The following is a 58984-nucleotide window of genomic DNA, read 5'->3' on the forward strand; positions in this document are numbered from 1 at the left end:
TCATAAGTACAGAGCCGTCGCTCTAGCTCCCTGCTCCCCCAAATGAATCCAGATGTGTTTGAGTGAGTGTGCTTGTGAGCATGTGCAGACTGCTCTGAGGCTGGAAATACAAGTCTTCGCCAATCATTCTCTGCCTTTTCGATTTTTGAGGTAAGGGTCTCACTGTGTGGCTCTGGCTAGCCTGGAACTTGGGATTTAGACTAGGCTGGCCTCAAACTCAAAGAGGCTTGCCTGCCAGTGTCTCGAGATGTGTACCAATGTACTCAGCGCCACCTTATTTTTCAAGACAAGGTCCTCACTAAACTTGGATTTCGCCGATTTGGCTAGACTGGCCGTCCAGTCAGCGGCAGGGATGCTCCTGTTGCTGCCTCACGTGTGTCAGGATTCCAGGTGTGAACTGTCACACACGGCTTTTTAGGGAGGGATGGGAGTGGGGGTGAGACAAGATTTCTCTGTGTGGCCTTGGATGTCCTGGAACTTGTTTTGTAGATCAGACTGCCTTCAAACTCACAGAGATCCCCCTGCCTCTGCCTCCTGAGTGCTGGGATTAAAAGCATGGGTCACAACCGCCCAGCTACACTTGGGTTTTTAAAAACAAACAAAATGGATTCTAGGGACTCAAAATCAGTTCTTCCTACTTGTCCCTGAAGGACTTACTAAGTCATCTCTTCAGCTTATGAGAGGTTACATTAGTGTTGTTTCTCAACACACAGGTACACACGCACAAACACTTTAAATCCAGTATCAATATACGTGTGTGTGTGTGTGTGTGTGTGTGTGTGTGTGTGCATGTGCATTTGTGTTTTAATGAGTTTGGTGAATGAGGCAGTGGAATTTGGAAAAGACACATCATCCCACTGGCAATGCTGCTGAAAACAAAGCATTTAAATATGGGGGTGAGAGACTGGGAGGAGAGAGGGGAGACTGCAGCCAGGATGTAAATTAAAATTAAACACTGGGCTGAGACACTCCAGGTTGTTCCCTCCAGTTTCTGATTAGAATTCTGATAAAGCACACAGCCGTATTTGGGTGTTCACTTTTCATGTGGGTCTTCTCTGATTGACTGCTAATCCGCACCACCCCCATCCTAACCCTGTTTTTAAGACAGGGTCTTGTTAGATAGCTTTCACTGGCCTGCAACTCCCTTTGTAGACCAGGCTAGCCCGGATTCACACCTTGGCCTGGGATTTAAGTCGTGAACCACCTTGATTGCCTTCTACTCTATTTTAACGTTTTGTTTCGCAATGAGGACAGAGCCCAGGACCTGCACATCGATAGACAAGCTTTCTACTACTCAGCTACATCTCCAGCCTCTTCACTCATTTTAGCCTAATTCCTTCTCAGAGCCTGTCTTCAAACCCAGTCATATTCTCAGGAAGTCAGGAGATAACCAGGCTTCAACACTTCAACACAAGGAGAAGGGCACACTTAGCCTTTAGCCATCATAGTTAAGAAATCTGTTTTTGTTATGAGAGGATTATCTATGAGGCCCCTGTACATGTTCATTCAGTGCTCATTCTATCACTGAGTTACATACGTAAGAATGGGTTGGTGGGGGTGTGGGGGGATGTCTTGTTATAGTTCCCATGTAGACCTTGAACTCCTGGGGCCTACTGATCATTCTGCCTCAGTCTCTCAAGTAGCATGGACTATATAGTTGTGTAGCATTGGAACCGACTAGGATTCTCTCATTAACATTTTTTTCTAGGTAGAGTTTCATGTAATCCAGTCAGGCTGATAGCCAGTTGCAATACAGGAGGAGAAGAAGATAACCCTGATCTTCAGGCCCTCCTGCCTTCCCCTCCCCAGTACATAATACAAGGACATACCTCAAAACCTGGTTTTTGATGGTGCTGGAGTCTGAACCCGGGGCCTCAGCACAACATCAACTTAACCAAATCCCCATCCCCCATTTTTTCTTTTAGTTTCTTTTCTCTTTCTTTCTTTCTTTCTTTCTTTCTTTTCTTTCCTTTCTTTCTCTTTCTTTTTCTTTCTTTCTTCCCTTTCTCCCTCCCTTTTTCCTTTCTTTTTTCTTCCATCCATTTTCTCTTTCTCTCTCTCTTTCTTTTTTCTTTTTGACAAGATCTCAGTCTGTAGCACTAGCTGCCCCCCCCCAGGCATTCATCCTGATTTAATCTCCTAAGTGCTAGATCACAGAAGTGCCCTGCCACATTCAGTTTTCCTCCTCCTCCCTTTATTGACTTTTAGTACTAAGAATTGAACTGGGGCTGATACAGTCTTGGGGGGTCTTTACTGGGCTCATTCTCTCTGCCAATGAAAGAACACAATGGCAGGAAATATCCTGAGCGCTACAGGCAGCATAAGAGAAGCTCAAACAGGAGTAGGGCCAGCGGCAGAAGAAAGGTGCTACTGGAGGTCCGGAGGAGACACTTACATGCAGGACACACAAAGAAAAAAGGCCTCTGCTTTGCAGGGGGCAAGGCACTCTGGCCAGCTCTAGCATGGCAAACATGGGCTCTTGCAGGCCTTGCTCTGCTACCCCATTCCCTCTGCCTTGCTAAAAACTGTTGCATTACATTTCTAAAGCTGGCCACCAAGGTCTATTTCCTTATTTGGTCACTTCCTCCTCCAGAGGCTGACTATCAAGGTCCAGCTGAAAGTATTAAAGCTGAGCAGTCAAAACCGCCTTCTGCTCCCCTAATTAACATGCTCAGTTAAATTTAAACACCTCATTTCAACACTCCCACCCATTTTCAACACTCCCACACATTTTTCCATGTCTGTCTCCTATCTATCAAGAGACAATCCTTTGACCCTCAGGGAACAAATACCCCATCTTCTCGCCATCGTTTCATTCCTCTTCTCCCTAGTCCTCTGTTTCCTGTCTTTGTTTTCCTTCCCTAATTTAGAGTTGATCAATTTAAAGAAAGACGGGATGGCCCACAAGTGTGTAAACACGCCCTGTCTCAGCCATAGACTTGTTGAACAAGTCCATCTGCACGGGCTGGCTCATGGGAGGCAGAGGCCTACGAAGACATTGTTTTAAGAGTTTTTGTCTCAGCCCAAGGAGGTGAGGGAGAAGCCAGGTCACCTTGGAAGTTGGTCATCTTTCTTACCTGCTCATGGTTGGTCTCCCTATCTCTCTGCCTACCCGGGAGTCTCAGAACCTTACCCATGACTGCAAAGCGCTTTATCAGACCGCCTTTCCAGACTCAGCCCTGGGTCTTCAATTCATCAGTCTTGCTGGTCTGGCCAAGTTTTTAGTGTTTGCATTTTGTAAGTTTCCCTAAGATGAAACTGGCGGTTCATTTTAGGTTGAGTGCAAAAGCAAAAGAAGCACAGCCAAGAAGGAATGGGGGGAAAAAGATGTCTTACCTGCTGCAGCAGGATGCTTGAGCTGGGAGCAGTGAGAGTGTGTGTGTGTGTGTGTGTGTGTACTGGCTGGTTTTGTGTCAACTTGACACAAGCTGGAATTAATCACAGAAAAAGGAGCCTCAGTTGGGGAAATGCCTCCATGAGATCCAGCCATAAAGCATTTTCTTAACTAGTGATCAAGGGTGGAGGACCCATTGTGGGTGGTGCCATCCCTGGGCTGGGAGACCTGGGTTCTATAAGAAAGCAAGCTGAGCAAAGCCATGGGAAGCAAGCCAGTAAGTAACATCCCTCCATGGCCTCTGCATCAGCTCCTGCTTCCTGACCTGCTTGAGTTCCAGTCCTGACTTCCTCTGGTGATGAACAGCGATATGGAAGTGTAAGTTGAATAAACCCTTTCCACCTCAACTTGCTTCTTGGTCATGATATTTTGTGCAAGAATAGAAACCCTGACTAAGACAAATTGGTACCAGGAGTGGGGTATTCCTGTGACATCCTGACCATGTTTTGGGGAGGACTGTGGAAGGACTTTAGAACTTTGAGCTAGAAGAGCCATTGACATATTAAGAGCTCTGTGTGATGTTCAGTGGGAGCTTGGAAGATAATGTTGAGAACAGTGCAGAAGATAGAAGACTGGCTTGTGAAAATTCAGAGGGAAGATTAAAGACTCTTTGATCACGGATGCTGCTATTTCGGTTGTGAAGATTCTGTGGTTTTTGGTTAACCATGGCTGAAGAATCAGCTGTGATTAACAAGGTACCAGAACTACTAAAGTAAAACCTTTGCATTACTAGGACTATTGATTCTGGTCAGCTGGAGCTAAGAAATTAGTGGTGATTAAGAAGAGACCAGTATCATTGAGGTGAAATCTTCTGGGAACTGTTTTCTGAGAGCACAAAGAGGATATGTTCCAGAGATAGCCAAGGTTGTACCTCGTGTTGTGGCTGTATTGGTGATGTGTAAGAGTCACCCAGGTGGTACCGGTTTTGAAGGAATGAAGGGGTCATGGAGAGCAGCTGAGGCTCAGCACTGTGAGAGGCCATGAAAGGCCATTGGTGAAGGTGCATCCTCAGTGGCAGTTAGTGCCCCAGGACTGACTGTAGTGTTTTGGAGATGCCAGTACCATGAGATGGCCACCAAGAACAGCAGCAGCAGTGGAGAACAGGCAGCTGGAGCCTAGAAGACAAAGTGTGTGCTACAAAGGGCAGAGCTGGAGAAGTGACCCAAGCCCTTGGAAGAGCCCAGAAGTTTGTCAGTGGATTCCCAGACACTGGATGGTTAGAGATTGATTTTGCTTTGACTGTGACTGTGCCCTGATGTCTTTCCCTCTTGAAGGAAGAAGAGGAGCCCACAGTTTAGAGAGTTTGAATTGTAAAAAGACTTTGGTTTTTTTTAAAGAGACTGAATATATTTTAAAGGTATTGCAATTTTAAAATGTAAGAATTGGTAAAGACTGTGGGACTCTTAAGGTTATCTAGATCTTGGGGATGAACAAGAAAGTAAGAGTTGAAGCTTAATATTGATTTGTTTGTGTGTCAAGTTGACAAGGGGTCAATTGTACTGGCTGGTTTTGTGTCAACTTGACACTGAAAGACCCCCAATTTGGGGAAGCCCTTCACTCTAGTACTGGGAGAACTCGAACCCAAGAACTCACAGAGATCCAATCTTGCTGCAATCAGGCAAGAGGTTTATTTAAGGGGAGGAGGGTTAGGTCAGAGCTCTGGGGACTACACATATCTCACACAGGAGATAGAGGAGTCGATCCCAAACTCAATTAGGGGGACATATTTATAGGGAAAATTACATAGGCAGTTAGCAACAGGCACATAACAATTTCATTGGTTCATTCAAATTGGCACACTCTGTCTGCTTTTGGATATGATTCAACTCCAGACCAGTGTGTTTTGGGGCACACTGACCTTCATACTAGTTTTTCTCAGGACTGCAGAGTCACACCTTATTGAGACCAGGTAGTCTGTGGTTTTTGTTCTCAGCCTTGAGACATACTTGTCCTCAAGGCAGGGTTTGTGGGGGCTAACTTGAAATTTTAACTTTTTCATTTCCCACTTCTCTTAGTGGTTAGTTCTAATCTTAGAACTCAGTATCTTTAGTTTACTTGGAGTCCCTTAATGCATGATATTGTTGGTGAAGCATTAAAATCTGCACTGCACTAACTCTTTCCCTAACAAAAGCTACTAACTTATTAAGGATGCATGGTCTAAATGTAAGAAGCAAAAGCAAAATTAAAAGAAGCCCCAATAATAAGGAGATTAACAGATTCCCATGGCTGACCACTTTAAACTGTTTTTTAAACCATCTGTTTTTTTTTTTTTTTTTTTGTCTCTTTTTCTTTTGTCTAGTCTTCCTCTTAGCTTACTTATAGAATCTTTAATCAACCCTGAATGATTTATGTAAAAGCAACATTCTTCTCTTAAGGCAGCACATAGCCCTCTATCTTTAAGGAACAGTGCGTCTAGTCCCCTTCTGTTTTGTAAGACCACTTCTGAGAGGGGAGTCAGTGACTCTTCAAGCTTAGATATGGATTGTTCTAGGGCTTGTAAATCCTCATCTATTGTGGATCTCAATGTATGGAAATATTGAGGAGTCTGTATTAGTGCTGCTGTGTCCGTTCCCACTCCCGCAGCCACTCCAAGGCCCAATATAACTGCTAGGAGTTGTCAAAAGCACTAGATATGGCCCCTTCCAGTGAGGTTTTAGTTTCCTACTGGATGGCGTCGGACCAGGACAGTGTCTCCGACCTGGAACTGGTGGGGTACGTTTTCAGTCTCACAGGCCTCTTAGTTGTTTTTAGGCCTGACATCTTATCACCTCAAGGGCCTTGTAGCAGGCAAAGGTTTAGAAAAACAGCAGTTGGGCCCTACTGCTTGCAGAACTCATTCCCTCTCCACACAGCCTCCACCTGCGTGCGAGCCTCTTCCCACAAACTCCTCCAGGATTCCATCCCGGTCCTTCCTGGAAGACAATAGCTTTAACACCAGAAATTATAGTCAGGTTGAAAGTGCCCTCTGGAGGCCAGCTGATGCTGAAAAGTCTGCCACTCAGAGGCACAGAAAGTCTGCCACCTTCCCTTCTTAACTTTAACTGACATAGTGTGTGTTCTGTCCCTAACTTCAGCCCAACAAAGTCAAATTCAGAGAAATTGTCACAGTCACAAGTAACACAAAACAGAAAACTAAGACACAGACAAAGACTAACAGATGCCTGTCTCCACCTAGACAGACAAAACCACTCCAGAAATACAGATGGCCAGGAGAGCTACCACATCCTCACTGGCACCCAGACAGGAATCTCCCAGGCGTCCCTTCCTCCAGACTTCCCAGGACATCTCCTAGGGCTGCAGCCAGTGTTTCTCCAGACACGTCTGTCAAACACAGCTCTTCCCGGCCTTAGGGCTAAGAAGAGCAGCTGCAAAAACCAAAATCGCTTCTCAGATACAGATCAGAACAGAGACACAGACAGTGGCCGTACACTCAGACACACTCAGACCAAATTGGGGAATTGGGGAATCCCCTTTACCTCCAAGAGGGTCTCGGATGGTTGTGAAATCCTGGTCCCAACTGAAAGACCCCCAAATTGGGGAAGCCCCTCACTCTAGTACTGGGAGAACTCGAACCCAAGAACTCGCAGAGATCCAATCTTGCTGCAATCAGGCAAGAGGTTTATTTAAGGGGGGGGGGGAGGTTAGGCTAGAGCTCTGGGGAGTACACATATCTCACACAGGAGATAGAGGAGTTGACCCCAAACTCAATTAGGGGGACATATTTATAGGGAAAATTACATAGGCAGTTAGCAACAGGCACATAACAATTTCATTGGTTCATTCAAATTGGCACACTCTGTCTGCTTTTGGATATGATTCAACTCCAGACCAGTGTGTTTTGGGGCACACTGACCTTCATACTAGTTTTTCTCAGGACTGCAGAGTCACACCTTATTGAGACCAGGTAGTCTGTGGTTTTTGTTCTCAGCCTTGAGACATACTTGTCCTCAAGGCAGGGTTTGTGGGGGCTAACTTGAAATTTTAACTCTTTCAACACAAGCTGGAGTTATCACAGAAAAAGAAACCTCAGTTGGGGAAATGCTTCCATGAGATCCAGCTGTAAGGCATTTTCTAAACTAGTGATCAAGGGGGGAGGGCCCCGCCCATTGTGGGTGGTGCCATCCCTGGGCTGGTAGTCCAGGTTCTATAAGCAGGCTGAGCAAGCCAGGGGAAGCAAGCCAGTGACATCCCTCCAAGGCCTCTGCGTCAACTCCTGCTTCCTGACCTGCTTGAGTTCCAGTCCTGACTTCCTCTGGTGATGAACAGCGATATGAAAGTGTAAGCTGAATAAACACTTTCCTCCCCAACTTGCTTCTTGGTCATGATATTTTGCGCAGGAATAGAAACCCTGACTTAAGACTGTGTGTGTGTGTGTGTGTGTGTGTGTGTGTGTGTGTGTGTGTGTGTGTACATACTTCTACTATGATTCCCTCTTTTTATAAAGGAATTGTGGGCATTTTCTTCAGGGGCCTGTGTATAGTTATGTCTATTTAAGAACAAACAAAAGGTGAACCCTGCCCCTCTCTCTTGTTCTTCTAGTTTTCCAGTGGCTTCCTTTAAGGTGATCATTTAAACCATCGAAATAGGCTTTTGAAGTCCTGTAATGAGACAAAGCTAGGTTTCGAAAGAAGAAAATTATTTTCTTAATTTCTGACACAAGGTCTCCGAAGGAGCCCATTTTGTAGCTGAGACTGGTGCTGAAATCCTCTTTCTACCTGCAGTGTTGAGATTACAGGTTGGTTCCACCATGCCTAGCTCTTACAACCAATTTGTTGATGGATCTATACATGCCACCAGCTATATGCTTTTAGCTACATCAAACAATTTTGACTATAGGAGAGAGTAGTAGAAACACATCTGTAATAAACATGTGGGAAGTTATGGTTACAGACAATGAAACAAAACTAAAGTCATACAATCAGCTTCACTGTTAGGTATTCTTAGGATTTAAAAACCAGTCAGCCCATGCAGATGGACTGGCTCAACCCTGGACCGGCAGCTGAGGTGCTTATTTAACATATCAAAGTGGACCTGAGCTCCAGGTTCTCCCGCCAGCCCTCAGTCCAGCTTAGCATACTCCCCTCCTGAACTTCACAGCTTAGGGGCTAGGCTGCCATCTCCCCATTTCGGTTACCTCCCTCTCTGCCTCTATTCCTCTCTCTTTGTACTCTGGCCTTCTGGTTGCTGTACTTGGCCCCTCTCTGTTTCTCCAAACCTTCTTCATACAGGTTCAGGATCATGAACATTCTGGAACTGCCCATACGTGTCTGCCCCTCCACCACATATGTAGGAGCAGTCATGTCTTTTCCTTTTCATCTTTTTTTTTCCATTCATGTATGTGTGTGTTTCTTGTGCTCCCCCAACCCCGTATTTGCTTTTTAATTTTTTTTTTTAAATAATGGTGGCAGGTCTTTAATTCTAAAACTCAGGAGTCAGACAGATCTCTGAATTTGAGGTCGGCTTGTTCTACAAAGCAAATTCCAGAATAGTCAGGGTTATACAAATAGACCCTCACTCAACAAAAACCAAACCAAAGCCAAAAATAACTGCTGCTTTTGTGTCTTGCATGCATGTATGTCTGTGTACTATTACATGTGCTTTCCCTCCCAGGAAATCTAAAGCCCCTGGTTTTGGTTTTTCAAGACAAGGTTTCACTGTGTATCCCTGGCTGTTCAGGAACTCTCTGTAGACCAGGAACTCAGGAAACCCTCTGGAGTACTGGCATTAAAGATGTGTGCCACCACTGCCTAGCTAGAAAATTAGTTTTCTTTTGCAGTTTCTCTTTTGTGTATGTTGTGCCTGCATGGATGCCTGTACATCCCATATGTTCAGTGCTCAGGAGGTCAGAAGAGGAAGTAAGATCCTCTAACTCAGACGGCTGTGAGCTGCCATAGCTAAGATCTGAGTCTGGATCCTCTGGAAGAGTACCTAGTACTCATAACCACCGGGCCATCTCCCAAGCTCCCTAACTAGTGTCTTAAATGTCACCTGTTTATAATTAGATTGTGTTTAAGACTTTTTAGCAAATTAGAACTTTCCCCCAAAGTTGAAGACACCGTATACTCTAGATTTTCTATACTTTCTCTTTCCCACAAACATTCCTATTTCATGTGGCTTTATCTAGGAATTAAGGGTCCATTCAAGAACACACACTTATTGTTTCTTCAATGAGTGCAAAAATATCAAATTAATGGCTTAGATGGAAGTCACAGGCACATGCTTCTACCACATTTTTCTTCAAATCTAGCATTCTCGCCGTCTTTAAATAAAAACGTAAGAAGACTGCATCTGTCACTTTGTTTAAAATGAAAATTCAAATTCCATAGCAGCTCAGGATGACCACTGAACATGAGATCCTCCTGCCTCTGTACATAAATTGCAGAGTCTAATGAGATTGTGGGGTAGGCAAGCGGATCTCTCAGTTCGAGGCCAGCCTGGTCTAATTCCAGAGCTAGTTTCAGGACAGCCAAAGCTACAGAAAAACTGCCTCAAAATACCCAAAAACCAATCAACTAAAACCACTTCAAAACCAAACCAAACCAAAAAAACTGCACGGAAGAAAAATCTGCGAAAACAGGGACAAGACATGGAATCTATAAAGCGGGGCAGCTTTGGAGGCTACCGGAGACCACTGCCCATTGCTTTCGTCACAATCCGCCGTCCCGGGTTGCCATAGTGGCCAGAGCCGGCCACCACCGCCCCCGCCCTGCCGTGGGCGGTGACCCGCAGGCGGGCTGCGAGCCGCGCAATGCCGCGGGACTCCAGCTCCGGGGGTGGGGGCTTCACGGTGCTCCACGAGCCTCCCTGGGGCCTAGTCCCATGAGGCCTGCGTACCCCGGGACTGAAACCAGGAGACAGCGCAGGACCACCGCTCTGCGGGCCGGAGACGGAGCGTGAGGCCCGGCGGGGCCCAGGGCATCTGAGGTGAGGCCGGCGGGCTGAGGGAAGAGACAGAGGGGCGGGCCAGGGAAGGCGTGGGAAGGCCTGAGAGAGCCGCAGAGGACAGGCTCGCAGGCGACCGCTGGACCCGAAAGCGGTGGAGCCTGGCCACTGGGGGCGGGGCCACCGGCTCCATGGCGTCCGGGAGGGGAGGGGCTTCGGCGCGTGCCGTTGATAGAAGCTGCGGCGCAGCCAATGACTGCGTCTTCTAGCTCCCCTCCCGCTAAGCTCCGCCTTCAATTTGTGTCCTCCCCCCGCCCCCGCGGGGAATGGGCGGGACCCGCTCGTGCTGCTGCCTTGTCTCAGTGTTCCGCCCCGCCCCCGAGTCCCGCCCCCTTCCTGACGCAGACCGCTTCCTGAGCGAGCGGCTTCCTGACACGATTCCCTCCCCCCTCAGGGCTCTCTCCGGGCGTCGGGCTCTGGGCCGCCGCCGCCGCCACCACCATCACCACCACCAGCAGCACCTCGGCTCCTGCCGGCGCCGTCGCCTCTCCCGCCCACCCCTCGCCATGTCCGAGGAGCTCTCGGCGGCCACGTCCTACACGGAAGATGACTTCTACTGCCCTGTCTGTCAGGAGGTGCTCAAGACGCCGGTGCGGACCGCGGCCTGTCAGCACGTGTGAGTAGACGCCCCTTCCCTCGTGCGGCGCACCGGGCCGCGGCCCACCGGAGCCCGAGCCCCTCACGGCACGGCCTCGTCCCGGTCGCCTGCTTTCTGCGCCCGGGGGCGGTGTTCGGGCCCTCCCGGTGGCGTCCCTTGTCCTCACCAGGCCCGAGAGGAACCACAGAGAACGTGGAGCCTTTTTTTGTTTCCTAGCAACCCTTGTGGAGGCCGGGGCGTTGAGTGCTCGGCCTGGGCCCCGCAGAGGTGTGTGGGCCCGCTTGGCTACCTGCCGCGTTTTCCCGGCCTTTCTTCGATTTTTAGACCCTAGCCTTGCCTATGCGAGAACCACCCTCCCCGCCCCCCATCTAGCCCTTGAACGCCCCCTCACACCATCCTTGAGCTTATTTAAAAATTCAGCGATAAAACGGTCTAAAATGAGGTGGCTTTCTTCTCCCACTCCGAACGGGCAGGATTTCCGGGGCTTGAGATAGCTTCCTTTGTGCTATCATGTTTATTAGTGCTGGGTTTTAACAAGGCCAGGTACCGTTCGGTCGGAGGAGGTGTTTACTCCAGGGATGAGGCAGAACACAAAGGCGCTGGGCCGGGCAAGGTGACTCGAGGTAGGTTTTATTTGGCATAGGAAGAATTTCAGTCATTTTCCAGACAACCAGTGTCGGTGGGAGTTGGAAACCTTGAGAATGTCCACTAAGCATCTGACAAACCTGGGTAATGATCAGCCCATGAGGAACAAGGACTCATATAGCTGACTGGTTTCAACTCACCTGCCTCTGGGATTGAAAGGCATGGGCCCTCAAGTTGGCTCCCCTGAGGGACTTTTTATAGTAAAGATGAAGTTTCTAGGCTCCATTCTAAACTTAGAAATGGATTTTTGGCAGGTGAGGCCTGAAAAAATTGTGTATTTTCAAGCAGCTGAAAATAATTCAAATTTCTAGATAAGATCCTCCATCCACATTTTTGTTGTTGTTTTTGTTTTTTCAAGGCAGTTTCTTTGTGTAGTTTTGGGTATCCTAGAACTAGCTCTGTGGACCAGGCTGGCCTGGGAGTAAAGGCATGCACTGCTGCCCCTCCCACCAGCCCCAGACACACATTTGTGTGATGGGGCTCTTAATTTTTCAAGGTATAGGTAGAAGCCAGGTGAGGTCGTGCTTGGGAGCCTCAGACAGAAGGATTTTGACTTTGAGTCTAGCCTGGGTATCTAGTGACTTCCAGTCTGTCTACTCTCGACCACACACCAAGCAACCAACAGGACCAATATTCTGACAATCTTCCTTCCAGAAGGGGGGGGGGGGAGTGGTGGATAGCATTTTGGTGTGTTAACCAAAAGTGTAATCTTTTTGACATTAATAATCTTAATTAGAAACTTGTTTAATATATTCTAATGATGGTTCCCCTCCCACCTGCCTTTTTTTTAAAATTTCATTGTTTCTCTGGAATTTCACATCATGCATCCCAAATCATACTTACCAGACCTTCCATGCCCACCCCCAATCCTTTTGATTTCCCCCCCTAGAAAAATTTGAAAGAAAAAACAAAAGATATACAAAAAAAAAATCAAGTCCAATTTGTTATTTATATACTCACTGGAGCATAGTTAAAACTCTTAAATGGCCTGCCTGCCTCTTACATAGAAACTGAGTCTTTCCTCTTTCACACTGCCACCAGATGTCTTCGGTTGTGGAGAGCTAGTTTTCAGTGTCTGTATCACACTTTTTAACAGTTTTCTTTGCCTAGCTTTCTGTCTAGACTGCCGCCTGCCACTTTATCTCGGTATTTAGCAAACAAACAAATTCCAAGAAAACCAGAATAAAAAATAAACACAAGAAACAAAACCATGAAAATCAGAAAATATGTGAGGAAATGGATAAAAAAGTGCCCAAAGCAATATCATTCAAAAAAATATGTAGATGTACCATTGAACTCTTGTGATGGCCATCTACTTCTGGGTTTGGGTTAATTCTTTACTGTTCTTCAATCTTCACTAATTCTGTTTTGTGGTTCTCATGTGAGTTAGCTTTTACTGATGAAATAGGTAAATTGTTTTTGCTCATCAAGAAAGATTAAAGAAGACTGAAGAAATGGCTCTGTGGTTTGGAACAATTACTGTTCTTCCCTAGGACCTGAGTTCAGTTTTTACCACCCTTATAAGGCAGACAACTATTAACTATTTTCAAGGCTTCCAACGTCTTTGCCCTCTGCAGGTACTTGGATTCACATTCACATCCATACACAAACACATTTAAAATTGTAAAAAAAATTCTTTACAAAAAAGAATAACGACAACTTGGCATTCCTTTATTTGATGCTGATGAGGTGAGCAGAAGCTACAGAAGCTGTTATTTGTGTACTTGGTTAATCTTTTATGTACAGACTCAGTTCAGATACTCTGAGGTCACTGATCTCATAAACCCCATTGTCATTTTGAACCCCCTCAAAATTCTATGCACGAAATTGCATTATTTTAAATGTAATTTAAAAATACGTTATTAAAATTTTTTTTAAATGAGGACTATAATTTGGCTCGACTTCAAGGGATGATTTTTTTAACTTAGTGTGGACTTTCTTCAGATTAACTTAATGGACTTGACATGAGCAGAATAGTTTTCCACCTTCACTTTTCCTACAGATGCTTTGCAGTTCTTGCTGAACAGTAAATTTGAAAAAAAGTGAGGAAAAAAGTTTTATATAGATGGAAAGGTAGGTAATGTTGGAACAGGGTCTAGATTAAATGGGGTATAGAAATTGGTTTGTTTTTATATCTAGAATTTAAAGTGTACTTAGTTTGCTATATCTTTTTTTTTCTCTCAGAATTGTAAACAAGTTTATTTTTTCTGTAAAATCAGGTTGTGTGTTTGAGGTGAGGCTTACAATGGAGCTTAGTGCTTTAATGTATGGACATATTCCAGTCTACCAAATTCTCCCCCCCCATTATTAAAAACTGACCTCCCCTCAGGTAATATATCCTAATTACTGTTTTCTTTCTCTACTACTCAGTTCCTTCCACTTCCCAACCTATCTAGATCCATTTCCTTTCTTTCTCAAAAGAAAGCAAACAGGTGCTAGGCATGGTGGAACACTCAGGAATCAGAGGCAGGTGGATATCTGAGTTCAAGGGCAACCTGATCTACAGAGTGAGTTCCGAGGATAGCCAGGACTAAACAGGGAAACCCTGCCTTGAAAAACAAAACAAAGCAGACTTCTAAAGGATAATAATAAAGTAATATATAATAGAACAAAACTAACATCAGAATTGGACAAAGCAAACATACAGAAGGAAAAGAGTACCACTTTATGCTAGGGAGTGGTGGCCCATACCTCTAATCCCAGCACTTAGGAAGGAGGCAGAGGCAGGTGGATCACGGAGTCTGAGGCCAACCTGGTTTACAGTGTAAGTTCCAGAACAGCCAAGGCTACACAGAGAAACCCTGTCTTAAAAAACTAAAAAAGAAAAGAGTACCAAATTACTTTCTGATTCATAGAGAGGGATGAGGTTAAGGATTTGGGTCATTGGGGATCTTATAGACACTAAAAATAAGTTCTCATGGCCATTTCAATAATGGGAAGGAGCAAAATCATCATTATAATTACTTTACCAAAATATAAATGTCCCTCTAATTTCCATTTATTTCTTCAAATAGGAATTGTCTAAGACTTTCTATTTGGCACAAGGAGTACTCAGTGCACTTTCTTGGGTAACTGTTGATATCTAGTGGAGAAAACCTATAAATGAATGTTAACTGATATTTACAAGATTTTGGTTAGAAAGTTTTATGTTGGTGCTCACAAGCAAGTGTCTAAAATTAGTTGAGGAATATATAAACATAAAAGATGATTTCCTGATGAAGTTACTGGTCTGAATTTGTATTTTGGGTATGGTGATATATACCTTCATATACTATGGTAAGGAAGAAAATAGAAGCCAAAGTGGAACTAGAATTTACATATATTGGCAGGAATTCACTGGGCAAAACTATTGCATGTTTTCCTAGAAATTAGAGACCTGTTTATTTTGGCAGGGGAGCAGCATGGGGGGAGGTTTCTTTCACTTACAGAAAATTTATATTGGTGTCAAGTTTCAGGTTGTCAGTTGAGAATAGTGATGTTGACACGTCAGGGAAGAAATTGACTAAAACCTTAAATTGATAGAGATAATGCAGAGAAGATACCCCTGACATTTTAAGGATTTTGTATAAGATTTGATGACTGCATGTTCAGTAGTTACTTGTATATACTGCATAGAGATCTGGAATAAATGGAGGTCAGGTTGTTTTGTGTGTGTATTCATCAGGAAAGTATGTAACTGAGAGCAGGAAGAGGTCTTAGACCCAAGTGCTGGCAAATAAATACACAACTAGGAGTAGAGAGAGCTGTACCCTGAGGAGTAGTAGACAGGATAGGAAGAAAACCAGGCAAGACAAAAACAAGCAAAGCAGCAACAAAAAATTCAAACCACAGCAGTGTGTCCTTAGAGTAGCTAGATAAAAATGTCTAAAAATAAGTAAAGCAAAGTGAGGAGTTGAGGGTATTAGTGCTAATGTGCTTGCCTAATAAATGCTCAGGGGGCTGGGTTCAATCCCCAGCACTGAGAAACAAAGTAGGCCTTGGGTGTTTTGGGCCTATAACAGCATCTGGAAAGACAGAGAGGACAATTGGAATTTTATGGCTAGGCTATTGCAACTGAGATTCTGCCTCAAAACACCAAAAATGAACTGGGGGATATAACCCAGTATTAACATAGTTATCTAGCCTATATGAGTTCTGTTAACCAGTCTCCCCCAAGATTATTGCTGCTGAGCAAGGCATAGGGGCACATCTACAAAAACAGCACTTGGAAGGTTAGGTAGGAGGACTGCCATGAATTTGAAGCCAGCATGGGCTACAAAGCAATACTGTTTCTGAAAAGGTCATTAAGTGTGTGTGTGTGTGTGTGTGTGTGTGTGTGTGTGTGTGTGGTGTATGAAGCAAGTATCCAAAGGTTATTTCTCTTATTTTACTTTGTAATCTTCAAATCTTAGTTTCTTTTTTATCTTTGCTGTTTTGATAAAATTTTGACATAAAGCAACAGGTGAAAGAGGGGTTTATTTGATTTACAATCAAAGTCTTTTATTTTGGAAACATCAAGGCAGGAACTCAGTATTGTATCCACAGTCAAGAGCAGAGACTTAATAAATGCACAGAACTTTGCTTGCTCCTCAGCTAGCTGATTATATAAATTTGCTTGCCTGGTGTTTAGTTCAGGGTTGAAATTCTGGAAATGTTGCTTTCTGAAATGGTCTGGGTCTTCCTATATCAATAACTATCAAGACAGTCCTAAAATAATATCCACAGATCCAACCAACCTAAGCTAGACAATACCTCCATTGACTTTTTCTACCCAGGTGATTTTGTGTTGTTTCAGGTGATTTGTAAATTGCTAGAAGTAAGTTCTAATTCAAATGAAAATTTATGTTTAGTAACAATTCTGGGAAACATTAGTTTCCTTCTTGTGAGACCCAGCTTTATATAGCTAAGGCTGGTCTTGAACTCCTTATATAATTAAGGCTGACTGAATTTCAAGTTCTGAAATGATAAGTATATGTACCAAATACCATTTCTGTCTTTGAGATGAAGTTTGAACAATGTATAGCTTATTGGGAACACATTATTTAAATTTTTTAAAAGATTATTTGTTGACAGTCCAGTACATACAATATTTTTGTTCATTTTCAATTACCCCCTCTCATTTCCCTCTCAGTCCCTCCAAATCTCTTGCCAACAAATTCTCCTATATGTACTGTTCTGAAGTTATGGGTTCTTTTGATATGTAGAAATAGTAATTTTTTAATGTGCACCTTTTCCTTTTCTTCCTATTAGGATTTCTTTTGAAATAGGTTCTGCTTAGCAGATTTATCTTGTCTAGTACCAAGGTAGATAATAAGTATATCTGAAGAGGCATGCTTGTGGTTTAGAAGGATCAGTAAGATTGGAAATAAAATATTTTTTTTTCTTTTTATTGGATGTTTTTTTTTGTTTGAATCAGGGTCTTTTTTCTTTTTTATGTAGTCTGGCATCTTTGAGCTCACAGAGATCCTTCTGCTTCACCCTCCTGAATTCTGGGGATAAAGGCTTGTGTAACCACGCCCGTCTTTGTTTTATACTTTTCAAACACAAATGTTGCTCAGTGTGGTGACACATACCAGCACTCAGGAAGTTAAAGTAGTATTGCTATGTTTGAGTCTAAACTTGAACCTCAGAATGAGACCCTTTCTTTTTTTTTTTTTTAAAAAAAGGAATGATTGTAAAATGGACCTGTGTAGTTTCGTTTTGTTACTGTCTAATCCAGTTATTAGTCTTTATTGCCAGAGAAAACATACATAACTTTTAAAACTGAGCTGTACATTTTGAATAGCTTGCCTATGTATCCATAATTACTTGTTTGTTTCATGATTTTTTTGTCTATAATTAATGTATCACAAATGTTTGGCATAGTTTTTGTAGAAAATGTTTCCTGACTGCAATGAGAGAAAGTGGAATACATTGTCCCCTATGTCGAGGAAGTGTGACTAGAAGAGAAAGAGCATGTCCGGAACGGGCCGTAGATCTTGAAGAAATTATGAGGAAGGTTTCTGGTAGCTGCAGATGCTGTTCAAAAAAGGTAGGGTTATATTATGTAATTGTTTTAATTTTCCTGGTGAACATGACTTGGAAAAGAAAGACATTTTCAGAGCATTGTGTTATACACCTATAATCTTAGCTCAGGAGAGTTGCAAGTTCATAGCTAGTTAGAGCTACAAATTGAGATAGTCTCAAAAACAAAATAAACAAGATGTTATTTCAGTTGAAAATTATGTAGAAAAGACCAGAAGAATTAAAAGACCAGTTTAATATATCAAGTCTTGTTGAATTTAAAGTTGTTTTATGTTTGTGATTAGATTTATTTATTTTATTTATATGAGTATACCATTGCTGTTCAGACTGGCTGTGAGTCGACATGGTTTCTGGGAATTGAACTCAGGACCTCTGGAAGAGCAGTCAGTGCTCTTAACTGTTGAGCCATCTCTCCAGTCCCAAATTTTATTTTTTCAATAAGCTCAGTTTTTTTTGTTTGTTTTTTAAAAATTTATATATTATATATATAGCAGTCTGCCTGAAGATATGTCTGCAGATCAAAAGAGGGCACCAGATTTCATTATAGATGGTTGCTGGGAATTGAACTCAGGACCTCTGGAGGAGCAGTCAGTGCTTTTATCCTCTAAGCCATCTCTCCAGCCCAAGTCCACAGTCTTTTAAGATCTATATACAAAGCTTTTAAAAAAGTTTTTTTAGTCAAATAGATTTATGTACTCAAAGAAGTCTCTAGCTGTCCACTTAATTTATTTAAGAAATAATGAATTGCTTCACAGAAGAGTGGTTTAAGTTTTAAGCACATGGGATAATCAGGTGTTGATAAACATTTATAACATTGTTTAATTTGGATTTTATTCTACTTGAAGAAGGCTAAATGCACTGGTGAGGAGTGGTTAAACCTTGAATATTTCTTTTTGTCTATAGAGCATTTACTGAGCATTTACCCAAGTCAGATCTTCTTTCCATCTCTTTGAAGAAGGTGCTGAACTGAAAAGGAAGTGAAATGAAGCTGAAAACACAGTGGGATTCCGGTTTCACAACTTAGAGAGAAACCAAAAAATGTTCCCAACATTAACATGGGAGCATCATTGTTTTTCTACTTGTAATAGTTAAAGACATACCCAGCACCATGAGGCAGCCTCTTAATACTCTCTTGCATTTAATTTTCTGAGATAGGGTGTCAGCTGAGGGTGACCTTGAACTTTTGTTGTTTTCACTTCCCAAATGCTGAGATGATAAACATGCACCAGTGCTGCCTGTCTTTTTCTGTTTAGTAATTTTTCAAAAGGAAAATTACTTGTTAGTCTCCTCCCCCTGCCCCAGTGTTAATTGGAGCTGTATTCTGTGGATATACTATATAATGAACAATAGTTCATTACTATAATTACTTTTTGTTTGTTTTTCTGGAGACAAGGTCTCCTTATGTAGCCCTGGCTGATCTGATGGTGTAGACCAGGTTGGTCTTGACCTCTCAGAGAACTGCTTTCCAAGTGTTGGGGTTAAAGATGTGTGCCACCCTGCCTAATACTCATTTTTGGACTTAAATATTTAGTTATCTAATTTTATATTTTTTTCTATTATTGACAGTATCTCACATTTTTTTGCTTTCTGTTTTAATTATATTTTAACCAATAATTTACAGATTAAATTCTATCGCATGAGACATCATTACAAATCTTGTAAGAAGTATCAGGATGAATATGGTGTTTCTTCTGTCATTCCAAACTTTAAGATTTCTCAAGATTCAGTAAGGAGCAGGTAAGCAGCATTTATTCTAAAAGCAAAATTTTAATAATTGAGATGGGGGATTATATAGTGTGTATATGTTTAACAAATTACACTTAGTATCTTAACTAGAATTTGTCTTCAAAATTTATTAGATACATATACTGTTGTATCTTGGAGACCAACTTCATGATATACCTAAGCTTATTTTCCTGAGAGTCTTTCTTGGAACAAAAATTATAACTGGGAGTTGAAGACTCAACTGATTTTTCTGATGAAATAATTTGGAAATTAGGCAAAAATCACTTTAAATAATGTATTTAAATATTGGAATTTTTTCATTGCTCTCTAAGGAATAGATTTAATATTTGAAGGTAATGCTTCTGATAACATTTCAGTTCTTTTTTACCTACAATTTTTGTTTTTTTTTCAGGTTTTAAAACTTTATTTGCATATTAAAAATTGTCCATTCCAATAATTAAAATTGTTTAAACAAAAAAAAATGGCACTCTGATTAAACTGCATTTTACATCCTGCAGGACATCTTGGGCCATCTTGAATTTTATTCTATTTCACCATCTCCCACCCAGCTGTTTCCCTTCACCAACATGCACGTTCTTTCCCTCTCTGCCAGCCAGACCAGCAGATGGGCGGGAGAGGCAGGGGAGGCCTTCCTGGTCAGTAGTTCTGATTCTCTGATGTGAAGGGGGCAGCACAGTCATTTAAACTTGATCCAACCTCTTTGCATCTTACAAAGTTAAACAGCTAAAAGAAGTAAAATAAGAAGGCAATGCTTGTGGAATGTACAGTGCATATCGTCGGTGCGTGCCTCATTACGACTTGCCAGCTTGCTTCTCTTGTTCAATCGTTTCTTTTGAAGGCAGAGGAGTTTTCTCTTGCGTTTCTGTCTTCTTCAATTTTGACTTATCGAATTTCTCGATCTCAGCCATATCGGGTTTGTCAGACATGGTTGCTGGAAGGAGCTGAGTGAGCTGCGCGATCAGGGAGAGAGTCCGATCTGCTCAGAGGCCGCTGCAGATTTACCTACAATTTTTTTCAAGCTTTTTGTATCTTTACTCAATATATTCTACTACTGCTGCTGCTACTTTTTCTTTTTACTATTATTTTTGAGACATGATGTAAGGTATCCAAAGGTAGTCTTGAACTTATTACATAGCCCATGATGGTTTTGAACTCCTGATTATCTTGGGCACTTATTTGGGTTACAAATGGGCAATCCCAAACCTGGTACCAGTATATGGCTTTTTAAAAGTGACTTCTTTTTAATTGTTACATCATTTAAAAATATTTATTGCATTTTTGTTTGTGCATATATGTGTGTGTGTGTGTGTGTGTGTGTGTGTGTGTGTGTGTTCACACGTGCTTGCGCATATGTACACACTGTTGCGTACATTTAAAGAACAGGATAGCTGGGAAGAATTAGTTTTCTTCTATATGGATCTTAGTGATTAAATTCAGGTAATCAGGCATTTGTTTTTGTTTTTGATTTTTTTTTTTGTACATGTTTTTGTTTTTGTACATGTGAATGCAGAGATCAGAAGGTGTCAGATCCCCCTGGAATTGGAGTTACAGGTAGTTAGTTATCTAATTGATGTGGTTGCTGCAGCCAAACTCTCGTCCTCTTTTCTTTTTTTTTTCTTGAATGATTAACTATTGCACATTCTTCCAATCTTGCCAGTATATTTTCTTTAGTGTTTAGGAAAAAGAATGTTATGTCTCCAAACTCTTAATAACTGGCTGATAGCACAAAGTACTATTCCAGTCTTCTTTGATCCTTTTGTATGTGTGTGTGTGAATGTGTTTTCCTGTGGTGGTAGTGGCAGTGGTAGTAGCAGTGGTGGCAGCAGTGGGGGTGACAGGAGCCAGTGTTGGATTTCATCTTCAGTATCTTTTTTACCTTAGTTTTTGAAATATAGTCATTCATTGAACCTGGAGGTTACTGATACCACAAGGGTCCAGGAATCTGTTTGTCCATGTCTCCCCTCAGCACTTTCACGAGTGCTTTACTCTACTTAAAAGTAAGTGAATGAATACAGTAAAATAAGAACTATAGAGATAGACCTGGTGGTACAGGGCTGTAATCCCAGCTACTCAGGAGGATGAAGGAGAATTGCAAATTCAAGACCTGCCTGGGCTTTCAAGGCCAGACAAATCAATTTTAGCAAGATGTTGACCCAAGTGGTGCATAGGGCTGGGCTATAGTGTGATGTCCTAGATTAGCTCTGCAGTACCTCAAAGATGAATGAATGAACAAATGAACATACACCGTGTGCAGATTGAAGCTGTTATTTCATAATTGTTTGACTTTGTTAAGAAACTGCCTTGTTTTTCTCACCTCTGTAAAGGTGGGGTTGAAGGGTGTTAGTGTACATAAGGTTAAGTTGAATAATGTCTTGCATGATGTTCACACCTTCACCTCCATCCTTTATAAGTGGTACTGTTTTTCCTTAGCACCCAAACCATACCTTGCCAGCTCAGCTTGTAGACTCCACCCCCCTCCCCCAGACAAGGTTTCTTTGTTTAGCTCTGGGTCTCCTGGAATTTGCTTTGTATACCAGGCTGGCTTTGAACTCAGAGATCTACTAGCCTCTGCCTCCCTCATGCTGGGAATAAAGGTGTACATCACCACCATCAGCAAAAAAGTTATTTTAAATAACTTTTATTTATTTATTTTTTTACAGTTCATTTGTTGCCCTCCTTCTGGTCCTCCGTCCCACAGTTCCTCATCCCATTTTTTCTTTCTTCCTGTCTTCAAGAGGATGTCCTCTCTTCCCCCAGGCCTCTCCATTCCCAACCAGCAAAATTTTGCTGTATATTTGTTTTATGTGAACTGGTGTTTGCCTGCATGGGTGTCAGATCCCCCAGCAACTAGAATTACAGGCAGATATGAGCTGCTGTGTGTGTGCTGGGAATTGGAAATTGGATCCTCTAGAAGAGCAGCCAGCATGCTTAATCACCTTGAGGGTAGACCCTTTATTTATCAGAGAATCAACTTGTGAGAGTTGTTCTCTATCCATTCTTTTCATCCATCCATCCATCCATCCATCCATCCATCCATCCATCCATCCATCCATCCAACCTCATGAAATCTGAGGGTCAAACTTAGGTTTCTGGCCTGTGTGGAAAGCTCCTAAGTTATTTTTCTGGCTTTTTCTTTTCTTTCTTTCTTTTCTTTTCTTTTTAGACTGTTAGCTACCCTGTGAAAGATTTCCTCCTATTGATAGAACTGTAGTTTATGTTCCAGTTAGATCTTTTAAACCTCTAATTTTATCTGGAGTCTAGGTGGTTTTTTTGTTTTGTTTGTAATATATTTCCTATGCAGTTTGGAATTACCAGAGGGCTTAATGAATTTTAAATATGAACATGGGCCAAGTTTTAAAAGGTGTTTTTGTTTGCTTGTTTTTTTTTGTTTTTTTTTTTTTTTGGTTTGTTTGTTTTGTTTTGTTTTGTTTTTTTGAGACAGGGTTTTTCTGTGTAATAGAGCCCTGGATTTGCTTTGTAGACCAGGTTAGGCTGGCCTTAAACTCAGAGAGCTCTCCCTACATCTGCCTCTGGGTGCCAGGATGAAAGGTGTGTGCCACCATTCCCATCAAAAAGTGGGGTTTTCACATATTCCCAGTGTAGGGAGGGGAATGCCAAGGCACTGAGGCAGAGTGGGTGATTGGGTGCTAGTGCACCTTTGTGAAGACAAGGGGAGGGGGAGGGGAGGGAGGTGGGATAACATTTCAAATGTAAATACAGAGAGTATCTAAAATAAAATAAAAAAAAATAATTTTTTTTGTTCTATTTGTTTTACTGTGTTTAGGGATCAGAAAGGGTCCCTTAGCTTTACCTAGAGCTACATCCTCAGAACTTAGGTTGTTTGTTTGTTTGAGGCAGGATTTTGCTGGATGTATGTTTTTTGTTTTTTGTTTTTTAAGGTAGTTTTGAGTAAGCTTCGAACTGGTAAGCTGGCTTCTGAATACTGGGATTATAGGAATCATGATGCTTGGAGAGAGAAATGTTTGTTGGTGTTGCTTCAGGGGTTGGGGAGGCACATTTTTGTTCTTCAGAGGACCTGTATTGGTTCTTAGCACCCACACTAGGTGGGGCTCACAACCATCCATAACTCTACCTAGAATGGATGGGGAGAGGGGAGGATGTCTCTGGCCTCTGAGATCACCTGCATTCTGACACACATCATATAATGGAATCTAAAGGGCTGGGGAGATGGCTGGGCTGGAAAGATGGATGGCTTAGTGGTTAAGAGCACTGACTGCTCTTCCAGAGGTCCTGAGTTCAATTCCCAGCAACCACATGGTTCACAGCCATCTGTAGTGGTGTCTGAAAACAGCTACAGTGAACTCATAAATAATAAATAAATAAATAAATAAAATTTTTAAGAAAAAAGAAATCTGAAAAAAAGAGGAAAAAAAGGTGTTATCCCATGGTAGAAGTAGGCTAGTAAACTGGAAAAGACATCCCAATGCCTGCAAGCACTTGTTTTTATAATATTGACAATATTTATCAATTTCTGTGGCATGTTAGTTACAGTTCTGTATGCAGTGCTCCTAATATTCTATATACCACTGACTTTCTGGCTAGGGTACAAGTAAATATGTCAGGATAGAGAAGTGTACCAATGAAGCTTAGTTTTTTTCTTTTTAAAGAATAAATAATTAGCATTTTAAAAGTCCATATGTTTTGTGAAACTTCCACTTTGGAAGCCACAGCCTTCTACTGTATCCTAGCTACATGGCAAAAGTTCACAAATATTTTACTTCAACCCCAGGGTTTAAGAATTTAACAGGGCCCCCACGCTGCCTACTCCCAATACTTCTGTAATACTTCTGCGCTCGCCTGCGCCCCGGAAGCTGCCCCTGCTCGGGGGTCACGATGGGCAGCAAGATGGCTTCCGCCACTAGGGTTGTGCAGATAGTGAAACCACATGCTCCACTAATAAAGTTCCCTAACAGAAGAGACAAACCTAAACTCAGTGCCTCAGAAGCTTTGGGATCTGCTGGACAAGGCCCTCACTCCTCTGTAATTTCACAGCATTCTGAAGGAAATATGTCCCCAGATTTACTGATGCATCAGGGGCCACCAGACACTGCAGAAATAATAAAATCATTACCTCAGAAGTACTGGAGAAAACCTATGTCTCAAGAGGAAATGGAATTTATCCAGCGTGGGGGTCCAGAGTGACAGCTGTGGCTGCTGCTTGTCACCAGACAGAAGGATTAGCTTTACAATAAAGGACTTCCACAATGTCAAATGAAAAGTCATATATTAAGCAACCTTAATAAATATTCTGTAAGCAGAATGAAGTATAGAAACTCCAGGTGGTCACATGTATCTCCTACACTGTGTATCTTGGTCAGCTTCCCCACAAGCTGGCCTGGACACTTATTAAAGTCTACATTTTTAAATGCTAAAAAAAAAAAAAAAAATTTAACAGAAGTTCAGTTGGAGTTGGAGATAGAGTAAAGCATTTTCTTGTAACGTGAATAATTGAGTTGTGTTTTTTTTTTTCAAACCTTCATTTAAAAAAAAAAGGAATTTAACAGCTGGAGTAAGAGTGCACTGGCTGTTAAGTAGTTAAGAGCACAGGATCTAGGTAGGGGGTTTGAAATTCAGTACTTACAAGAGGGATCTCAACCATTTGTAACTTCAGAAACAGTGGATGCCACATCCTTTCTTGGCCTCTGCACTACATGCATGCATTGAGTAGACTTAATATGCAGGCAAAACACCCACACACATTTTTTTTTTTAATTTAACAAGGGCCAAGTATGATAGCATATGCCTATAATGCTAGCACTTAGGAGATTAAAGCAGAATCAGGACACTGTATTTCTAGACCCTGTCCTAGCTCTTATTTCCCCTCATCATCCCCAAAAGAACATCATTGAGGAAAAAGATCTTATAATTTTGTTTTTTTATAGGATTTATTTATTTTATTTATATGAGTTCACTCTATCTGCATGTACACCTGCATGACAGAAGAAGGCATCAGATCATACTATAGGTAGTTATGAGCTACCATGTGGCATTGGGGATTGAACTCAGGACCTCTAGAACTATGCTCTTAACCACTAAACTATTTCTACAGCCCCACAAAATTATGTTTTCTGACTTACACTTTTGTACCTGAATATTGTAGAAATTTGTGTTTTTGTGGGGGTTTTGTTGTTTTTGAGTTAAGGTAGCAGTAGCTGCTGGCCTATAATTCTCTCTAGTCCAGGCTGGCCTCACACCTATAACATTCCTGCCTCAGCCATCTGAGTGGTGCCATGGCCCTGCTATAATCTATTTTAAAAAGTATGATTGAATAGGAATTCAAGCTGTCTTGATTTGGAAAGCAGTGCTAAGAATATTTAGTATTTTATGACTAGTTGAAGTTTTAGATTTTTTAATATGGAAAGCTTTTTTTTTTTAATATGGAAAACTCCACGAATTTGTGTGTCATTCTTGTACAGGCCATGCTCATCTCTGTATTGTTCCAATTTTTAGTATATGTGCTGCTAAATCGAGCACTAGACTTCTTTTTAAAATATGGATGCATTTTTTTTCTGCATGTGTACTCAGATGTATGCCTGATGTCTATAGAGACCAAAAGTGTCAGATCCTTCGAAATGGTAAATATGGTTGTATGCTGGTAACTGAACCTGGGTCTTTTGCAAGAGAAGCAAATGTTCTTAAGTGCTGAGCCATCTCCAGCCCTTGAAGTTCAGGCTGGTCATTTTCATTAAGCAGCACACATTAATGACCCTAATGTGTTTTATTATGTGGGATTTTAATTATTTTCCTCCCTGTGCTTTTTAAGTAATAGGAGTGACACATCTGCATCTGATAATACAGAAACTTATCAAGAGGATACAAGGTAAATTTTTTAAAATTCTACTTTAGTAAGTAATATTGAATAGTATAGAGGGAAGATGATTATTATTTTTGATAGTTAAGAATTTAACTCAGGATTGAGCATGCATTATAAATTGAGCATTCACTATGCAGTTGAGATATAACCCTGAATCCTCAATAATATCTCTCTCTCTCTCTCTCTCTCTCTCTCTCTCTCTCTCTATATATATATATATATATATATATATATATATATAATTTCCTGTGACAGGGTTTTGCTATAGTTCTTAGGCTGGCCTTTAAAGTGCTTGGAGTTTCAGGCCTGTAGGTTATAACAATAGATTAGTTACTAGATTTTTATTTAAACATTTAAAAAAGTTATTGTGTGTTTTTTGTTTGTGTGTGTAATAAACGCATATAGAGATCTAGAGGATAGTTTGCAGGAATTGGTTCTCTCTTCACCATGTTTGTCCTAGTAACTGAACTCAGGTGGCAAATGTCTTTAGCTACTTCTAGCCCAGGTACTGTATTTTTCAAACAAACATTTATTCAGTTAAATCACTAATTGTAGAGTTAGAAATGCTTCAGAAATAAACAGAGCTTAAATTGTTGCTTTCAAGAACATATAAGAACTTATCTATTTTCTTGATCAGATTGATCAGATTTCTTCCCATGCATGATTCAGGCAAAAAGGTGTCAATATTGAACTGTCCCTTGCTTGACATTTAGAGGTATTAAATCCAGTGACACTTGATTCTTAGGTTTTGAAGTACTCTTGTTTTAGGGTTTCTATTGTTATGATAAAACACCATGACAAATGCAACCTAAAGAAGATAGAGTTTATGTGGGGCTTACATTTCTAGAGGATTGGAGCCTGAGGTGAGGTGATGAAGCCTGGCTAATGGCTGCTGGAGCAGCTCTCATCTTGATACACAAGAAGGAAGCAGAAAGAAAGCACACTGTCAGTGTTTTGAAACGATACACTTTCAACAAGGCAACACTTGCTAATCTACTCCTAAGAGTACTAACAAATGGGGGCCAAGTATTCAAACCTGTGAGCCTTCAGGCAGTTGTTATTTAAAACACTACATTCTTGCCATCAGTGTCTTTGCTTTTTTTAAATTTTTTTGTGAATTTTGTTTTAGGCTCTTAATCTGGAGTAGATTAAAGTTAGGATTTCAAAATCCTTTTTTAAGAACTACATTATTTTGTGTGCTTTGGGGAAGGGAGTGAAACACATTTCACTATGCATTTGTTCAAGTCACTATGCATTTACTTTATTCAGTCTTCTCAGTGGTCCCTGGAGTCTAAAACTTTTTTTAAGTATATATATATTTTAAAGATCTGTTTGTCTAGATACCTATCTAGATGTCTATGTATGCAGTGTTAATGCCTGCATGGAGAGCATCAGATCTTACAGAGATGGTTGTGAGCCTCCATATGGGTGCTAGGAATTGAACTGAAGAATTCCTTAACCCACATGTGATCTCTCCAGTCCCTGAGTCTGTAAACTTTTAAGTTCCTACATAGGAACTTTCTAAAATGTTATAGGATAGCTAGAAACTTGAATGGACATCAGTGACTTGACATCACATTAATGATTACAATTAAATTTGGATTTAACTTCTTAAACATGGTCCTGTATTTTGTTTGTAATTGTCTCATTCGGTAGGTGAGCCTGATCTTGAACTCATGATCATGCTGTTTAATATTGCTGGGGCTTTGGGGGGACTTTAATAAAAGACATCTGAATAGTATAAGGCTGCCATGTAGCTTGCTTACTGTCTTTACCTTCATGCTCCAGGTCTGTCTCTGTATGGGTTATTTTCTTAGTCCTTCTGCCCCAGCACAAGCCACCAGTTCTTTATTATGCAAAAACCACACCTCTTGCTCTCCAGTTGGCTTTGGAGAGTGACCTTTCCTAGTGCAGCTTGCCTTTCTTTTTGGGCTGGTGAAGAAGCAACAAACATTTGCATTTCCTGGCCACCTGCCGAGCAATTAACAATTGAGAACACTGTCCTAGTCTGTTGATGGCCTTGTCTGGGTTATCCCAACAACTTCAGCTTCTGATACTGAGAATTATAGGCATGGACTATTGAATCTAGTTCGTTCCCTCCCTTGGTGCTATGACAAAAACTAGTACTGCATAAAATGAGACTTTAAGAAGAATTCTACTCTGAATCATTTGTTGAATAATTTTGTAACTATGACTGTTAAAACAACAGTGAGTTTACAACAGTGGGTCAAAAAACAGGAGCACCTTTTTTTTTTTTTTTTTTTTTAAAGTTGATGGTTTTGAATTTCAGTGTCTCATTTGAATTATTTTCTAGTTCTACTGTGCATCCCACCTTTAAGTGTCCCTTATGTCAAGAGTCAAATTTCACCAGACAACGTTTATTGGATCACTGTAATAGTAACCACCTATTTCAGATAGTTCCTGTGGTGAGTACATAAATTCCTAAGAATCTTTTGTTTAAAGCATGTGCTTCCATGTAGTTGTCATTATGTATACAGAGGGGGGATTGTTTATATAAATTTGTGTTTCAGTGACAAACACGGTAGATTTTTGCTAATAATCGACTGTAATGCAAAAATGAGATTTAAAATTTGATTACCTCATGTAAGCAAATACTTATTGTGAGGTAATGTAGACTAGTGTAGGAAAGAATGAAAAGTGAACTAGGTAATGATTACTGTGTGGTGGCAGAACCAATTCTGTTGGGCACTTTATTCTGCCGGATGCAGAGGGCTAGATCTGTTCATGCAAGTCATGTGTATAAGTACTGGGCACATGGTGACACATGCATTTAATTCCAGCACTGGGAAGACAGAGATAGTTGACACCAGCCTCATCTTCAGACAGTTCCAGGCCAGCTGAAGAGCTATGCAGTGAGACTTTGTCTCAAAGACCAAAGAATAATTTAAAACCAGTAGATAGTTTTAATTGTATCTTTGAAGAATCTTTTATATGAATGTATAAAGCAAAAAGTCAAAGAGTTTATATTTTGATGCTTACTTGTCTTTTTTATGTCATTTTTAGGGTATGTTATTTTAGGGTACATAAATATATAGATTACAGGGTTTGTACATTATGGTCCCTGAAGAACTCATATTGACTATATATTTTATAGATAAGCAATTTTTAACTATACAATGGAAGAAGAGATATTATTAAGCTGGGAAAATATTTCATTTATTTCCTTTCCTTTGCACTTGTCCAGAAGCATCCTATTACTAAAATACATCTCCAGACCTGCAATCCCCTTTAAAGATTTATTACAGTGTCTGTCTGCATAGATGCCTGCAGGCCAGAAGAGGGCACCAGAGACACATAGTTAGGAGCCATCATGTGGTTGCTGGGAATTGAACTCAGGGCTTCTGGAAGAGCAGCCAGCATTCTTTTTTATGGTTAATAATTTTATTATATTTTTTCACTTTACATCCCACTTGCTGCTACATCTCCCGCTCCGTCACCTTCCACAAGCCTTCCCCCATCCTCCTCTTCCCTTTTCCTCTGAGGGGATATCTCCCCACCTTGCAGTCAGTGCTCTCGACCTTGGGAGCAACTCTCCAGCCCTTTACATTTTTTTCTGATAAATATTTGTGATGAAGTCTCAGTTGTCCAAGCAGATCTTGTAGTTGTATTCTTCCTACCTCAGCCTCAGGAGGAAGTGGTTCTGTATAATTCTCTACATGTATACAGATAAGAGAAAGGTTGTTGATTAAAATTTGGACTTAAGTTATTAATACAATATATTTATATTTTTGCTAATGATCAATGACAGTGAGACATTAAATTTTTATTACCTCATATAAAAGAAAATATTGTGAGGTAAAGGTAATGTAGACCAGTCTACATTAGGGCTAGGGACTACAGGTTTGTGCAACAACAACCAGCTTCTTTAAAAATAAGGAGTAAAATGTATTAATATCATTACCAGCCACTTCTATTTTTAGGGAAAAATACATGGGAAAAAAAACCTGAATTTTTGGATTTTTTTTTCAATTACTGCAACCATTCATTAGAATGGAAGGAATTAAATAAACATAGTATCAAAAAGGTGTGTGAGAAGTCTTCATATTTAAGACATGCTTAGTTTTATATTGAATTATGTAATTTGCAGGTTTTTTTTTCTGAATAATATTCTGTGTATTGTCAGCTTTAGTTAGAAGCCAATTATTAAAGTTTCTTTTTATGTCATTTTAAGTTTGTCAGCTAGTCACTTTAAAAAATGTACTTTATTAAAACTTTGAGAACACAGTTTAAACTTTATAATTCACTCCATTTTTATTTTACATATAAATGAGATCAAGCTAGTAATAATTCTGTAATGGTTAATGATTAGATCAAATAATATATATTATACATATGGTAGGTAGTTAAGGCTCATTACGTTGATGTTAGCACAGGCTGTATATGGTGTTTGTTTAGTCGTATAACTAGAAATTTAAGGAATAAAATGTCCATGGTCTCTCTTATGATGTAGTCATGGGATTTGGCTTTTAGAAATGACTTTAAGAGGCACATGGTAGTATATGTCTGCACTTCCAGAACTTGGAGGCCAGCTTGAGCTATGTAGTGAGACCTGTTTCAATCTCTGTATACCATCCAGTGCTTTTTGATTTCAGTCATACCTTAGAGACATTGTAGGTTTGAGTACAGATCACAGTATTAATTATTGATACAGGTGTGGTGAATGCCTTTAATCTCAGCACGTGGCAGGCAGAGGCAGAAGGATCTCAGTGAATTTGAGCCAGCTTGGTCTACATAACAAGCTCCAGGATAGCTGGAACTACATGAGAGACCCTGTCTCAAAAAAAAAAAAAAAGTGTGATTTTAACTTTACCTTTTTTTTGAGTTTTTAGTGAATATAAATGTTACAATTAGACTGTGTCTGTTTAGTATGCAGTAGTATTATGTTTAAAGTTTATATAATTTGAGTCATACTTCATTGCTAAATAGTGTTAATGGTTATTTGAACTATTGGAACAATGATGTCAAATAGATACGGGGTAGAAACAAATTTTCAATATTTAAAGAAATGTAATATCTGCAAAATGCAGTAAACTGAAGCACAATAAAATATACCTGATGTTTTCAGTAACATGAGCTTGTATTTTAATGCTCTCAATAATTATATAATGTTTCATTATTTTTGTTATTTTTTTATTTAAAACAATCTGTTTCTCATAGACATGTCCTATTTGTGTGTCTCTTCCTTGGGGAGATCCTAGCCAGATTACTAGAAATTTCGTTAGTCATCTAAATCAAAGACATCAGTTTGATTATGGAGAATTTGTGGTAAGTGAGTTCTTCAAGATTAAGAAAGTTAATTTAACTCTTTCAATCTGGATTTGAGTTTTCGGGCAAGTTGTGGAATCAGACTACTTGGATAAAGAGCCAAGTTGCTGTATTTTTAGTAGTAACATTGTTAAGCTTTGTGTAAGTTCTGAGAATTGAATTTATTGTTTATACTAGAAAGATAATTATTAGAAAAATAAACCCCTTAAATGAAAAATGAAAGTTTAAATAAAAATTATCTAGAATTAAGAGAAATTATACCTCCTTGAAAAGTAAAATTGGTAAAACCCATGTGGGAAGATGTGTTTCAAATGTAAAATAGAGTAAGTTGTTAGTACATGAGGCACAATTACAAACCAAACCAAAGAAACTCATCAAAACCCAGGCTGTCCACTTAGGAAGGGCAACAGGGATGCTCAGACCAAAATGGACTGGTGTCTTTTTTCATACTCATAATAATCTTCATGTTACTAATTATAAAATTGTACTTTATTCAGCTTGTGTATAGTTAGTCTTATTGTATACATAATTAATTCCAATAGAGTAACTTATGCTCATTTTTGTGTTTAGGTAGACATAGGCACGCATAATTTTTATTTATATGGAATTTGTAGTTTCAGTCTACTCTTTTGGAATAATTAAAATGTTCATAAAATTTACATGTGCTGATTTAGTGATTTTTTTTAGGAAGTAATTGTATTTTACTGTTAAGTTTCCATTTTAAGAGTAGTTACTGTGTCTGGAGGGCTATATTTGGAAGAGCAAAATAGTTTTTTTTAAACCATATTTTAATCTAAATTTTTGTTTTACCTTGCCATAGAAAACTGTGTTTCATTTGTCAAGTCAAAGTCTTGATATCTTATAAAGGTAACCCATGTGATAAAAAATTAACAGCAAATAACATTTTTAAAGATAAGGGTTCTTTTTATTGTTTTGCCTGTTGCTTTTTGTTTTGGTGCTGAGGGATTCTCTACATTCTATATAGCCATACTACACTGAGGTACTAAGCCCCAAGTCCTAAAGAGTCACTTTATAATTTAAAGCTGTGTTTTATGCTGTGGTTAAGAAGCTGTTATTCAACTATTAATTCATTAAATGCTTATTTTTCTTAAAATTACTTTCTCTTCAAAATTTAGAAGTCTTTTGTAGAAGTGGTACATATTTACCATATTATTGGTTTTAATTAAGTATAATTTTGCTTAGTATAAAGTATCTTCCACTGAACAGAACAGTTATTAGTTATTATGAAATAGTCATAGCTAAACTTAATATTTTAAAGTTCTTTTATTGACACCTTATGTTTTGTTAAATTGATTTTTGAGATGGGGTCCTATTATGTCCCTGCTGATTTCAAATTACTTGGCTCAAGGTATCCTCCTGCCTCAGGTTCATGGCTGAGAATATGGCACATATCATGGTGTTCAGTCTTGCATTTTAAAGCATACTGTATATAGATTCCCTTGCATGTGAAAGTATATGAGGATATGTAATGAATTAGATAACATTGAATACTTGATGACTTTATTGTTGACATGTTGCCTTTTTTTTTTTTTTTTTTTTTTTTTTTTAAAGAATCTTCAGCTAGATGAGGAAACCCAGTATCAAACTGCTGTGGAAGAGTCTTTTCAAGTAAACATGTGATGTGTACAAACATCTCTGCCTCCTTGCTACCTACAAGTGCCATCTTTAAGGAGAAGACATGAAGTCACCGTTTTCAGTCATTTGCTGTGCTTATTAATAAAAATAATAATCAGTCTACTTACTGTATTAGGTTTTTAATTGAAAATAAAGGTGGGCCACCCTAATTCCATTTTCTAGACAAATACTTTAACAGCATGGAAAGGGTTGTATTTCACTTGTGTGGTGACAAGGGAATCTGTTTTTTAATTCCTTGTATTACATATTCTGAATGTTTCTTTAAGTTGTCTTTGATATTTGGTATAGTTCCTTCTATTTAGTACAGAGATAACAGCAAATTCTGAACGATGTGATTCCTATAAAACTAATAAACCTGAGCCATTTGTCAGAACTGCAGAATGGAAACTTGAAACGCTAAGTGGGATAATCCAAAGGGATTTTTTTAAAAGTAGAGATTCTAGCTGAGGAATACAATAAGAAAATTGTATTTATATAATGTTTAGTATTTTTGAAGACTGGTGAGATTTCTTTAATAATTTTGACTTTGAAAGCGAATTGTACAAATGTTTCTTTTTTTGCTATTAGAAGAACATATCAGTAAAAGAGGAAAAGTTTTCTTTGGTGGTTATTTCAATCTAGGTTGAGTAATTTGTAAACTAAATATGTTATAGGACAGTCCTTTGTAGTCAGTGTTTCTCACTAGCTGATGAAACTTTTAGTCAGTGAGTGATACATACACTTTGTTTTTTAAAAATCCAAAGTTGCAGATGTATGTGGATATGTACATAGACTTTTGCATGTATATATACACATATATATCTTTGCCTAGAGTTTGTCAGGTTATGTATAGAATTTCTATTAAAGAGTTTTAATAATGGACAAGCAATATAGGATTGAAGTATTTATCTCATTTGTTTAAAATTTTGTATGTTACCAAGTTTTTAAAACAGTAAGCCAAATATATGGTCCAGTTGGCTGTTATTACACCTGAAAAATGTGTTAAATGGTGCTCAGTTGTTATATTTGAAAATGATTCATAGCTGATGTGTGGTGAGAGATTTCACCAGCTACTGTTCACTACATTTTAGTCAAAACCAAGTTTGCTCTTAATCTTTGGTATAAAGCATTGTAGAGAAGGCCAGTTCACAGAGTAAAGGGTGAAGAGGGAATTCTGACATTCCACACTAACATAACACTGTTATGCTTTCTTTAAAATAACTAAACGCAAAAGAAGATCTCTGAAGTAGTTTGCTGCTAATATATACATATATTGTACAAAAGGTATATTTTGATTTTCTTAATACCCTTGTTGACTTTTCTACAATGAACATTTTTTAACTTGATTTAATAAAAATGTTAATTTTGGATGTGCAGTTTTGTAAAAACCTTTTTCAGTTAAACAGTAATGACTTTATTTATGTTCAGTAATATAGACTCACAAGAAGCCATACATTTTCTGTCGTTTTTTTGAGCGTGACGTTTACTGTGTTCTCTAGCACTTTGAGTTGATTGACATACAAGAGTGTAATTCCAGGACATCTAGATAATGAACTCTCTAAAAGGAGACTTCTATCCACAGAAGCAATAACTTGGATACTTTTAAAGTTAAATTTAGCTACTGTGTTGCTAAGTCATCCTGGGATGTACAAACTTAAAGGGAAACTTATACTGGAGGTCATTTTGGAATCCTGTTTTGAAGTCTTGTTGATGAGTTAAATATTAATATATTTATAGCTTTTTCATGAGAATTATATCCTTTTTTGCATTAGTAACTTATTTTGAATATGGAAAAATTTTTAATTCTTTTGTCAGATTAAGAATAAGGATTGACTTTACAATTTAATTCATGGGGGAAACCCTCAGTAGACTTGTTTAGTAGCTATCAGGATAAAGGAGAGAAGCTATAGCAATAAGCTGATGCATCTGTTCATGGTACCAGTTAGGAAAGACATTTCTCCCTCAACTTAGTTTAGTTATGTCCTTCAATACAGTGTTAATTGAGATGTATTGCTTTATTTTTCAATTAAAAATGGTTTTCTCCTACTTGTGTGTCTTAATTAAAATTTGTTCTTAGACAAACATTTTTAGGTCTCATAAGACCTTGCAAAACATGTAGGAGATTTTCCATTATTTTCACTTGAAAAAGTTGTCAGGCTGTTAAGTGCTGATATTACAACTGTACCACTGGGTTGAAATTTTATATACATGGGTATTTATATTTATATACATTGGATTTTGTTTTTATGTATTTCTAGTGTTAAACATCTGCATAGAGCCATTTCATAAAGTGTCCATTCAGCAAGATATTTCAAGTCCTGCTAGCATTCAAGCAAAAACTCAGTCATCTAGTTGATACCTTTAATATGGAGAAATCAGCTACAGTCAAGATAGGGCTCTAAGAATATTTTGCATACATAGCATCTCTGTTGGGTTGCGTTTGGAAGTATTGCTGTCTTCCATGAACCATTTCTTCTATAGGAATTGTAGATCTTTGGACTCCCATTAAAGGAATGCTATTGTGGCTTATGTAGAATAGATGTGTCCTAGAAAACCCAAGATCCATGTACAGTTTATGGTGGATATATTGCATGATTGTACCTGTTCTGTAGTTTCAGTTCTTACAGTACATGATTGGGGGAAGGAGAACAGAAACAAAGCATCATCGGTTGTGTGTTGAGAGCTGGAGAGATGGCTCAGTAGTTAGGAGCTCTTGCTCTGTTATAGGGGACCTGGGTTTGGTTCCCAGGGCTCAAGTTTATAACCAGCCAAACTCCAGTTCCAGGGTATCTGTAGATGTTACACATGCATGCAGGCAAAACATACATACAAATTATTTTAAAAGGTCATATATTAATAAAAGGGATAGAGGGTCAGAGACGTGGCTCAGTGGGTATTTAACAAAGTACTTGCTGACAAAGCTTCAGAACTAGAGTTTGATCCTGGAACTGTATGTATGTTAGAGGGAAAAATTGACTTCCACAATGTTCCTTGACCTCCATAGTAGTGTGGCAAGCAAACACCCTATTTTTTTAATGGCAGATACAAGGGCCTTGTGAAAAGGGAATCAACAACCCTCTACAGTCAACAGCATTTGCCTGCATGTGCGCTACAGCTAGGGTACACTTTCAGCTCCTGTATAAGGGAGCCTTAAAAGTGGTGATGAGTTCTGGGGAAGTTCAGGCAGGGGATTGCTGTAGTGTCAAGAAGAGCCTGAGCTCTACATCCTATCTTAACCTCTTCCACATTCTCTGAGCATAGTGGTGCATATCTAATTCCCATTGCTGGGGAGTTGGAGACCATCTTGTTCTTAAGATCCTGTCTTTGAAAAGGTGTCAGTACTTCGAAGGCAGAGGCAGGAGGGTTTGGAGTTTGAGGCCAGATTAGTTTTTAAAAACTGCATGCTTGTGTGTGGACAAAGGCTGCTTTTTCAGAGGGTCAGGGTTCAATTCCCAGCACCTACATGTCAGCTAACAGTCATCTGTAACTCTAGTTTCAGGACATCTGATGTTCCTGCTCACCCCAGCAGGTATCAGATATGAATATGGTGCATAGTCTCCATGTACATAAATTCTTAAAAAATAATGGTCATGGTAGCACTTGAGAGATGGAAACAGGAGAATTGAGGCCTTCCTTGTCTGTCTGTCTGTCTCTCTCTGTATATATAATATATATATACACACACATACACACATATATATATGAGGGAGAGAAAAGATAACTGTAGATGAGTAAAGTACAGGGCAAGGTGGTGAGTGGATGCAATACATATGATTAGTTGAATTACTATTAAATGGAAGGGGGTGGAGCAAGACATTAGATGTGAGCAAGTAAATTTAGGTCCATCCATGGGCGTCAATGGACATGACAAAGGGAACAAAAGCATAAGCGACATATTCACAGCAAGTTTTCTTGGCTTTTGTTTGTTTTGCAGTTTTGTGTGTGGCAGTGTATGTGTGTTCATGTATTTCCCCCTAATAACTTGTCTTTTGCTCAGATTAGAAATGTGGAATCTTAAAAAGTTTCACTCCACAAGATCTTCCTCTGTAGCCCAGAATACCTAGAATTTGAATCCAGTCTCAACTTCTTGAATACTGGGATTGTAGGCCCATTCCATAACACCTAACTGAAGTGTTGGCATTTGTGGATGTTTTATTACAGTCTCTTAGCTTTGGGGATGCTGTATATAATGAAAAACTAAAAACTAGCTGGCTGAAGAAAGGTGTTTCTACCTGACTTTAAATAGCTTTGTTTACATGTCTTCAACAAAAGTGTTTGTGTGTGTGTGTAAGAGAAATTCGGATGGAGGAAAGAGACCGGGAATGGGAGTGCTGTGGATCTGGAGGGTAGAGGACAACTTTCAGGAGTCTCTCCTCCTGTGAGTCCCAAGGATCAATTTCAGGTCATCAGGCTTGCAGGGCAAGCACTTTCTGTCAGCTGAGACATCTTGGTAACTTAAAATAAGTCTGAAGTCTTCAAGCCATGTGGTAGGTATGACTTGAATCCTCTTCTTTCCTGGTTTTGTTTTGCTTAACATATTTAATAAAGCTGTATAAATATTAAGACTAAAAATTGTAGAACAATCTATTACTGTCACCCAAACTTAATGGGAACAAAATGTCTTTCAGCTATTTGGCATTTTCACATAGTTTTTAGACAAACCTCTACCCTCCTCCACCCTAACTTAATTAAACTCTTCCACCACCAGCATTCCCCTTTTTCGTGTGTCTTATTATTCCCTTTAAAGCCTCTTAGCCCCTTTCTCCCCTCTACACCCCTTTCTGGTTCCTTGGTATTTGCATTCACTTCCACATAAACACGCATAAACTAAAAGCTAAATCCATGTATGGAAATGGAACACACTGTGTTTGTTTTTCTGAGCCAGGGCCTAAGGTTTTTCGCTGGGTCTATGTTTTGAATGCTGGGGGTGAGGCCCTGCTTTATAGTGAAATGTTAAGAGTCTTGAGAGTGGAACTGCATTGTGGCTCTCTTATTTTATTTTATTCAAGTACCCTGTCTTCAGACATACAGGAAGAGGGCATCAGACCCCATTACAGGCGGTTGTGAGACACCATGTGGTTGCTGGAAATTGGACGCAGGGTCTCTAGTTGAGTGCTTAGTGCTCTTAACCATTGAGCCATTCTCCAGCCCTGCACTGTGGCTTTTTAGTCCTATGAGAGGTCAGGAAACCTTAGGAATAAGAAACTTTTCAATTCCCTGGGAAGGAAGTTAAGTTCTTCAGAGGGAGCCACTGACAATGGGTCTTTAGAGTCAGTGGTGATCCTTAGCTAGGGAAGATAGCTCCAGAGCTGAGTCAGCTTCTGAGACTCCTGGCCAGAGGAGATAACAAAGCCAGAACTGAGCTGGTTTCCAAAATTCAAGGTCTTACCAAATATAATAGAACCGACAAAGCAGCTGATCAAAATTATACTAGTGTCACTGCTTTGTCCCCTACCAGTCATATTAAAGGTTACCTAATCCTGTACAATTCCCCTAGTGGTGCATAAAAGTGGGCCTATGATCTCCTTGAGCTGTTGCCATTTTGGTGAATGGTTGACCCCACATGCTGGTAATTTTTGAGTCTGGGGTCTTCCTCCTTAATTGTGTTTACTTTTGGGGTTCATGGAGACTCTATTCAGGTTCTTATAAATGCCATGCAAGCACTCCACCACTGAGCCATAACTCCAGCTATAAGCTAGTTTTCATTTTATCATTTTGTGTGTGAACGTGCCCATGAGTCTCAGTGTGCATATGGAGGTCAGTAAACAACCTCATCTCTCTATTGCTTACTCCTGTGTGACAAAATTTTCCTTGGTAGATAAACACCTTTTTATCCCAGATAGAGAACCCACAACAGACCAAAAGAAGGATACTACCAAAGCCCAATTTGGTGAACCAATAAATTTTATTGGGGTTACTTACAGGAGCACAAATGGCTCAAGGACAGCTGCATTACCAATGTCCACCCCAGTGTGGGTGACAGCTCACAAAGTTGTAAACCTGGGGCACATTGCACATCCTATGGCTCAACAGATTGGAGAGCACCCTTTCCAAGAGACTAACAGCTTCCAGGCAGCTCAGCTGGTTTTGCTGCTTCTGGGCAGCTTGTCTGGGTTCAAAGTCTCCTTGCAACTTCTTAACTGAGAATGTTTGTTTCTGTGTCTTACTAGTCTCAGGGACTTGACGCTTTTATTGCTTACTCTGGCAGGGAGTGGCATAGTAAATCTGGTCAGTTTTAGGGACTTCCTGGAGCTATTTTTGGTTTGTTGACCTTGCCTAAAAAGCTTTCACTGAAGGATGGAATATTTAATTTTCAGAGAAATTACACAACACCACTGCACTGCTAGTGCCAGGATAGCTAACCCTCAAGCTCCTGGAGATTCTGCTTCCACCTCCCATGTCACTGTAGGATCATTGGAATTACAGATGTTCCCCCGCTGCATATGGCTTTTCTATGAGTTCTATCTGGAATTCAAACTCAGGTTCTCATTCTTACATGGCAAATGCTTATTTACTCACTGAGCTATCTCCCTAGCCTAGATCTATTTTAATTTTTGTTTAAGCCCAGGAGTTTATGCATGCAAAGCATGTGCTGTATCATTGAGCTGCGCAGTAGACTACCACTGAACTATAATCCCAGGATTGTGTAGACCATTTTTAAGGACCAACAAATACAAAATATATAAATCTGACAAGACTGAATTGATACATAATACATCCAAAGCTACAGTTTAGATACATCAAAAACATTGTTTTGAGGAGTGTCATTTTTTAATTACTACAGAGATAATAACACCTGCTGTCTTAGGGTTTTACTGCTGCGAAGAGACACCATTACCAAGGCAACTCTTATAAGGGCAACATTTAATTGAGGTTGGCTTAAAGGTTCAGAGGATCAGTCCATTATCCTCAAGGCAGGAACATGGCAGCTTCTAAGCAGTCATGGTGCAGGCAGAGCTAAGAGTTCTACGTTTGCATTGGAAGGCTGCTAGTGGAAGACGGACTTCCTGGCAGCTAGGGTGAAGGTGTTAAGCTCACATTTACAGTGACACACCTACTTTAACAAGGCCAAACATCCCAATAGTGCCACTCCCTGGGCCAAGCATATACAAACCACATCTGCCATGTTTGGTCCACATGATGTTCTCTTGGACTTCTCAAGTTCTCCAGGAATGATCCCTCTCTGAGCTAGGTTGTGGGTATATAATCAGAATGGGAGAAAATGGGACCCTTTCTTTTAGCTTTCTCTGTGAGGCACTAATGTACTCTAAGAGTTCCTTGGAGATGCTCCAGTTTCAAGGACAGGTGTACCATAAAAAATGTGTAACTTTAGAATTAGTGATTTTGAGGGCTGGGGATGTACCTTAGTTAATAGACTGTTGGCTTAGCACACTAGAGCCCTCGGGTTGGTATTCATCCTCGAATATGGCTGAGTGAGGTGGGCATGTGAGCGTAAGGGAAGAATTCAAGGTTATTCTGGATATAAAGTGATCGAGACTGGCTCGAGATACATTGCTTTTTCAAAAACAACAAAAACTCAATAATGAAAAGAACGAGTAATGTTGAAATGGAAGAACTATTAAAGAGAACCAATGCTGGGCAGTTCTGCCCTCTGTCAAGCTTCATTCCAGAAATCCTTTGTGGATTAACACAGGGTGTTTTTTAATTTTTTAAAATTATTTTTAGTTATGGAGGGCTTTGTGTATCTGCATGTGGGTGTGTGACTATGAGAACAAATTTGCAGGAGGCCAAATGCAGTGTATCTCTTGGAGCTGGAGTTATAGTTGATTGTTTGCTGCCTGTGGCCACTGGGAATTGCATCTGGGACCTCTGCAGAAGTAGTGGTACTCTTAACCACCAAGCTACCTCTCTAGCCCCAAGATTAAAAAAAAAAATTACACTTCTTTATTTAAAAGAAGTTTTACATTTGTGTGTGTGGGGAGGGTGGTAATGTCCTCATGAGTGCAGGTGCCTGGAGAAGCCAGAAAAAGCCATTAAATGTCACTGGAGTTAGAGTTACAGATGGGACTGAGCCAGGTGATGCAGGTGCCAGGACCCAAACTTGGATCCTCTGAAAGAGCAGCAAGTTAGCCTCTGAACCATCTCCCCAGCCCCAGTCCAAGGTTCCGTTCTGAAGAAAGTAAGAGTGAAAGTTGTTCCTCTAAGAACATTCTTGAAATAGCATGGCAATTTGGATTTGTGGAGCTTGGGACAGAGTTCCAGGACAGACAGACAGACAGACAGAGAGGTGGGGGAGGGAAATTGCCTTTTCACCAAAATAGTCCAACTTTGCCCTCTCCCTGAAGATCCACCTGTTGATTTTCTGGCTTGAGCCTTAGCCTGGATATTTCTAGAGAACACTACTCTTATGATCATAATTGTCACATGGTCTTGTTATGAGACCAGCCCTCAGCTAGCTGCTCACTAACTGTACATGGAATTGCCTGTGGAATAATGAACCTCTAAAATGCAAATTCAATGGTAATTGGAAAGTTGTAAATATGTGCACCTCTGCCTTGGTTTTGGAAGTCCTGGGAAATTTGTTTTCTTGAAGGATATGAAGTATCATAACCCATTTTCATGATTCTTAGAGGAAATCTAGCAATGTTGCAGAAGGAAACAGCTTTGTTTCTGTTTGTTGTATGTGAGATGCATTGCTTCTAGAAGGGAGCAGTAAGGGCAAAAGGAATGTGGCACCAAACTGAAACAGCTTCCCGTCACAGACTGGTTAGAACAGGCATGGAGGAGCCACTAGATGGCAGCTTAGAACTAGGACATGACAGGACATTTAGAGCTGCAGCAATTTTGGAATCTGGCCACACTACAGTCAGCGGAGAAGGGAGGAACCACCACAGTTTGTATACTTGCTATACCCATCTCTCATTTTGTTTTTCCGGTGGAACAGTGTGTTACCACACACACAGTACTCCCAAAGCCTCACTCTCTGAAAACCTATCCGATAAACTTTTTACAGGCTACTTAACCTTCCAGTTTTCACCTAAGAAACTTGCTACCAAACTTCAGAGCTGTGCAGTTTAGGAGATTTATCTGTAATCCATAAAAATATATGCTCTCTATTGAGAAGTCAGGGAATCAGTGCTTTCCATGACAACACACAGTAGGTGCTCAATAGATGTTGGCTGACTGGACTAAAGGAAAATAGAGAAAGGGGTCTGAAAATGGGAGGTGTAACTGGTGCCAGAGTGAAAATTCAGCATCATGTGAAGGGTCATGAAGAAGGGAAAGGGAAGAAAAAGAACATGTCTATGTCCTGTCCCCTTCTGAGAACAAACCTGCTACATAAAATTCATGGTCTTTTTGCCAGTTTTTTTTATTAGTATTCATTTATCTGCATGAGACAACGGTCTCATAAAGGCTAGCAACAACTTCTCTATGTATCCAAGATGATCTAGAGCTCTCGATGGGCCCCCTACTTCCTCAATACTGGGGTTACAGACAAACTTCCAGGTTTGTACATTAGGAGATAGGTGAGTCTCCAGCTACACATCCAACCATATGGCAAAGAGAACTGTCATGGAATCTCAGGATGAAACCGTCATAGATTGGGTTGGCACTGGTCTGGGCACTGGCAGGAGAAGCTTATCCAGATGCTAACAAAGTATACCTGGGGCCAGGAGACAGAGTCCGGAAGACAGTGAGCAGACTGTCTTCATGGGGGATGTGGAGAGACTCCAAAGAGTGTGTGTCAGGGCTGGAGAGATGGCTCAGCGGTTAAGAGCAATAGCAGCTCTTCCAGAGGTCCCGAGTTCAATTCCCAGCAACCACATGGTGGCTCACAACCATCTGTAATGGGATCTGATGCCCTCTTCTGGTGTGTCTGGGGACAGCTACAGTGTACTCACATACATTAAATAAACAAATTTTATTTAAAAAATCATTCAAGAGCCGGGCAGTGGAAGCTCATTGTGGAAGCTCCTGGTCCATGCTCCCACCGATGGTAAAGAGCAAGGAAGCTACTTTTGCAATGATATGGATGGCTGCAGATGCACAGTTGATAAGGAGGGACACAGGAGGCTTCTGTGACAACCCCTACTCCACCCTCTCCCTACCCCCAAAAACTAACAGTCTAAACTATGGAAGAGAAAGCTTAAAAAATGTGCTAAGGAGCAGAAGAGTTGAAGGCTTCTGGCGGGGTGCAGGGGAAGGACTAAGTTCTGCTTCAGGGGCCAGGCCACTGAGAGTTTGACCACGATCTAGGGAGAATAGATAACACAAACTGAACCTGTTTTTATTCTCTTTATACTTTTAAATTTATTTTTATTTTTAATTTTTGGGGAAAGGGAGGCCACAGGGGTGGGGGTGGACATGGAAGGGCTGGAGATTATGATCAGGGTACATGGTGTGAAATTCTCAAAGAATCAATAAGAATATGTAGGAAAAAAGTCATCCAGGTATCTTAGTCTCTTTCTGTTGCTGTGATAAGAGACTCTGACAACTTAAGGGAGAAGGGATTTATTCTGTCTCACAGTTGAAGGACAGAGTAGGGACTTAAAGCAGCAGGAGAATGAAGTAGCTGGTCATACCACATCCACAATCAGGAAACAGAAATGGACAGTCATGCTGTCACTCAGTTTTCTTTCTTCATTTATGGATCCTAGTTAGGGAATGATGCTACCCATAGTGGGCACGTCTTTCTACCTCAATCAGTGCAATCAAGATAATCCCCCAAAGGCATGACTGCAGGCTCCTCTTCAAAACAATTCTATATTCTGTCAAGCTGGCAGTCAACATTGATGAGGATATAGCTAAGTTGGTAGTTTGCCTACTATGTGCAAAGTCCTAGGTTTGATCCCAAGTGCCACTCAAAGTGGGGATAGTGGTACAAGCTTGTAGTCAGCACTCAAGAGGTAGAGGCAGGAGGATCAGAAATGTAAGGAAATCCTTAGCCAAGAAGAAGAAGGAAGAAGAAGAAGAAAAAAAAAGAAGAAGAAGAAGAAGAAGAAAGAAAGAAGAAGAAGAAGGAAGAAGAAGAAGAAGAAAGAAAGAAGAAGAAGAAGGAAGAAGAAGAAGAAGAAGAAGGAAGAAGAAGAAGAAGAAGAAGAAGAAGAAGAAGAAGAAGAAGAAGAAGAAGAAGAAGAAGAAGAAGAAGAAGAAGAAGAAGAAGAAGAAGAAGAATGCCAGCAAAATAGGCTGAAAATCTGAATTCAGTTTTTTTCTGGGCACACTTGATAGAAGGAGAAAACTGATACTACAGGTTTTCCTCTGACCCCCACCTCCATCCCATTCATGCTATGGCACAAGGTGATGAAATAGACTGTTGATGCTAAATTCTATAGAGTGTTTTTTGGGGGGGGGAATAAAAATTCTAAAATGTATCTGGGCTATGGCTAAAAATTTGTGACTATACTGAGTTATGATACATTGCACATTAAGAGTGAATTATATTGTATATAAATTATATCTGTTTTGTGTGGGAGGGAGGGGACAGGGTTTCTCTGTATAGTCTTGGCTCCTAACATTCACTCTAGACCAGGCTGGCTTCAAACTCAAAGATATCCACCTGTCTCTGCCTCCCAAGTGCTGGGATCAATATGCTACCACCTCCTGTCAAAATTCTATCTCAATGTCAGACTTATGGGGGAAACCCTCACCTTCCATGTGCATCACAGTACCAGGAAGGACTTCAAGATATCATCAAATATAGTTTAAGCAGATACAGTTCAGCTAACTATTATCAACCATATGTTGAAGTACTTTCACAGGCTGAGTACGGAGAGATGTGTTGTGTAAAAGCTTTGGCTCAGAATGGAAGTCAAGAGTACTCCTTGGAGGAGGTGGCCTAAGCCAAGAGATGAAGGCTTTAGAGGTGGTATGGTGGGAACACAGGGATCATGAGGGTGTGGGGGCAGTTTGGCATGGAGGCCTCAGAGACACAATGTACAAACAGATCTTCCCAGCTTTCACACTGCTTTGCTAGCTACGTTTCTCATTACTGTGACAAGTCTCTGTTAGGGTCCAAGAATTTGGGAATAATTTACTATGAAAGCCAAGTCCTATCTAGCAAAAAAAATATCTTTATTCAACCAAATTGTCTCACCCAAGAGCAGAACAGAACAACTCTCATGAAAAACACACAGTGAGGTAAGGGCATCCAATCAGGTTCATGCACACACCGGGTATTTCATGACTGGTATTTAAATGGCTTCCTTGAGAGCTTGACCGGGATGGAGACCAACCAATCAGAGCTCTTTTTGACAGCTGTGGTCTCCCTCCCAGCTGGGTGCTAACCATTGATGCACAGAGTGAGATATTGTGACTTAGAACATCTAGGACATTTAAGCCAGAAGCCATTTTTGGGAATTTAGCTTAGAAGGGAATGGAGACTATAAACAAGATGGAATCTCCGTAGTTAAGGGAGTCTGCAGCACCTGTGACAAAAATCAGCTTAATAAAGGAAAGGTTTCCTTTGTCTCATGCTTTGAGAGGATACAGTCAATCGTGGGAGAGGAAAAAAAGCATGCCAATGTAGGTGTACGCACACTGTATCTACAATCAGGATGCAGAGAATCAAATGCTCAGCTTGCTTCCTTCTGCATTCCTATTTTATTTAGTCTGGGATCCCAGCCGGTGAGATGCCACCTACATTCAGGGTGAGTCTTCCCTACTTAGCCCTCTGGGCCAACAATCCCACAGTCTTGCCCAAAGATGTGTCTCCTAGGTGATTCCAAATTACGTTTACAGTGACGATGAAACCATCATAGCATCAACATGACAATGTGACCTCGCTCTGTCTAGACTGAACCCCTATTTCCATCCCACCCGACCATGTGTCTTTCAGGATTTTTTAAAATTTTAGCCAATAATAATTCAATGCTCCAAAATCAGTCCTTATCTCTGATTTCTTTTTCTCTCATATCTTGTGTCCTGCCTAAGCTCCACTTATAAAATATTCCCAGGGGGATGGAGGGGTGGCTCAGCTGTTAAGAGCACTGCTTGCTCTTCTAGAGGTCCTGAGTTCAATTCCCAGCTCACTGTAATGGGATCCAATGCCCTCTTCTGGTATGTGTGAGGACAGCTACAATGTAGTCATTTACATAAAAAAAATTCCCAGGATTCTCTTTGCACCATCCCCATGGCTACTCCCTTGGTGGGAACCAGCTCTCCTGGAGAGTTTTACAATAGCAGAGTTATCTCCATTTGTGGATCTTTTGGTGTACTTTCCAGTACAGTATCCAGAAAAGTCTTTGTTGGTTGCTCCCTGTGCAAGATTGTGCAATGAGTATTTATTCTACTGAATAGAAACCAAAGTCTTGACCGCGCCCTCTCCTCACCCGTATGGTTCTCCTCCTGAGGCCGCCTTGTTCAAACTCTACAGAGAACTACCATCTGTATGATTCTTTGAGTATGTTCTCCACAGAGTCATCACGCACTCCTCCCTCTGTTCAGAACTCTCTGTCTGTAAGGTTCTCCAGTGTTTGCAATTCAACTTCTCTTCCAACATTCAAAAGTCATTTTTGTTGTTGATGTTTACAAGAACAGAGTTTAATAAAAATAATTCTATAACTACATATCAAGTGGAAGTTACTGAAGAGAAGGCGACTAAAAGAAGTAGTGACCATCTCTGGGCCCGAGGGAGTAAAAAGGAGAGGCTATGGTCCTTAAAACTAAAGCAAATTTTTGTGGGGGAGGGGAGGGGAGATGTAGTTGATGTCTCTGCAGGGGCCTTGGCAAGCCCCAAAGAAACTGAAAACTGGATTCAGCCACAGTTGAGGACTAGCCTGTCACTGCTGAGGTACATTGGGGCTGGTTCTGGCAGGAGCAGCCGTCAGTCAAGACCAGGCTCCGTTCCAGTCAGTCTAGTTTGGCTTTGAGTGCACTGTGTAGCCAAGTATGACCTTGAACTTTGACCGTTCTGCTGCTGCCTCCCTGAGACGGGGGTTTCAGGTGTGGGCTACCATGCCTGGCTAAAATGTCACCTTAATAGTAAATGTTTCCTTGAGTGTCGTGTTGAAGATTAATGGCACCCCCCCCCCCAGGCTCTTCTTACCGAGCTGGTTCTGTATTGTGTCAACTGAGCTTAGCTACGGTTGTATTTCCTATTCTCTTCCTCCAGAGCTCCAAGGTCACACAGGCACAGGACATGGAAGGCAGAGGTGGCGGGTGTTCGGTTGGAATCCTGAATCACCTCTGCCAAGCTGGGAAACCTGTCTGCCCTCTTTTTCACCCACCCCTGCCCGCTCTGGCGAGCCTCTGAACAAAGGAGAGGTGCCAAGAGCCCAGTTCCACATTCTTGGCAGCTGCAACTTCTTCCCCTGATTCTGACCAAGTCCCTGCCCAAGTGCCCAGCTCTTGACCATACCTGAGCACAAACAGCCTAGTTTATGACTTACATCATCACCACCTATAGTCTATAAAAAACTTCTCTACCCTAGCCTGGCTGTACAACTTCCTCATCCCTGTTCTCTGGGACTGATGAACCCTTGAGGGAGCAGTGCCTAATAAACCTGCCTTTACCTACTTTTAATCTGTTCTAATCTGGCCCGTGTCTGTGTCACTGAGGGAGAGAAAAAGCCAATGAAGGGGGGCATTATTGTTTTTCACACAGAAGTCCCAAACAGGGCAGAACATGGCGTGGCAGTGTGTGTAGTGACTTACCTGTGGGTTCACATCTCACTTCTTGGATCATCTGGTTGCTGTGTGCAGTGGCTGACCCCTCCCATATATAGTATGTCTGCAACCTGGGTCAGGGTGCACTCAGCTCTGTGATGGGGTGTGTGTCTCCTTTGGGGCCATCTATAGTCCTCACTACTGGGGCAGCCCAGCATTTCACCCAGTCCTCTTGGTCTTCAGCTCAGCTGAGTAGTTTGTCAGATGTGAAGTTCCAGGGCCTGGGGAAGGGTGCTGGGTACACACTTTCAATAGAGACTACAAAGTTGAGCGACTGTTAAGAACGTCTATGGCTGTGGAGCCAGAGCCCTAGCTAAAAAAAGTCACCCATTGTCTATGTCTGTGTTTGCGGTTTCACCTTCCTGACTTCTACATAAATCATTTTAGAATGTAAGAAGACCCCCAACTTGCACCAGATCAAAGGCTGAGAATGTCATCAGGTGGCATCAAGGCAGAGAGCAGAGTTACCTGCTCTGCTGTGACCCACCTGCCTGGTGCTTTTACCTGAAGAGAATCTTGCCAGCTGAGTGTGGTGAACATGGCTCTGGCAGGCTTTACCCTTGTCCCATGTTCCCTCTGCCTTGCTGAAAACTGTTGCATTCCATTCCCAAGGTTGGCCATGTAAATCTATCATCATCCTCCTGCCTCAGCCCCCCCTTGGTAGGTATGCTACTGTGTCTGGCAACAGTCATTCTTCTGTGGGTAAAAATGTAGAAGACAGGGATGTCACTGATACCTCTTTTCCTTTAGGAAAATATTTGCATATCACATACATGAAACAGGGTTAATGCAAAAAAAAAAAAAAAAAAAGGTCTTTGAACAGCTCAGTAGCAAGAAAATAGTCAAAGGATAGGCAGAGTCTTTGGTGTGCGGACAAAAAAAAAAGTTACAAAAGAAAGAAACTGCAGTTGGAGTATTTTCTGAGGTACTAACATTTATCTACCAACATTCCTCCAACCAGTCCCCACTTGCTAACAGCCAGTGAAGCGGTTAGCACACTTGTGGCCCAGTGCACTCTTAATAGTGCCAACAGCTGGGAACCAAGCCTTCAACACACCACTGGGGCCATTCATATTCTGTCTCACCCACGGCAGGAGCATTTTATTAATGCCACATAGAGACATGGGAGAGCAGGCAGGGAGACAGCTGGGAGCAAGCAAGTAAAGGAGACACAGGCACAGCCTTTTGTCCCTTCATCAGAACTTGTCACCATGGGAGGTGACTGTGGTGGATATGTTTGGAGTTGTTTTGGAATAAACAAACCACATTTCTGATAGAAAAAGGCTCAAAGGTAGAACACAGAAGGATCCCAATTTGCAGATGGCAAAATGCTGTCCACCAAAGGGTCAGCAGTGGGCAGTTAGTGAAGGCTCACTAACTGTTGTGGGTGTCCACCAGAGAAGACTCCTCGGACATGTCTTTAAGCCAATAGAAAGTCCTTATTAGCCCTCTGGACACCAACCCACGAACAGTACTTTTCACCCAAAATTTATCCTGTCTACAGGGACAAAGATGGAGCAGAGACTGAAGTAACAGTCAGCCAATGACTGGCCCAACTTGAGACCCATCCCATGGGCAAGCGCCAATCCCTGACACTATTAATGATACTTCGTTATGCTCGCAGGCTGGAGCCTAATGCGGATGCAGAGACCCACAACCAAACATTGGATGGAGCTCAGGGACCCTTATGGAAGAGCCGGAGTAAGAATTGAAGGCCTTGAAGGGACTCTATAGAAGATCAACACAGTCAACTAACCTGGACCTTTGGGGGATCTCAGAGACAGAACCACCAACCAAAGAGCATACACTGGGGCTGGCCCTAGGCCCTAGGCCCCCTAAATCTATGTAGCAGACGTGCAGCTTGATTTTCATGTGGGTCCTCCAACAACTGGAGTGGGGTGTGGCTATCCCTAAAGCAGTTGTGTGTGGAATATGCTCCCCTAACTGGGCTAGCTTATCTGGCCTCAGTGGGAGAGATGTATCTATCCCTGAAGAGACTTGATATACCAGGGTGGGAAGGATACCCAAGGGGACATGTCCACCCTCTCAGAGAAGGAGATAGAAGATGGGGAGGAACTGTATGAGGAGGAGACCAGGAGAGGGGACAGCAATAGGGATATACAGTGAATTTAAAAAGTCACCTCATTTGTCACCTCTGGATAAGTCTAGTTCAGCCCTCTTCTGTTTTGGCAGGTAAGAGCAGTCAGACATGGCTTTTGATCCAGTGTCTAGAATCTGTGTGAAATGTCACTAGATGCCACCTGTCTGTTTCAGGTGTGTGAATGTGTGGTGGCCACCATGGTTCTCTCTATTGCGTGTTGTATTTCTATGTGTTTCTGTCAGTTTTGTTTTCCTGTGTTGACCAGTGGCTTTCTCTGATATGAGAACTCCTCATTCCCACCCTAGCTTATACACTGAGACTCTTGCCGGGGACTTGAACCTTTGTGGCTCTCCCAGGTCACCCAGAGAAACCTACAAACCCTCTACCTATCCCATTCTGGAGCACTTGAATGTCATGTTTTTGTTGCTTGACTCCTGTTTATGATCCTAGTAAGTCTGCGACCCTGTGTGGAGGTTCGAGTGGGGGTGGGGTAGGGGGCAATAAAAATGTAACTATGGTCAAGATCTTGTACTCACAGTGCCCCATACCATTGAGGCCCTCCTCTGAGGAACATCAGAACACTGCTGTCTAAGACCTGTGCGACCCAGCAGTACCCGTCTCTACTCCTGGACCACCCTTGAGTCCAGCTTAAGAAACCCACCACTATTAATTTTGAGACCCTCTTGCCTTCTGCAGAGCCATAAGTGCTCATCCATGACTGTTCCAAGAAGAAAGACAAAACCAGGTACGTGGGAGAAATAGTAGTTACTTTAACCAAAAAGATTTGGGCCCAAGCCAGGTATCTCAGCCCAGAGAGCAGAATTGACTTTCATATGGGGAAGAGCCAAGTCCACTACCATGTGCACAGATTGTAAGTTGGTGTGCTTTTACTTCTGTGCATGTCCATGGTATGAGCAATAAAGAAAGGCCTTTTCCTCACTGGGGGAACAAACATTAAAAGCAAAGACCATCTTTGTCAAACCCAGGAGAGCAAAAAACTATTCTCAACAATAAAAAAAAAAAAAAAACTTCCAGGAAATAACCATCCCTGCCCTCAAGCTGTATTATAGAGCAATTGTGATAAAAACCACATGGTATTGTTACAGAGACAGGCAAGTAGATCAATGGAACAGAATTGAAGACCCAGAAATGAACCCATGCATCTATGGTCACTTGATCTTTGACAAAGGAGCTAAAAACATTCAATGGAAAAAGGACAGCCTCTTCAACAAATGGTGTTGGTTCAACTGGCAGTCAGCATGCAGAAGAATGAAAATCGATCCTTTCTTATCTCCTTGTACAAAGCTCAAGTCCAAGAGGATCAAACACCTCCACATAAAACCAGGTACACTGAAACTATTAGAAGAGAAAGTGGGGAAGAGCTTAGAACACATAGGCACAAGGAAAATTTTCTGCATAGAACACTAATGACTTATGCTCTAAGATCAAGAATCAACAAAGGGGGGCTCATGAAATTGCAAAGGTTCTGTAAGACAAAGGACACTGTCATTAGGAAAAAAGGGCAGCCAACAGAATGGAAAAAGATCTTTGCCAATCCTACATCTGATAGAAGGTTAATATCCAATATATACAAAGAACTCAAGAAGTTAGACTCTAGAGAATCAAATAATCCTATTAAAAATGGGGTACAGAGCTAAACAAAGAACTCTCAACTGAGGAATACTGAATGTCTGAGAAGCACCTAAAGAAATGCTCAACATCCTTAGTCATCAGGGAAATGTAAATCAAAGCAACCCTGAGATTCTACCTCATATCACTCAAAATGGCTAAGATAAAAAACTCAGGTGACAGTAGATGTCTAGGATGCGGAGAAAGAGGAACACTCCTGTAGTGCTGGTGAGATTGCAAACTGGTACAACCACTCTGGAAATCAGTCTGGTGGTTCCTCAGAAAATTGGACATAGTACTATCTGAGGACCCAGCTATACCACTCCTGGGCATATACCCCAAAGATCCTCCAACATATAATAAAGACACATTGTCCACTATGTTCATAAAAACCATATTTATAATAGCCAGAAGCTGGAAACAACCCAGATATCTCTTAACAGAGGAATGGATACAGAAATTGTGGTAAATTTACACAATGGAGTACTACTCAGCTATTAAAAACAATGACTTCATGGAATTCCTAGGCAACTAGATGGACCTTGAAGCTATCATCCTGACTGAGGTAACCCAGTCACAAAAGAACACTCATAGTATGCACTTACTGATAAGGGGATACTAGCCCAAAAAGCTCAGAATAACCAAGAAACAATTCACAGAAATTATGAAGCTCAAAGAGAAGGCCAGAATGTGAATTCCTCAGTCCTTCTTAGAAGGGAGAACAAAACACTCATGGGAGGAAATAATGGGACAAATAGAGGAGCAGTGATTGAAGAAAAGATCATCCAGAGACTGCCTCACCTGGGGATCCACCTCATATGCAGCCACTAAACCCAAGCACTATTGCTGATGGAACCTGGCAGGAACCTGATATGGATGCCTCCTCAGAGGCTCTGCCAGAACCATACTGATACAGATGAGGATGCTTGCAGCTAAGCATCAAACTGAACATGGGCACCCCAATGAAGGAGGTAGAGAAAGGACTGAAGGAGCTGAAAGGGTCTGCAACCCAATGGGAAGAACAAAATTATCAACTAACCAAACCCACCACAGCTCCCAGGGACTAAAACACCAACCAATGAGTTCACATGGAGAGACCCATGGCCCCAGGTGCATATGCAGCAGAGAATAGCATTCCCTGGCATCAATGAGAGAAGAGGCCGTTGGTCCAGCGAAGGTTCATTTTCCGAGTGTAGGGGAATGCCAAGGCGCTGAGGTGGGAGAGAGTGGTTGGGAGAGGGAGCACCTTCATGGAGGCAATGGGAGAGGGTGGGGGGATGAAATTGGAGGAAAGGGGATAATATCCCAAATATAAGTACAGAGAATATCCAATTAAAAAAAAATCTTTGTCTTCCTAGCGGTTATTTGGCTTCCCCTATGAATTGTTATCCTTAACTGCTCCACTTGGAGGATATAAAAATGGTAACTTCACTGAGGGAAGAGATAGCTGGGACCTGGCTGCCCCACAAATAGCCCTAAGACCAATGGGGCCAATTGATATTTTGGGGACATACCCTGACCTGGTGTTGCCCGAGACACCATGGTACAAGAAGAAATAGAGGAGGCAAAAAAGAAAACATGGACAACTCAAATCCACAGTTCGGGTGGAGACCTGAGAGGGAAAGGTTATTCTCTCAGAAACAACGGGCAGGACTCTGGTAAGGAACCTTCATCAGCCTGCTCATCTGGGGTCCGCAAAACTGTCTCGGTTGCTCAGGCCCAAGTATGCTGTACCTGGATTAGACAACCTAGAGCGAGATGTCTCATTCGGATGCCAGGTTTGTGCTCAAGTGAATCTAAATCAGAGCGCCCTTACCCAGGAAGGGATCGAATGAAGACCAACACCCCAGTGAACTCTGGGAAACTGTTTTCATTGAGATTGGCTTGCAGGGGGAGGATAGAGCACGTGTTAGTTTTTATAGATACCCTTTCTGAAAAGGATAGGAGAAACTGCTTAAATAGTATCTAAAAAGCTCCTCCAAGGGCTGGTCCCTGATTTGGCCTCCTCTTAGCAATGGACAGCTAAAGTTTTAGATACAAATTGACAACTTCATTGTACAGACATATTCAGAGACCTGGGAAGGTTAAAAAAAAAACAAACTACCTAACAAAACTCTTATTAAAGTTCAATAATGGGTGGATGGACCTCCTTCCTTTGTTTTGCTTTGGCCTGCTGCACCTCAGGTTCAGAGGGACTTACCCCTCTATGAGATTGTGTTTGGAAGACCTCCCCTACTGCTTACCTGATTCAGAGACCTCAGGTTGACAAAACTGTAAGCATTCCTTTCTCTAGTCACTGCAGACCCTTCAGTCCTCTCTAAAGGCTAACCATTAAACTATCCGACCCAACCATCTTCTGCGTGCCCCCAAGTGTGCCCTTGTTTGAATACCAGCACAACCAGATGGAGAAAGTGGAAGCTACAGATGCTGCCAAATGAACTGTTTCTGGACTATGAGTTCATTAAAATGAAAGGTTTTTGTCTCCTAGGCTCTTCCGATCTCTGTCCTTCTGCATCTTCCTGAGTCTTGTTTTTGCTCTCTGGGTATGGATACAGGGTTATGGTCCAACCCTCACTGTCCTCATGTCTGGAACTGGAAACTGAGGAAGATATCAGCCAATGTGACTATAGACCAGCAACCTACACTCCATCCTGACCTTAGCTTATGTCTGGCTGTATTGAAATAAAGGAAGATATTGGAGTTAATGTTTTGAGATAGGAATATAGAGTTTGCAACTCTATGTGAGCCTTGTGTCTGGGCCCTCAAGTTGCCAGGAACAAGGGAGTCTTCACTGCAAAAATTGGGTTGTGAAATTTAGACTTCCTGGAAAATTCCTCAAGAAAGATTCTAGCCTTTGACACACAGGGAGGAATGGAGGAATCAGGCTTTATGTCACAGCAAAAGAATCCTAGGGATAGATTTAAACCATCTCTCAAGGTCCCCAGACCTTTGGGTCCTAACAAAGATCTCCTACACATGCCAAGGCCCTGATCAATTCTCCCCCCCCCCCGCCCAGGCACCTAACACACCCAGAACCGGAGTCCTACCTTCCGCCATGCGTGAAGCAGAAGAGCCCCCATCCCTAATTTTCATTTCTGACATGGTCCACCACTTAGTTAATCATTCCCAGGCAGAAACCATCCGGGAGTGCTTGATATGCTTAGACTTGAGTCCTCACACTACACAGGGACAGGAGCCAACCAAACTGTTAGCCACTGACAGACAAGCCTTATTGTAACTGGGGGTTGGGGGACAGCCTGAATTAACATTAAAGTACTTAAAAGGGGTTGAAACTTATGTGATATCCAAAACCTTTAGCCTAGGAACTTCCCCCTACTCTCTGCCTGCTACTGTGCCTTACAGGTTAACTCATATGGACAACAGCAATCTTCCAGGACCTCTGAAACTACTTGATGGGCATCTATTAGTGGACTAACTACAGAGTAAGGCTCCTATTTCTATGATAACCCCAGCGTGTGTCAAGTTGACACAAAACCAGCCAGTACAGCAGGTTGGTCAGGACCAAGAGGTATTAAACATTTTCATTTTTGAGTTAAAGGGACAGCTAGATTGCCTCACAGAAATGGTCCAACAAAGTCCGAGAGAAACTTACTAACTTACTTCTCATGAGATAAGGGGGACTGTGAATGGCTTTGGAAATCCTGTTGTTTCTATGCTAATTGATTAGGAATAGTTAGAGGAAATCTGATCATGGTTGGGCAAAACCTAAACAAGAGACAGAGACAAAGACATGCACCAGATAATCGATGCCAGCCAGTCTCATCTCTCTCGGTTCCCTGGTTATTCTGCGATCAGCACTGATCAGGCCTTTGATTCTCATTCTCATTGATTAGTGTGTGTGTGTAGGGGGGCTCGGAATCTTAAATATTTGACTATGTGAAGGATGGGTCAAGATTTGACTCATTCGCTAAGGGAATGGAACCTGGGGAATGGAACAGCTCCTCAGGCCTTAGCACAACCGACTCCATGGTGGAAATGCCACTCAGGCCATAAAAATCAATACAAAACAAAGACAAAGACCTAAGCTATCAAAGTCTGTATTTCTGGGAATGGCTCTAAATGTACTCATCTTGCTTTTTAGCTTCTGGAGTTCTGCTTCTAGCTGACTGTTCTAGTTAACTGAAGTATGCCAACCCAGGACATGTTTTGTTTTGGTTTTTGGTGTGTGTGTGTGTGTGTGTGTGTGTGTGTGTGTGTGTGTGTGTCTGTGGTTAAAAAGCTCACCCCGAGAAAGGTCTGGTATGACACTGGTTGGAGGATAAAGACTTTCCATTGGCTTACACTTGGGACCCAGCAATCTTTTCTGGTTGACACCCCACCACAGGTTTTGCTTCTTGTAGGGAGATTTTTATGACAGCAACAGAAAGGAAATTATTCCCAGGATGACTGTGAAGAGACACTATGGCCATGTCAACTCATATAAAGGAACTCACTGGACTGATAGCTTCAGAGGGTCAGTCCATTACCATCCTGATGGAAAGTGTGGTAGTGCCAGGCTGACTTGGTGCTGAGAGTTCTGTGTCTTGATCCTCAGGCAGCAGAAGGGACTGGATTCTACACTGGTTGGAGTTTGAGCATAGGAGACCACAAAGCCTGCCCCCACAGTGACACACTTTCTCCAAGGCCACACCTACTCTAACCACTACTCTCTCTCTGCCTCTACTACCCTCTTAACTCTTCCCATGACCTGAATAAACTCTATTCTATACTATACCGTATCATGTGGCTGGTCCCTCAGGAGGAAGGGATTCCCAACATGGGCCCCCAGAGGCAGTATAATGTCACAGTTTTCATGGCCAAAACCTTTCAGTTAATAGCTAAAGCTTTAGATCTGCACCCAGAGCTGACCCTGTGCCACAGCTCTCTGCACCCAAATTCCCCAGGGACAGGGCTGGTCTCCCAGGAGTGCTGACACACCTGAGAGCACAGGTGAGACCACCACTGCTGCTCAAATACCTGGCCCAAGAGCACTCAGAACACAGGAACCAAGAAACAGCCAGAGACAGGATCCTTTCGGTTTCTGTCTGCACCCTGAAGCTAACCCTGAGCCACAGGTTCTCCATACACAAATTCCACAGGGAGAGAGCTGGTCTTTCAAGAGTACTGACACACAGACTTACAGGAGAAAAAAGCCACTGGAAAAGAGACAGCAAGGCCCAGCTAACACCAGAGATAACCAGATGGCAAGAGGCAAATACAAGAACATAAGCAACAGAAACCAAAACTACTAGGCATCATCAGAACCAAATTCTCCTACCACAGCAAGCCCTGGGTACCCCAACACATTGGAAGAGCAAGACTCTGATTTAAAATTGCATCTCATGATGATGATAAAAGACTTTAAGAAGGACACAAGTAATTTCCTTAAGGAAATACAGAAGAACACAGAAAAAGAGGTAGAAACCCTTAAAGAGAAAAAAAACCAAGAAGCTCTTAAAGAGAAAAAAACAAAAACCCCTAAAGAATTACAGGAAAACAAACCAAACAGGTGAGGTAATTGAACAAAACCACCCAGGATCTAAAGATAGAAATAGAAACAATAAAAAACATAACAAAGGGAGACAACCTTGGTGATAAGAAACTTAGGAAAAAAATCAAGAGTCACAGATGATCACCAACAGAATATAAGAGAGAGAAGAGAGAATCTCAGGTGCAGAAGATATCATAGAAAACATTGATTGACACAACAGTCAAAGAAAATGCAAAAAGCTTCTAATGCAAAGCATCCAGGAAATCCAGGAAGGGATAAGAAGACCAAACCTAAGGATAATAGGTATAGAAGAGAACAAAGAGTCCCAACTTAAAGGGCCAATAAATATCTTCAACAAAATTATAGAAGAAAAATTTTCTAACCTAATTAAAGAGATAATCATGAACATACAAAAAGCCTGCAGAACTCCAAATAGATTGGACTAGAAAAGAAATTTCTCTTGTTATGTAGTATTCAAAACACTAGATGCAGGAAGCAAAGAAAGAATATTAAAAGCAGTAAGAGAAAAAGGTCAAGTAACATATAAAGGCAGAACTATCAGAATTACAATAGACTTCTCAACAGAGACTATGAAAACTAGAAGATCATGGGAAGATGTTACACTGACCCTAAGAGAACACATATGTCAACCCAGGATACTATACCCAGAAAAACTCTCAATTAACATACATGGGGAAATCAATATATTCCATGACAAGAAAAATTTTATACAATATCCTTGTACAAATGCAGCTCTACAAGGGATAATAGATGGAAAACTCCAACACAAGGAGAAAAAATGATCTCCTTAAAAAGAAAAAAAAAAAAAAAAAAAAAAAAAAAAAAAAACAAGAGCATAATCTTCTTTTAACTAACCCAAAGATAGCTACATAAAAGATAGTCACACAAACTTAATTCCACCTCTAGCAACAAAAATAACAGGAAGCAATAATCACTATTTCTTAACATCTCTTAACATCAATAGATTCAATTCCTCAATAAAAAGACATAGACTATCATACTGGATACATAAAGAAGGACCCAGCATTTTGCTGCATACAGAAAACTCATTTTAACAACAAAGACAGACATCCCCTCAGAATAAAAAGCTCGAAAAATTTTTCCAAGCAAATGGTCCCAAAAAACAAGCTGGAGTAGTCATTCTAATATTGAATAAAATAGATTTCCAACCAAAAGTTATCAAAAAAGATAAGAAAAAACACTTTACTCATCAAAGAAAAAAAATCTATCAAGATGAACTCTATCCTGAAAATCTATGCTCCAAATGCAAGGGTACCCACATTCATAAAAGAAACTTAGCTATGACTCAAATCATAAATCATACAATAGTAGTGGGAGATTTCAATAGCTCACTCTCATTAATGGAACCAGAAACTGAACAGAGACACAGTGAAACTAACAAAAGTTATGAATCAAATGGATTTAATGATATCTATAGAACATTTTATCCTAAAAATAAAGAATATACCTCTACTTCATGGTACTTTCTCCAAAATTGACCATATACTCAGTCACAAACCAGGCCTCAACAGATACAAGAAGATTGAAATAATCCCATGCATTGTATCAAATTACCATAGACTAAGGCTTCTTCAATAACAACAAAACAACAAAAAACCCACATATACATGGAAGCTGAACAATGCTCTACTCAATGATAACTTGATCAAGGAAGAAATGAATAAAGAAATTAAAGACTTTTTAGAATTAAATGAAAATGAAGGCACAACATACCCAAACCTATGGGATGCAATGAAAGCAGTACTGAGAGGAAAACTTATAGCTCTGAGTGTCTCCAAAAGGAAACTGGAGAGAGCATACACCAGCAACTTGACAGCACAGTCAAAAGCTCTAGAACAAAAAGAAGCATACATACCCAAGAGAAGTAGGAAGCAGGAAATAAACTCAGAGCTGAAATCAACCAAGTAGAAACAAAAAGAACTATACACAGAATAAAAAAGAAAGAAAGAAAGAAAAAGAAACAAACCCCCCCAAAAAACCCATGAACTGGTTCTTTGAAAAAATCAACA

The 58984-nt window shown here is 41.0% G+C and overlaps 3 protein-coding genes across 3 annotated transcripts; 2 read left to right on the top strand and 1 right to left on the bottom strand.

Annotated features, from left to right (window-relative positions):
* The first annotated feature begins 10197 nt into the window (after positions 1 to 10197).
* RNF138 (ring finger protein 138) lies at positions 10198 to 35031 on the top strand. Its single transcript, XM_080920014.1, has 8 exons — positions 10198 to 10318; positions 10731 to 10952; positions 17424 to 17589; positions 19204 to 19319; positions 26113 to 26169; positions 28478 to 28589; positions 31342 to 31449; positions 33022 to 35031. Exons 2-8 carry the CDS (start codon positions 10843 to 10845, stop codon positions 33088 to 33090), a joined length of 738 nt encoding a protein of 245 aa, XP_080776140.1. The 5' UTR covers positions 10198 to 10318; positions 10731 to 10842; the 3' UTR covers positions 33091 to 35031.
* On the bottom strand, positions 19773 to 20292 carry LOC308423309 (thymosin beta-4-like). Its single transcript, XM_080920016.1, has one exon. It carries the CDS (start codon positions 20252 to 20254, stop codon positions 20120 to 20122), a length of 135 nt encoding a protein of 44 aa, XP_080776142.1. The 5' UTR covers positions 20255 to 20292; the 3' UTR covers positions 19773 to 20119.
* Positions 24147 to 24639, top strand: LOC308423308 (alpha-ketoglutarate dehydrogenase component 4-like). Its single transcript, XM_080920015.1, has one exon. It carries the CDS (start codon positions 24183 to 24185, stop codon positions 24489 to 24491), a length of 309 nt encoding a protein of 102 aa, XP_080776141.1. The 5' UTR covers positions 24147 to 24182; the 3' UTR covers positions 24492 to 24639.
* Positions 35032 to 58984: the final 23953 nt, after the last annotated feature.

The sequence above is a fragment of the Micromys minutus genome (assembly GCF_963924665.1).
Source record: "Micromys minutus genome assembly, chromosome: 8".
In the NCBI taxonomy this organism is placed as follows: Eukaryota; Metazoa; Chordata; class Mammalia; order Rodentia; family Muridae; genus Micromys; species Micromys minutus.

Excerpts from the sequence above, each read along its gene's own strand:
- LOC308423308 (XM_080920015.1), top strand. The coding sequence starts at position 24,183 with ATGGGCAGCAAGATGGCTTCCGCCACTAGGGTTGTGCAGATAGTGAAA.
- LOC308423309 (XM_080920016.1), bottom strand. The coding sequence starts at position 20,254 with ATGTCTGACAAACCCGATATGGCTGAGATCGAGAAATTCGATAAGTCA.
- RNF138 (XM_080920014.1), top strand. The coding sequence starts at position 10,843 with ATGTCCGAGGAGCTCTCGGCGGCCACGTCCTACACGGAAGATGACTTC. Across the intron at positions 10,953-17,423 it reads ACCGCGGCCTGTCAGCACGT|TTTTTGTAGAAAATGTTTCC; the intron begins GTGAGTAGACGC and ends TGTTTGGCATAG. Across the intron at positions 19,320-26,112 it reads CAAGATTCAGTAAGGAGCAG|TAATAGGAGTGACACATCTG; the intron begins GTAAGCAGCATT and ends GTGCTTTTTAAG.